General features: G+C 36.5%; 2 protein-coding genes across 2 annotated transcripts in view; one reads left to right on the top strand and one right to left on the bottom strand.

The window, feature by feature from the left end:
- Positions 1-2,131, top strand: part of LOC136335052 (olfactory receptor 4K1) — a 4,611-nt gene extending 2,480 nt beyond the window's left edge. Inside the window, exon 2 of the mRNA XM_066276057.1 lies at positions 1,129-2,131. Coding sequence (XP_066132154.1) covers positions 1,148-2,074 — 927 coding nt within the window. The 5' untranslated portion in view covers positions 1,129-1,147 and the 3' untranslated portion in view covers positions 2,075-2,131. The remainder of the gene's footprint in view (positions 1-1,128) is intronic.
- Positions 2,132-25,716: 23,585 nt separating this feature from the next.
- LOC136334700 (olfactory receptor 4N5) lies at positions 25,717-39,481 on the bottom strand. Its single transcript, XM_066275249.1, has 2 exons — positions 39,405-39,481; positions 25,717-27,398 (listed from the first exon to the last, which is right to left on the bottom strand). The coding sequence occupies exon 2, from the start codon at positions 27,388-27,390 to the stop codon at positions 26,461-26,463; it is 930 nt and encodes a 309-aa protein (XP_066131346.1). The 5' UTR covers positions 27,391-27,398; positions 39,405-39,481; the 3' UTR covers positions 25,717-26,460.
- Positions 39,482-72,089: the final 32,608 nt, after the last annotated feature.

Below are 72,089 nucleotides of genomic sequence, written 5' to 3'. Positions count from 1 at the left end.
CTTTAATCAGTATAAGAACAAATAAATAATTATTTTACACTGTTGGGTGCTCAGGGATAAAGTTTAAAATGTTTCCTAACCCACTGAGGGTTTTATAGACTTTTTTTTCTGGGACCAAATAGTCACATGGTATCTAATGTGTTAAGCAAAATCTCAAAAAAACATTCAAGAGGCAATTTACACACTACTTTTTCCTTTTGAAAAGTTATTATGTATTTAAAATGCAATGTATAGGGCTGTTTCCAAAAAGTGTTGAAGATTTTGATAAATCCAGGTGTGTCAGGCATGTTTAGAAAGACAAGAGGTAGAGTCAGAAGAGACTGAGAACACATTGGTAGTTCATTCATAATTGGTCTTTACATAATGGAAGATAAACTCTGATAAACTGATTGATTGTTAGAGGATGAAAGAAATGTTCTTGATCTTCACAGAAATTTTCAGAGTATCACCATTGCCTCTTATTTCTAAATAAATTATTTCTATTAAGCTTCATAAAACACTACCAAGTAGTTAATGATTTGCAATTTCAAGAACATTAATCTAGTCCACTTAGCCTTGCATTCAAAGCTAATTGCATCCACAAGTTGCTTCTGATCTACCTTCTCAACTTTATTTTTATTACTCCTTAACAAAACCTCTTCCTCAGGCCACTCAACTCAGTTCCCTGAGGACGGTTTTCATATTTTCACCTTTGTATCTTTATTCTTGTTATTCTCCTGCCTGGAATAACCTTTCCTTTAGTTTTGGCTACCAAATTCCAAACTTTTAAAAAAGTTTTAGCTTAAAATAATACCTACTCAATGATACCTTACTTTACCACTTTGGTATAATTTCTTTCATTTTGGTAATATTTATGATATTAATGCACCACTTATATTTGCTCATTTCTGATTTCATATTTTTATTTTTTTAAGATGTGTATCATGTTTCTAGTTATGATAAGATCCTTTTTTAACACTTCTCCCTCTCTCAGGTGTTAAATATTAGTCAATTTTTATATTATTCCATTAAGTTGACTTTTAATTGAAAGCTAGTTATAGTTCTTTTGCATGTATACTATTAATAATATAATGCCAGTTATTGTGAGCCATGTTTTCCTGATTTTTTGTTTTATTTTTTTTTATTTAGGTAACTGCAGATCAGATACATGGCCCACACAAATGAATCAGTGGTGTCTGAGTTTGTGCTTCTGGGACTCTCTAATTCTTGGGATCTTCAGCTTCTCTTTTTTGCCATCTTCTCTGTGGTGTATGTGGCATCAATGCTGGGCAACATCATGATTATTTTTCTCATTTCCTCTAACTCCCATTTGAATTCTTCTATGTACTTCCTACTTGGTAACCTTTCTTTCATTGATATCTGCCAATCTAACTTTGCCACCCCCAAGATGCTTGTGGACTTCTTTGTTGAATACAAGTCTATCTCCTTTGAGGGTTGCATGGCACAGATATTCCTTCTTCATAGTTTTGTTGGAAGTGAGATGATGTTGCTTGTAGCTATGGCATATGACAGATTTATAGCCATCTGTAAGCCCCTGCACTATAACACAATTATGACTCGGAGACTATGTATAATCTTTGTGGTTATATCCTGGGCTGTGGGCATTCTTCATTCTGTGAGCCACTTGGTTTTTACAGTGGATCTGCCATTCTGTGGCCCCAATGAGGTAGACAGCTTTTTTTGTGACCTTCCCCTAGTGATAGAGCTGGCTTGCATGAATACTTATGATCTGGAAATTATGATACTAACCAACAGTGGCCTGATATCCTTGAGCTGTTTTCTGGCTTTAATTATTTCTTATACCATCATTTTGGTCACTGTCTGGCGCCAGTCCTCCAGTAAGTCATCCAAGGCACTTTCTACATTAACTGCCCATATCACAGTGGTAATTCTTTTCTTCGGGCCTTGTATTTATTTTTATATATGGCCTTTTAGCAGACTTTCTGTGGATAAGTTCCTTTCTGTGTTGTACACTGTTTGCACACCCATGTTGAACCCCATTATATACTCTCTGAGGAATGAAGATGTTAAATCAGCCTTGCGAAAGTTGAGAAATCATCATGTGAAGTCCTGAAAAAACTAGGGATCACCATGAATGAATGAAATTCTAAATGAAAATGAAGAACCTCCAATGGACCACAGAATTACGCCAATTATTTTTGTTAATGACATGGATTATTGAGTTATAGAATTGAAATTTTATCCTAACTACAAGGAATTGAAAAAAAATCAATTTCTGGTTTAATATTTAAAGATAATTTAAACCAATTTTTCCTTACTTAGAATTCTAAAATACAAATTCTTTTAAAATATTTTACAATCCTTTATATTTTAAAACTTTAGAGATTCTAATCTATATAAATGCTACTTATGTTACTAACCTTGTGATTCTCTTCAGTTGAACTGATATTTTATACTTTGCAATCAAAATGTTTAGGCAAATTGAGTTTGTGATATCTTCATTCAACTTATTCATAACATTATTTTCAAATGTTGACACAGTAGAAAAAATATAGTTTGTTATAACATGGATTTCATCTCATGATGTTTATTTCCTAGCTTATTGTTTCCTTGTGTAGTGAATACTTGATTATTTATAATTTGGTTATTATACATTTTTTATATATAATTTTCCCTCCTACTGTTATGTCCCAATACAATTTTCTGTTTTCTTTTAGATTATTTGATATTGATTTGTACTCATTATAAAACTTGTTCTGTATATTTGGTGCTATCAACAACATATGTATTTTCCAGGTCTACTTGGAAAGGATAAATTGGTAATAATAATAAATTCTATGTTATTCATAGAAAATTAGAAATATCTTTGAAATTGATTGAAAATATGGCAAGTATTAAATATTTATTAAGAATAAAAGTTTATTTTACACATACTTAAAACATATAAATGCACAAAGTGACAAAAAATATATGCAACTGAAGCTCAAGTCTGAAATTTATATTTTCATAATTCTTGGAAAACGGAAGAGGGAAATTAAAATTTATGTATCTCTTATAATAAAGGTTTAAAATCTATTAATTATTGTTTCATTTGCTAGTCAAAATTTATATTAAGTACTTCTCTCTGGATTTACATTATGAAAAAAGGCTTGCAACAGAGAAACTAAAATATATTCAAATGATGAAAAAGTGAATTGCTTAACAGAAAAAAAGAAAGCCTGCATTCAGTACTCTGGATTCAGTACTTTAAGCATACTATTAGACATAAGTTAGCGGCAACATGCATAGATATTAACTCTACATATTAAGTCTGAGTGCAAGCTGAGTTTTAGATACATACAGTCTTTATGAACCATGATCCTATTAGTTTTCTTGAAACTTAGTCTTTTGGTCAATTTCATTAGTACAAAGTCAAACATAATAATGATCTTTTAAAATTGACTCATATATATATATATATTTTATACAGTGCCAAAAACATTTAAAATATACAATAAAAATTAAAGTAGTAATGATATTATTGATAGTAATTTTTTTTTCTTTTAACTGTGTCCTAATGGTGAAAATGGAGAGGTGTTGATAGTATCCTTGAAAGATCAAGCCATTTCACTGCTCTGATTCTCAAACTTATACTCAGAGAAAGGAGGGGTTAGAACACAAGGGAAAAATTAAGGGGAGAGAAAAGAGAGCAGCAAAAAAAGATGAAAGAGATAAGTACCTATTTAATTTGGTCAATTCTTTATAGTGCCAGAGATACATTCTTCAGTTTTCTAATTTTTATTTTAGCATTGGTTTATTTAAGTTTTTACCAAGGAGATGACCATCACCTATAACATTAAGTTTAACAAAACTCTAAATACCATAACATTAAAAAATGGTCGATAAATCTAACTATATAATTTTCTTCTCTTTTTTTCTGTTAAGCATTTTTATTTTTCATTTTTTATTAAATCTATTGGGGTGACAGTCATTAATAAAATCAATATAGATTTCAAGTGTACAATTCTATAATACATCATCTGTATATTGCATTGTGTGTTTACCATGGAGAGTCAGATCTCCTTCCACCACCATATAATTTTCCATAGTTTTCTTTTCTGTTTTGTTTTAAAGCTTATCACAAAGTTGAAAGAAAAACTATGTTAAAGGAACTATTATTCCTAGAGGTATTATCTTTAATTTGTAAAAAGCTCTTAGAAATCAATAACTAAGTGACCAAAAAGCCAATAGACAATTTAGTGAAGTATATGAATAGACAGTCTATTATTAATGCAATATAAATTACTCTTGAATGTATGAAAAAAATGCTAAAATTAACATATAAGAAAATACAAGTTTGCCTGACCTGTGGTGGCACAGTGGATAAAGCCTCAAACTGGAAATGCTGAGGTTGCCGGTTCAAAACCCTGAGCTTGCCTGGTCAAGGCACATATGGGAGTTGATGCTTCCAGCTCCTCCCCCCTTCTCTCTCTCTGTCTCTCTCCTCTCTCTCTCTCTCTCTCTCTCTCTCTGTCTCTCCCTCTCCTCTCTAAAATAAATAAATAAATAAATAAATAAATAAATAAATAAATAAATAAATAAAAGAAAATACAAGTTTAACCACAGTGAGATTTCCTTATTCACTTATATAACTGGCAAAGATCCAAAAGTCTGGTAGTTTACTGTATTGATAAGTTTTTGATAAAATAGGAAACTTCAAACATTATTATTAAATTTTGAAATTGGTACAATATATGAAGAAAAAAATTCAATATTATCAATATATATTTTAATTAAGTGAGAGTTGGGGAGGCAGAGACAAAACTCCCTCATGTGCCCCTACTGGGATCCACCTGGCAAGCCTGCTACAGGACAATGCTCTGCCCATCTTGGGCATTGCTCCATTGCTTGGCAACCAGGCTATTTTTTGTGCCTGAGGCAGAAGCCATGGAGTCATCCTCAGGCCCGGGCACCGACTTGTTGGAGCCAATCCAGCCATGGCTGCAGGAGTGGGAAGAAAGAGAGAATAAGAAAGACAGAGGGGAGAGAGAAAGAGAAACAGATGGTCACTTCTTCTGTGTGCCCTGATGGGAATCGAACCCAGGACATTCACACAAGAGCTTGATGCTCTACCACTGAGCCAACCTGCCAGAGCCATTATTAACATTTTAAAACTTTGAATTAGTAATTATACTCCTAGTATTTTATCTTACAGCTATGTCTATGCATATGCAACACAAAATATGTGCATAGTATTTATTGTAAGCATTACTTTCAAGAACAAACTATGGGACAAATATATTATACAATTCCCACAGCAGGAATCCAAGTGATTTCTGAATAACATGTTTTGAGGTCAATTACTGGCTTTTCACTTTTAGGCGTTATCTAAACCAAAGTCTTACCTCTTATAAGATAAAGACACAGTTTTTTTTTCATATCACACACACACACACACACACACACTCTCTCTCTCTCTCTCTCTCTCTCTTTTTTAATTATTTGAATTTATTGTGATTACATAGATTCAAGTGTCCCATCTAGTATATCTTCTTCTGCCCCACACCCGTGTTCCCCTCGACATTCCCTTTGCCCCTTCCCCCCAGTGCCTTCCTCCCTTCCCTCCAGGATTTGCTGTCCTGCTCTCTTTATCTCTGTGTTATGTATATATAATTTCACTATTCCTTTTTCCTCCCCTGTTCCCATCCTCTCCTCCCCTTTCCCTCTGACCGCTTTCCCTCTGGTCCCTTTGACCCCACCTCTGCCTCTATTCCATTCTTCAGTTACCATTGTTCATTAGATTCTTCATATGAGTGAGGTCATATGATATTTTTCTTCCTCTGCCTGGCTTATTTCACTTAGCATAATAGCCACCAGGTCCATCCATGTTGTCGCAAAAGGTAAGATTTTCTTCTTTTTCATAGCCACGTGGTATTCATTGCGTATATCAGGGGTAGTCAACCTTTTTACACCTACCACCCACTTTTGTATCTCTGTTAGTAGTAAAATTTTCTAACTGCCCACCGGTTCCATAGTAATGGTGATTTATAAAGTAGGGATGTAACTTTACTTTATAAAATTTATAAAGCAGAGTTACAGCAAGTTAAAGCATATAATAATAATTACTTACCAAGTACTCTATGTCTCATTTTTGCTAAGTTTGGCAAAATACATCTTTATAAAACAACTTACTATAGTTAAATCTATCTTTTTATTTATACTTTGGTTTCTCCGCTACTGCCCACCATGAAAGCTGGAATGCCCACTAGTAGGCTGTAGGAACCAGGTTGACTACCACTGATCTAGAGGAAAGAATCAGTGACATTGAAGACAGGCAACTGGAGGTGCTAGAGAGAAGAGTCTCACAAATTAAAATAAAAAATGAAAGAGTTCTATAAGAATTGTCTGACTCCATCAGAAAGAGCAATATAAGAATAAAAGGTATATCAGAAGAAGAAGGGAGGAAGAAGGGAGTGGAGAATCTATTCAAACAGACAATGGATGAGAATTTCTGAAGTCTATGGAGTTAGAGCCTCAAATCCAAGAAGCAAACAGAACACTGAGTTTCATCAACCCAAACTGACCTACTCCAAGGCACATTACAATAAAATTGTCAAAAATCAATGACACAAAAAGAATCCTCAAGGCAGATAGGGAAAAGAAAAACATAACATAGAGAGGAAAGTCCACTAGGTTATCATCAGACTTCTCATCAGAAACTCTACAAGCCAGATGACATCAGAGTAATGGTGGGGTAGGAAGTGATACCGATAAATCTCCCCCAAAACTCAACAAGATCTTCAACCAGAAACAGAAAAACCTATCCTCGGAGCCTCCAGATGTTTTGCAATACACCCGAAGGTATGGTCTAGCGAAAAATTGGCTAAATATATAATCAAACCCTGAAGGAAATAGAGAGTAAGAAATGCTCCACCTTCCTCACTAACCTAAACAGGGCAGCTTTCACTGGGAACTGAGAATATAGAAACTGAGGCAGGCAAAGGGGGTGAATAGATCCAGGCCGCGGCACAAACGGCCAAACCAGGCTGTGGCACAGGGATCCAAGCCGAGGAAAAACTGTTCCTGTGGCAACCGGGCAATACAAGCTAACACTCACGCCAAACCCAGACAAAGAAAGACAAGCGGGGCAGCCATTTTCCAGAATCTCCTGGTCAGCGCGCGCAGATAGTGGGCGAGAGACTCCTTCCAAAACCTGGGGAGTGGGTGCCCGTGTTATCCCACAGAAAGGCAGAGTCAGAGGCATTTGTGTGGGCCGAAAGCAGAATCTCTGTTCCGCCCCAGCACCCTTAAAAAGCCGCGCATGTGGGAGCAAGAAGTAATTCCAATGCTGGAACTTTTCCGTGCGGGAGGGGATTTCACTCAGAGGGTGAGGCGGCTGACCTGATATCCTGGTCGGCACGTGCAGATAGTGAGTGAGAGCTTCCTCCAAGTGCCTCGGAAGTGTGCACCCATGTTATCCCACAGAGGGGCAGAGTCAGGGGCCTTTGAGTGGGCCTGGGGCGGAATCTCAGGCTGCCCTAGCGCCCTGAAGGAGCTGCGCATAGGGACGGAGCAAGAGACAATTCCAATGCTGGAACTTTTCCATGCGGGTGGGGTTTCACTCAGAGTCTGAGACTTCTAGCCTGATATCCTGATCTGCGTGCACAGATAGTGAGCAAGAGTTTCCTCCAAGCACCCTGGGAGTGGGTGCCCACCAGTGTTACCGGACAGAGTGGCAGAGCCAGAGGTCTTTGAGTGGGTGGAAGCCCTGCCTGATTATGCTAGCGGCTCTGACTGACTGAGCCTTACCCAGAGCCCTGTGCTGAGTGGGAATAGATTGGGGAGTTGACAGCTCTTTGAGTCTCTTACTATCCAGGCAGAGGCAGCAGCAACCCCATAGCAGGATTATCAGGCTACTAATTGAGGAAGGAAAGACCAGGACAGAGGCTCCAGGAACACGAACTCTCTCACTGTCGGAGCCTATAAATGCTAATGAGCCTCAACTGCCAACAAGACTGAAGCACAATACATGACATTGCCATAGAGACTTATCAACTGCAAACATCTACCTGAGCGTGTCAAAGGGGCAGAACCCGGGATAAAGAGTCACCGACCAGGAAGAGGGAGAGAAAAGAAAAAGCAAGAAGATAACTTCTCAAAATCAAGAATAATACGCAGACTTTATAACCTATCCCATTTTATTATATTTGTTCATTTGTTTCTCTTATCTTCACTCTTGATTTTTTTTCCTCCTCTAATTTGGTCACTTAACTCTCTGCCGGTCTTACTTTCTCCTCTCCTTGAACTACACTACCCATAAGTGTTAAATCTCCCATTATCTTTTCTTTCCTCTTCCTTTCTCTCTATGAGCGTTGCACTTCAAAACCCTTAACTCTCTCTCTCCTCTTTTTTCTTTTTTCTTCTTTTAGTGGTTTCCTCTTTTTTCTCTCTCTCTCTTTCTTTTCTCCCTCTATATTACTTTCTTCCTTTCTCCTTTACGTCTCCTTTCATTCAAACCTCAATAACGAACAAATTATCTTATCTGGGACTCAAACTTATGTTTCTGGCATTTTGGGGAGTTTTTACTTCACCTTTTTAACTCACTAGCGGTGCTCCCATCCCTGGCTCTCCATTTTATCTAGTTCTTGTTCCACTAAATACAATAGTAATTTTTTAATTTGTCCCCCCATTTTTCCGTTTCCCTCTTATTTATCTCATCATAACTCTTAGTCAACCAACAACTAAAAGCAAATCATTTTATTCTTGACACAAATTTTTTCCTTATTTGCTTTTTGTGGGTCCATATCCCCTTCTTTTTTCTTTTTATTTTTTTCTCTTTTTTTTGCCCCTTTATTACTTTTCCCCAATTCAGACCCTCCATTACATGCTTTATTTGTTCTATTTAATACAATATAATTCACAGTTCACCACAAGATTTTCTTAAGAAAGAGGGGAGAGGAGAGGAGAGGAAAAAAGGAGAGGGGGCAATAATTTCCTTTTTTTAATTTTTATTTTATTTTTCTTTATTTCATTATTAATTTTTTTAAAAAAAACAACTCTTCAATATTTTATTTTTTTAACTTTTTATTCTTTATTAAATCTCATTAATACTATCAACAAAACCAACCTCAGATGCCATTAAGGAAGAGATTATCAAATATCATGGATACAAAAGAAAGAGAGGTAACACAGATAGCTGAGGAAAAATCTATGGAAAATATTTAATATATTGGAAACCTTGGAGCTAAATGACAGAGAATTCAAGATAGAAATCCTAAAAATCCTCCGATATATACAAGATAACACAGAAAGGCAATGTAGGGAGCTCAGAAAACAACTCAATGAAAACAAAGAATATATTTCCAAGGAAATTGAAACTATAAAAACAAATCAAACAGAGATGAAAAACTCAATTCACGAGCTGAAAAACAAGGTAACAAGCTTAGCTAATAGAACAGGTCAGATAGAACAGAGAATTAGTGAAATAGAAGACAAGCAACTTGAGGTACAACAGAGAGAAGAAGAAAGAAACACAAAAATTTAAAAAAATGAGAAAACCCTACAAGAATTATCTGACTCCATCAAAAAGAATAACATAAGAATAATAGGTATATCAGAGGGAGAAGAGAGAGAAAATGGAATGGAAAACATACTCAAACAAATAATAGATGAGAACTTCCCAAGCCTGTGGAAAGAACTAAAGCCTCAAGTTCAAGAAGCAAACAGAACTCCGAGTTTTCTGAACCCCAATAAAACTACCCCAAGGCATATCATAATGAAATTGACACAAACCAACAGCAAAGAAAAAATTCTCAAGGCAGCCAGGGAAAAGAAGAATACAACATATAAAGGAAGGCCCATTAGATTATCATCAGATTTCTCAGCAGAAACTCTACAAGCTAGAAGAGAGTGGACCCCAATATTTGAAGTCCTGAAAGAGAGGAACTTTCAGCCATAAATACTATACCCATCAAAGCTATCTTTCAAATACAAAGGAGAAATAAAAACATTCACATATACAGAAAAGATGAGGGAATTTATCATCACAAAACCCCCACTCCGAGAATTACTAAAGGGAGTTCTCCAATCAGATAAAAAGAACAAAAAAAAAACAAATCCAAAAGTAAAAGCTCCAAGAAGAACACAATAAAACCAAATTTAAACTGTGACAACAAAAAGAAAGGGGGGGAGAGGATGGAGATTAACAGTAGCAAAGGACGATGGAGTGCAAAAGTACTCACAAAATAGTGCGCTACAATGAACAGGGTAGGAACCCTTTTCATTACTTAAAGGTAACCACTATTGAAAAAACCACCACAGAAGCACATGAGATAAAAAAGATAGCAACAGAGGAAAGATGTATGGAATACAACCAAATAAAAACAAAATATAGAAAAACGAAAGAGAAGGATCAAACAAGACACAAAACTAAGAGAAAGCAATATATAAAATGGCAATAGGGAATTCACAAGTGTCAATAATTACATTAAATGTAAACGGATTAAACTCACCAATAAAAGGACACAGAGTAGCAGAATGGATTAAAAAAGAAAATCCAACTATATGCTGCCTACAAGAAACTTATCTAAGTAACAAGGATAAAAACAAATTCAAAGTGAAAGGCTGGAAAACAATACTCCAAGCAAATAACATCCAAAAAAAAGCAGGCGTAGTAATACCCATATCTGATAATGCTGACTACAAGACAGCAAAAGTACTCAGAGACAAAAATGGCCATTTCATAATGGCAAAGGGGACACTGAATCAAGAAGATATAAAAATTTTTAATATATATGCACCAAATGAAGGAGCACCAAAATATATAAGACAGCTACTTATTGAACTTAAAACAAAAACTGACAAAAATACAATCATACTTAGAGACCTCAATACACCGCTGATGGCTCTAGATCAGTCATCCAAACAGAGAATCAACAAAGATATACTGGCCTTAAACAAAACACTAGAGCATCTGGATATGATAAACATCTACAGGACATTTCATCCTAAAGTGACTGAGTATACTTTTTTCTCCAATGTACATGGATCATTCTCAAGAATTGACCATATGTTGGGCCACAAAAACAACATCAGCAAATTCAGAAAAATCGAAGTTGTACCAAGCATATTTTCTGATCATAAAGCCTTGAAACTAGAATTCAACTGCAAAAGAGAGAGAAAAAATCCCACAAAAATGTGGAAACTAAACAACATACTTTTAAAAAATGAATGAGTCAAAGAAGAAATAAGTGCAGAGATCAAAAGATATATACAGACTAATGAAAATGACAATACGACATATCAGAATCTATGGGATGCAGCAAAAGCAGTGATAAGAGGGAAGTTCATATCACTTCAGGCATATATGAACAAACAAGAGAGAGCCCAAGTGAACCACTTAACTTCACACCTTAGGGAACTAGAAAAAGAAGAACAAAGACAACCCAAAACCAGCCGAAGAAAGGAGATAATAAAAATCAGAGCAGAAATAAATGAAATAGAGAACAGAAAAACTATAGAAAAAATTAATAGAACAAGGAGCTGGTTCTTTGAAAAGATCAACAAAATTGACAAACCCTTGTCAAGACTCACCAAGGAAAAAAGAGAAAGAACTCATATAAACAAAATCCATAATGAAAGAGGAGAAATCACCATGGACACCATAGATATACAAAGAATTATTGTAGAATACTATTAAAAACTTTATGCCAATAAATTCAACAACCTAGAAGAAATGGATAAATTCCTAGAAAAATACAACCTTCCTAGACTGAGTCAAGAAGAAGCAGAAAGCCTAAACAGACCTATTAGTAGAGAAGAAATAGAAAAAACCATTAAAAACCTCCCCAAAAATAAAAGTCCAGGCCCTGACGGCTATACCAGCGAATTTTATCAAACATTCAAAGAAGACTTGGTTCCTCTTCTACTCAAAGTCTTCCAAAAAATTGAAGAAGAAGCATTACTTCCAAACACATTTTATGAGGCCAACATAACCCTCATAACAAAACCAGGCAAGGACGGCACAAAAAAAGAAAACTACAGAGCAATATCTCTAATGAATACAGATGCTAAAATACTAAACAAAATACTAGCCAATCGAATACAATAACATATTAAAAAAATAATACATCATGATCAAGTGGGATTCATCCCAGAATCTCAAGGATGGTTCAACATATGTAAAACGGTTAACGTAATACACCATATCAACAAAACAAAGAACAAAAACCACATGATCTTATCAATAGATGCAGAAAAGGCTTTCAATAATATACAACACAATTTTATGTTTAAGACTCTCAACAAAATGGGTATAGAAGGAAAATATCTCAACATGATAAAGGCCATATATGATAAACCATCAGCTAACATCATATTAAATGGCACTAAACTGAAGGCTTTCCCCCTTAAATCAGGAACAAGACAGGGTTGTCCACTCTCTCCACTCTTATTTAATGTGGTACTAGAGGTTCTAGCCAGAGCAATCAGACAAGACAAAGAAATAAAAGGCATCCATATCGGAAAAGAAGAAGTAAAGGTATCACTTTTTGCAGATGATATGATCCTATACATCAAAAACCCCAAAGAATCCACAAAAAGACTACTAGAAACAATAAGCCAATACAGTAAGGTCGCAGGATACAAAATTAACATACAGAAGTCAATAGCCTTTCTATATGCCAATAATGAAACAATTGAGAACAAACTCAAAAGAAAAATCCCCTTCACGATTGCAACAAAAAAAAATAAAATACTTAGGAATAAACATAACAAAGAATGTAAAGGACTTATATAATGAAAACTATAAACCATTGTTAAGGGAAATCAAAAAAGATATAATAAGATGGAAGAATATACCTTGTTCTTGGTTAGAAAGAATAAATATAATCAAGATGGCCATATTACCCAAAGCAATATACAAATTTAATGCAATTCCCATCAAAATTCCAATGACATTTTTTAAATAAATAGAGCAAAAAATCATCAAATTTATATGGAAGTATAAAAACCCCCGAATAGCCAAAGCAATCCTAAAGAAAAAGAATGAAGCTGGGGGCATTACAATACCTGAATTCAAACTATATTATAGGGCCACGACAATCAAAACAGCATGGTATTGGCAGAAAAATAGACACTCAGACCAATGGAACAGAATAGAAAGTCCAGAAATAAAACCACATATATATAGTCAAATAATTTTTGATAAAGGGGCCAACAACACACAATGGAGAAAAGAAAGCCTCTTCAATAAATGGTGCTGGGAAAACTGGAAAGCCACATGCAAAAGAATGAAACTGGACTACAGTTTGTCCCCCTGTACAAAAATTAACTCAAAATGGATCAAAGATCTAAACATAAGACCTGAAAAAATTAAGTACATAAAAGAAGACATAGGTACTCAACTCATGGACCTGGGTTTTAAAGAGCATTTTATGAATTTGACTCCAAAGGCAAGAGAAGTGATGGCAAAAATTAATGAATGGGATTACATCAGACTAAGAAGTTTTTGCTCAGCAAGAGGAACTGATAACAAAATAAACAGAAAGCCAACTAAATGGGAAATGATATTTTCAAACAACAGCTCAGATAAGGGTCTAATATCCAAAATATACAAAGAACATATAAAACTCAACAACAAACAAACAAACAATCCAATAAAAAAATTGGAAAAGGACATGAACAGACACTTCTCCCAGGAAGAAATACAAATGGCCAACAGATATATGAAAAGATGCTCATCTTCTTTAGCTATTAGAGAAATGCCAATCAAAACTGCAATGAGATACCACCTCACACCTGTTAGATTAGCTATTATTAACAAGACAGGTAATAACAAATGTTGGAGAGGCTGTGGAGAAAAAGGAACCCTCATTCACTGTTGGTGGGAATGTAAAGTAGTACAACCATTATGGAAGAAAGTATGGTGGTTCCTCAAAAAACTGAAAATAGAACTACCTTATGACCCAGCAATCCCTCTACTGGGTATTTACCCCCAAAACTTAGAAACATTGATACGTAAAGACACATGCAGCCCCATGTTCATTGCAGCATTGTTCACAGTGGCCAGGACATGGAAACAACCAAAAAGTCCATCAATAGATGACTGGATAAAGAAGATGTGGCACATATACACTATGGAATAATACTCAGCCATAAGAGATGATGACATCGGATCATTTACAGCAAAGTGGTGGGATCTTGATAACATGATACGAAGTGAAATAAGTAAATCAGAAAAAAGCAGGAACTGCATTATTCCATACGTAGCTGGGACATAAAAGTGAAACTAAGACATTAATAAGAGTGTGGTGGTTATGTGAGGAGGGGGGAAAGGGAGAGGGAAATGGGGAGGGGGAAGGGCACAAAGAAAACTAGATAGAAGGTGACAGAGGACAATCTGACTTTGGGTGATGGGTATGCAACATAATTGAATGACAAGATAACCTGGTCTTGTTATCTTTGAATATATTTATCCTGATTTATTGGTGTTGCCCCATTAAAAAATAAAATTATTAAAAAAAAAGAAACTCTACAAGCCAGAAAACAACAGACCCAAATATTCAAAGTACTGAAAGAGAGGAGTTACCAGCCAAGAATACTAGGTCCATCATAGTTATCCTATAAATATGAAGGAAAAATAAAAACTTTTGCAGACATACAGAAGCGGAGGGAATTTATTACCAGAAAAACCCCACAGCAGGAATTACTTAAGGGGGTTATTTGATCTGACAAAGAACAAAACAAAACTACAAGTAAAAGCTCCATCAAGGTCACAATAAAATCAATGATAACCTGTGACAACAATAGCATAAAAGAGGAGAGGATAAAGATCTGTAGAAACAAAGGAATATAGAGTGCAGAAGCACTCATAAGACAAAGGACTTTTGTACATATGACAATTTTTCTCTTAATAACCCATGTTAACCACCCATGAAAAAGCCACTACTGAAACACATAGCTTAGGCTCTTACCAGTAGGCTCTGAGATAGAATATTAGTCCAGCCCTGGCTGGTTGGCTCAGCGGTAGAGCGTCAGCCTAGCGTGCGGAGGACCCGGGTTCGTTTCCCAGCCAGGGCACACAGGAGAAGCGCCCATTTGTTTCTCCACCCCTCCGCCGTGCCTTCCTCTCTGTCTCTCCCTTCCCCTCCCGCAGCCAAGGCTCCATTGGAGCAAAGATGGCCCGGGTGCTGGGGATGGTTCTGTGGCCTCTGCCTCAGGCGCTAGAGTGGCTCTGTTCGCAACATGGCAAAACCCAGGATGGGCAGAGAATCGCCCCCTGGTGGGCAGAGCGTCGCCCCTGGTGGGTGTGTCGGGTGGATCCCGGTCGGGCGCATGTGGGAGTCTGTCTGACTGTCTCTCCCTGTTTCCAGCTTCAGAAAAATGCAAAAAAAAAAAAAAAAACAAAAAAGAATATTAGTCCAGTGTGTGGATGTCTCTCCCATTCTTGCAACCATGGATTGATTGGTTCAAGCAAGTTGTCCTTAGGCACTGAGGATGGTTCCATGGCCCCTGCCTCAGATGTCAAAAATTGGCTCAGTTGCTGAGTAACAGAATAATGGACCCAGATGGGAAGAGCATTACCCCTTAATGGACTTTCAGGTGGATTCTGGTTAGAAAGCATGTGGTAGTCTGTCTCTCTGCCACCCCTCTTCTCACTAAAAAAAATTAAAAAAAAACCACATAGCTTAAAAAAAAACAGGAGCAAAATATTAAATACCACCAAACAAAAATAATTGACAGAAACACAAAAGAAAAGAACCAAACAGAACACAGTTACCAGAAAACAAAACATAGAGTGGTTATAGGAAATCCTTAAGAGTCAATAATTGCCCTAACTGTAAATGAACTGAACTCACCAATAAAGAGGCACAGAGTAGCAAATTGGGTTAAAAAGCAAAACCAACTATATGCTTCCTTCCAGAGACACATCTAAGCTGCAAGAACAAAAGTAGACTCAAAGTGAAAGATTGGAAATAGATTTCCCCAAGCAAATAATACCCCAAGAAAAGCAAGCGTAGCCATACTCATATCTGACAATATTGACTTCAAGACAACAATGGTAACTAGAGAGAAGGATAGTCATTTCATAATGATAAAGGGACATTGTATCAAGAAGCCATAACACTTCTTAATATATATACACAGAACCAGGTAGCACCAAAATATATAAGACATCTACTAAGTGATCTAAAAATAGAAGCAGACAAAAATACAATCATTGATGGCTTTAGATAGATTATCCAAATAGAAAATCAATAAAGAAATATTGGCCTTAAATGATGCACTAGACCAAATGGATATAATAGACATTTACAGGACATTTTGTCCCAAAACATCAGATTATACATTCTTCTCCAGTGCAGAAACATTCTCAAGGATAGACCATATGTTGGGCCACAAAGCTATAATCAACAAATTCAGGAAGATTAAAATTATACCAAGCATATCTCTGACCATAAGGCTTTGAAATTAGAATTCAACTGCAAAACAAATGTAAAGAAACACAGAAAATGTGGAAATTAAACAACTTCTAAAAAATGACTGGGACAAAGAAAAATAAAAACAGAGATCAAAAGATATATACAGATAAACAAAAATGACAATAAACATATCAAAATTTGGGGGATGCAGGGAAAGCAGTACTAAGAAAAATATATATCATTATGCACTTATATCAGGAGTCAAGAGAGCACCCAACCTAAAATAACATCTTAAGGAACTAAAAAAAGAAGATCAAAGGCAACCCAAAGTAAGCAGAAGAAAGGAAATAGTAAAAATTAGAGCAGAACTAAATGAATAGAGAAAAAAAACTATAAAAAACAACAAAGAGCTGGTTCTTTGAAAAGATTAATAAAATTGATCTGGCTATACATACTAAGGAAAAAAAACTCATATAAACAAAATCAGAAATGAAAGAGGAGAAATTACCACAGATATCATAGATATACAAAGGATCATAGTAGAATATTATGAAAGATTCTATGCCACCAAATTTAAGTCTAGAAGAAATCTTCCTAGACTGAGTCACAAAAAAGTGGAAAACTTAAATAGACCCATAAGCAGGGAGGAAATAGAAACAACTATCAAAAATTTCCCAAAAAATAAAACTCCAGTACCAGATGGCTACACTAGTAAATTCTACCAAACATTTCAAGAAGATTTGATACCTAGCCTTCCAAAAGTCTTCCAAAAAATAGAAGAAGAAGCAATACCCCCTTACACATTTTATGAGGTCAACATAACCCTGATACCAAAACATCACAAGGACAACACACACACACACACACACACACACACAAATTACAGACCAATATCTTTAATGAATACAGATGCAAAAATCCTAAACAAAATGCTAGCAAATAAAATACAACAACACATTAAAAAAATAATACATCACGATCAAGTGGGATTCATTACAGGAGCACAAGCATGATTCAACGTATGGAAATTGATCAACATAATACACCACATCAACAAAACAAAGAACAAAAATCATATGACCCTATCAATAGATGAGGAAAAGGCATTTGATAGGATACAATATTCCTTTATGAATAAAACACTCAATAAAATCAGAATAGAAGGAAAGTACCTCAATATAATAAAGGCCATATATGACAAACTATCAGCTAATATCATTCTAAATGGTGAAAAAATAAAGACTTTTTCTCTAAATCAGGGACAAGACAAGGCTGCCCATTTTTTCTACTTTTTTTTCAACATAGTTCTGGAAGTTTTAGCCAGAGTAATCAGGCAAGAGAAAGAAATAAAAGGCATCTATATTGGGAAAGAAGAAGTAAAGGTATTACTTTTTGAAGATGACATGATCCTGTATATAGAAAACCCCAAAGACTCCAACAACTACAACAAAAAACCTGTTAGAAACAATCAATTAGGAGTGACGTCACGAAGATGGCGCCGTGAGCAGCGCGTCCGACAGATCTCCCCAAAATCTCAACAAATTTGTCAACTAGAAACAGAAAAATTTATCTTCGGAGCATCCTAGAGTTCCACACACACACTGAAAGCAAAAGGACTGTTGCTGAGGAGGGAATACGCCTGTGGTGAGTCAACCCACGCGTGCAGCTGCCCGCGCCGCATCCCGGGGAGTGCCGACAACCACCAGCGTGCTCTGAGAAGCTGCACGCCCCCCCCCCCAACCGCGTTCTGAGAAGCCGCGCGCGCGCCCCGAGCCGCCGAGTCCCGGGGAGTGCCGGCAACCACCGGCGTGCTCTGAGAGGCCGCGCCCCCCAGCCGCGTCCCGGGGAGTGCCGGCAACCACCGGCGTGCTCTGAGAAGCCGCGTGCGCCCTGAGCGGCCACATCCCTGCCAGCAACCACCGGCGTGCTCTGATAAGCCGAGCGCGCACGCCCCGAGCCGCCACGTCCGTGCCGGCAACCACCGGCGTGCTCTGAGAAGCCGCGCACGCCCCGAGCCGCGTCCCGGGGAGTGCCGGCAACCACCGGCGAGCTCTGAGAAGCCGCGGGCCCCGTGCCATAGTCTGGGAGGGGCGCCAAACCTGTCTTTTCTAGTCAGGAGATTCTCTCCGTGGACGGGGCACCTCACCCAGCCATTCGAGCTAACAATCAAGCGTTGGGCGAGGGGCGCGCAGGCAGCCTGAAATACTCTCTGGAGCACAGCTGCGGATCCAATCACTGAAATTAGCTTAACCCACAAAATCTACGCACCCACGGGGCTCTAATTGATAAGATCTCTCCCAGTTCAGTGATCCAAGACAAGAGGCATAATATTTTTCAGTGCCTTTCGCTAAAGGGGCGGGGGCAATATCTGATTGACAGAGCCTCCATATTCAGGGATATACCTAACAAGAAGGACTTGGCAGATATTAAGATCTATATAGCAAGCAGCGAATAGTGCATCTTCTTTCCAGCCAAAACAGGCTACAAAGTGTGGAAAGCCTGGGTTGAGTGGTCCAACTGAATGGTAGGCGCTGAACAGTCACCTTGACAACAATTGACTCCCAGCCCCACCTGATTAGGCTGGAGGCTCTGACTGCCAGAGCCTTACCCAGAGCCTTGGGCTGAGTGAGGATAGAGTGGGGATTTCCCAGCTCTTTGAGCCTCTTACTCCCCAGACAGAAGCAGTGGCAGCCTCATAGCTGGATCACCAGGCTGCTATTTCAGAAAGGGGAGACTAGGGGAGAAACTCCAGGAAAGCAAACTCTCTCTCATTGTTGGACTCTACAAACGCCAACAAGCCTTGACTACCAGTGAGACTAAAGCCAATTATATGACATTGCCATAGAATCCCATCAACTGCAAATCCCTACCTAAGCGTGACACAGGGGCAGAACCTGGGGTACAGAGTCACCGACCAGGAAGAGGGAGAGAAAAGAAAAAGAAAGAAGTTAACCTCTCAATATCAAGAAAAATCCACAGACTTTATAACTTGTTCCACTAATTCTTTGTTGTTGTTGTTTCTCTCTTCTTTCTTATTGCCTTTATTTGTATTTCCTCCATCTCGGTCCTTTTATTCTCTGCCCATCTTATACTACCCTTTTCTTGAACTACACTACCCATGAGTGTTACATTTTATTTCTTTTCTTCATCCTTACTCTCCCTTAGGGTTACACTCCAAAACCCTTAACTCTCACTCTCTCCTCTTTTGATTTCTTTTTGTTCTTTTTTGTTTTTTTCCCCTTTCCTTTTTTTCTTCCTTCGTTTCTCTCTTTTTCTTATTTTTTCCTTTCTATTCGTTCCTTCTTTTCTCCTTTTACTTTTCCTCTCATTTAATCCTCAATCACGAACAAATTATTTAATTTGGGACTCAAGTTTTTTTTTGTTTTTGTTGTTTGTTCTTTTTTTTTTTTTTCTTTTATTTTCTGCTTTTGTTTTTGGTTTTCCATTGTTTGTTTGTTTTTGTGGCATTTTGGGTACTTTTTACATTGCTTTTTAACTCACTAGCATTCCTCCCAACCCAAAGTCTCCATTGTATTTAGTCTTCACTCCACTTAATACAACAGATTTTTACTTATTATTTTTATTTTTTTCTTCTTCAAATATTATTTTTTCTCTCCTTTTATCAGTTTCCCTCTTATCCCTCTCACTATATCTCTTAGTCGACCATCACTTACAAGCAAATCATTTTATGCTTGTCTAAGATATCCTCCTTTTTTTTTTCTTTTTTTTTTTTGCATTTAGTAGGTCCCTACTCCCTTTTTTGCCCCTTGAACTCTTCACCCCAAATCAGGCCCTCTGTTATAGGCAGTTTTTGTTCCATTTAGCATAATATAATTCACAGGTCATCACAATATTTACCTAAAGAGGTGAGAGGAGGGGAGGAGAAGAAAGGAAAAAGGGGAAAATAATAAATCATTACTTTTTTTGAGTGTGGAGTGTTTTTCTTCCCCCCCCTTTTTATTCTTTATTAATTCTAATTAACAATATCAACAAGACCACCTTCAGATGCCAATAAGAAAAAGGAAATAGAATATTATGGATACAAAAGATAGAGAGGTAACACAAATAGATGTGGAAAGATCTATGGAGAAAAGATTTAACATACTGGAAGCCTTGGAGCCAAATGACAGAGAATTTAAAATAGAAATCTTAAAAATACTCAGAGATATACAAGAAAACACAGAAAGGCAATTTAGGGAAATCAGAAAACAACTCAACGATCACAAAGAATATATTACCAAGGAAATTGAAACTATAAAAACAAATCAAACAGAAATGAAAAACTCAATTCACGAACTGAAAAACGAGATAACAAGCTTAGCTAATAGAACAGCCCAGATAGAAGATAGGATTAGTGAAATAGAAGACAAGCAACTTGAGGCACAACAGAGAGAAGAAGAAAGAGGCTCAAAAATAATAAAAAATGAGAAAGCCCTACAGGAATTGTCTGACTCCATCAGAAAGAATAACATAAGAATAATAGGTATATCAGAGGGAGAAGAGAGAGAAAATGGAATGGAGAATATACTCAAACAAATAATAGATGAGAACTTCCCAAGCCTGTGGAAAGAACTAAAGCCTCAAATTCAAGAAGCAAACAGAACACTGAGTTTTCTTAACCCCAACAAACCCACTCCAAGGCACATCATAATGAAGATGACACAAAACAATGACAAAGAAAAAATTCTCAAGGCAGCCAGGGAAAAGAAGAATACAACATATAAAGGAAGACCTATTAGATTATCATCAGACTTCTCAGCAGAAACTCTACAAGCTAGAAGAGAGTGGACCCCAATATTCAAAGCCCTGAAACAATCAATTAATACAGTAAAGTCACAGGATACAAAATCAATATACAAAAATCTAGTGCTTTTCTATATGCCAACAATGAAATTTCAGAAAATGAACTAAAAAAACAATTCCTTTTACAACTGGATCAACAACAAAAATAAAATACCTAGGAATAAACTTAACAAAGGATGTGAAGGACCTATATGCTGAAAACAACAAAACATTACTGAAAAAAATAGAAAGAGACACAATGAAATGGAAAAATAATTCATGCTCATGGATTAGAAGAATCAACATAGTTAAAATGGCCATATTACCCAAAACAATATACAAATTTAATGCAATCCCCAACAAAATCCCAATGTCATTTTTTAAAGAAATAGAACAAAAAGTTACCAGGTTTGTATGAAACCATCAAAAAACCCAAATAGCTAAAGCAATCCTGAGGAAAAAGAATGAAACTGGAGGTATCACACTAAGCATATAGTGAATATTGGCTGTACAAAAAAATAATATGATGCTTTGTAGGGTTTGCCATATATACATATATGCATGATAGTTGTAAAAGTGAAGTACCATTTACATTTAATGGAGTTATTATTAATATGGTGGGATTAAAATTTGCTTTCTTGTGAGATGTTTTATATTTATTTATATTTTTCTCTTTCTGCATTGTTTTTGTTTTGTTTAATTGAAAAGGCAAGAAAATAAATTCTTTCCTAGAGCCTCCAGAATGAAATAAATGTATCATTGCCAATACTCTGAAGTTAGCCCAGTGAGATTTGCATCAGTCTTCTGAACTAAAGAATTATAAGATAATAAATATTTGCTATTTTAAGTCACTAAGTTTATGGTAATTTTCTATAGCAGGAATGGTAAATTAATACATCACAGTTTAGTTAAATAGTACCTTATTAGCATAGTTTTTTTGTCTTTCTTACATTGACATGTTTGGGTCATTTATTGATCTTTATTCTGCTGTGATGCAGAGTTTTTGTATATGTGAATTGATGTCTTTTATCAGTTTGTAAATATTCTTTGTGTTTATCTTTTCAAATATTGCATCTCTCCCATTCTCCCTTTATCCTGTCCTACTTGAATTTCAATTGCACACCTAAAAGATATTTTCATTGTAGTTCACATATTTCTAATGTCCTTTTCTGTGTTTTCTATTCTTTATTTTATCTATCTTTGCATTTCAATTTGAATATTTTCTTTTTTTTTAATTTTACTTAGAAAATTAAATTTAAGTGAGTGACATTGATTAAGTATTTTCTATTGACTTAAATTGCAGTTCACTTTTTGGTCCTCTGTGTTTAATCTAATTTTAAACTCATCTAATGAATTTAGATTTTAGATTTTTTTCAGTCCTAGAATTTTCATTGAATTCTTTCTATGGATTTCAATTCTCTGTTCAAATTCTCTCTCTGTATATATTTTACTTATTTACTACACTTTTTCTTCTGTTACTTTGGACATATATCATTGTAATTATAATGTTATTTTTATTTACTTTAAAAATCTGTGCTTATATTTCAGTTATCTACTCTTTCTTTATAAAGTGAGTAATAAAAGAAATGGGCTCAAGAAACAAGTTATGGAAGCAAAAGAAGGGGCCCTTGGAACTTGAGAGAAAGGAGGGTAAAGGTGAGTGCTTGAGGGTAAAAGGGGGTGGGGGAGCATGGGAATATTTCAGAAAGGAAAAGTTCCTCTTATTTTTTGATAACATATTTATATCTTTTGGTATTTCTAATAATTTTCAATTAAATTGTGGATATTTTCATTAAATTTTTTAAGTTATGTAAGCTTCTCCAAAAGATTGTTCATCCCTCTCACTACTAGATCTATATAGTGCAGGTTAATTCCCTGAATACAGTGTGTCTCAGCTGGGGCAAATTTAGTCTGTAGAGAGGACAGGCGAAATGTAGAGATATTTTTGGTTCTTAAAACTGAGGAAATTCTGGCCCTGGCCGGTTGGCTCAGTGATAGAGCGTCGGCCTGGCGTGCGGAAGACCCAGGTTCGATTCCGGCCAGGGCACACAGGAGAAGCGCCTATCTGCTTCTCCACCCCTCCCTCTCTCCTTCCTCTCTGTCTCTCTCTTCCCCTCCCGCAGCCGAGGCTCCATTGGAGCAAGGATGGCCCACGCACTGGGGATGGCTCCTTGGCCTCTGCCCCAGGTGCTAGAGTGGCTCTGGTCGCAGCAGAGCAACCCCCCCCCCCAGGGGCAGAGCATCGCCCCCTGGTGGGCAGAGCATCGTCCCTGGTGGGCGTGCCCGGTGGATCCCGGTCGGGCGCATGTGGGAGTCTGTCTGACTGTCTCTCCCCGTTTCCAGCTTCAGAAAAATACAAAAATATATATATATATACCCTGAGGAAATTCTCTGGCACTAAGTAAGTGGAAGTCAGAATTGTTGCTAAATAATCTATAGTACAAAGGAAAACTCCCAACAGTGAAGAATTTTATGACCTCAAATATCAATAATACCAAGGTTGACAAGCCCTGCTTTAATCCAAACAGTTTAAGCTAATTTGCAGCCTTTATAAGTTTCATTTTATCTCTGGTTCACCCATAGATCTCTAGGACTAAGATTGAACCCTGATGTATTCTCTGGACTTCTGATTCACTTATGTGAGATTTAAATTCAGAAATAATGGAGATGGGCATAAAGACAACAGAATGCAAGACTTTCATTTTGCGTGGGGATATCTATTAGTACTAGTGCGGCTCTGGAATATTTTTAAGTGCTGTGATCCTGGAACTAGCAGTCAAAAAACAAAATAACTTCCGCATTCTTAACTTCATAATTGCTATGAGGACAGTAATTCTCTCTATATAAATTTGTTTGTAAGGTCTTGAGATGTATTACTGGTTGCCACATCAAAGGTTACTCTTACAGCCCTTTTCATGATTTTGTAAATATCTAATGCTTTATATTCCCATTAAAAAAAAATAACCAGCCCTGGCCGGTTGGCTCAGCGGTACAGTGTCAGCCTGGTGTGCAGGAGTCCCGGGTTCGATTTCCGGTCAGGGCACACAGGAGAAGCGCCTATCTGCTTCTCCACCCCTCCCCCTCTCCTTCCTCTCTGTCTCTCTCTTCCCCTCCCGCAGCCTAGGCTCCATTGGAGCAAAGATGGCCCAGGCGCTGAGGATGGCTCCATGGCCTCTGCCTCAGGCACTAGAATGGCTCTGATTGCGGCAGAGCAATGCCCCAAGATGGGCAGAACATCGCCCCCTGGTGGGTGTGCCGGGTGGATCCCGGTCAGGCGCATGCGGGAGTTTGTCTGACTGCCTCCCGTTTCCAGCTTCGGAAAAATGAAAAAAAATAAATAAATAACCAGCCTGAACTGTGGTGGTGCAGTGGATAAAGCATCGACCTGGAACTCTGAGGTCACCAGTTTGAAACCCTGGGCTTGCCTGGTCAAGGCACATATGCTATTTGATGCTTCCTGTTCCTCTCCTCTTCTCTCACTCTTTTCTCCCTCTAAAAATGAATAAATAAAATCTAAAAAAAAATTAAAAAATAAATAATTAACCAGAGTGGTTTAGTTATCTAAACAAATAATGACTGGAATACAAAATACCTATCCTAATTGCATTCAGGGTGAAAAGATTTTTGAGGGAACCCAAATTCCCCTCTTAGATTTCAAAAAACAAAAAAAAGACCCATTAGGAGTAGCCACAAAATCTCCAAAACCTTAAAATGCACGTTGCTTGGAATATAACAGCTTTCTTTTTCTCTCTCCACCAAGGTATGAAAAATAAATAGGTTTTTTGTTTGTTTGTTTTTTATAGAGACAGAGAGAGAGAGGGACAGACAGGGACAGACAGACAGGAACGGAGAGATGAGAAGCATCAATCATTAGTTTTTAGTTGCGCGTTGCAACACCTTAGTTGTTCATTGATTGCTTTCTCATATGTGCTTTGATCGCGGGCCTTCAGCAGACCGAGTAACACCTTGCTTGAGCCAGCGACCTTGGGCTCAAGCCGGTGAGCTTTTGCTCAAACCAGATGAGCCCACGCTAAAGCTGGCGACCTCGGGGTCTCGAACCTGAGTCTTCCGCATCCCAGTCCAACGCTCTATCCACTGTGCCACAATCTGGTCAGGCTAAATAGGTTTAATTAATTAATTAATTTAGTGACAGAGACAGAGAGACAGAGAGAGGGACAGATAGGAACAGAAGACAGGAAGGGAGAGAAATGAGAAGCATCAGTTCTTTCTTGTGGCATCTTAGTTGTTCATTGATTGCTTTCTCATATGTGCCTTGACCATGGGGCTACAGCAGACTGAGTGACCCCTTACTCAAGCCAGTGACCTTGGGCTCAAGCTGGTAAGCTGTGCTCAAACCAGATGAGCCTGCACTTAAGCCAGAGCCTTCCCAGCTGACAAAGTGGTTTCCCTCTTCCACACAGTGATCTTTCCATTGATGAATGGAAAAGATCGGGGTTTGCAACCTGGGTCCTTTGCATCCCGGTCCAATGCTCTATCCACTGCGCCATAGCCTGACTAGGCTAACTAGGTTTTTAAATGTTCATAAAAATGATTTACAACATGATACTTTTTACTTAATAATATTTTACTACAGATAGCCCTTTATTCAGAATCTTAAAGACTTTTGACTTGAGTCAAATAAGAAACATTAAGTAGTCGCTTTTGTTTAATGCCTTTTAATGATCTCTTTGAAATTTTAATAAATTGAAATTCTTACCATCACTTAAAATACAAGATTTTGCCCATACCGATCTCTTCAATTTTAGTTCCTGACACTTTCACACTCATTAACTGTATGACAGTTATTTTGTTTCTCTTTAAGGTCTTCAAATGTACCAAGTTCAAAAGATCTTTGTGTCCTTGTACTAGTTATCATCTCTGCCCAGAAATGTCTGCCCACAGTTAATTTCATACTAGTTTCTTTTAGTTCATCTGGATATCAGCTAAATATCACTCAACAAGACTTTGTTTAACAACCAAAAGTGAAGTAATTACCATCTTCCAGTTAAACTCTATCCACTCAATCATAACATTATTTTTTTTTATTTGTTTCAGAGCACTATCTCTTTTGAATATTATAGTGTTTTCTTTTTCAATTTAATATTTTAACCTGTCTTTATCCACTGGAATGTAACTACAGGATCTGGGACTCTTACCTGTCTTATTTGTACACTTAGAATAATGCCTAAAAATTGGAAGTGCTTAGTAAATAAAATATTTGCTAAATGACTGGCTAATTAAGTGCATAATAAATGAAATTTAATTAATTCAAACTAGACTTTCTTTTTTTGTTGTTTTTCTCATTCTTCTGTTCCATTCAACAAACCACCTGCCTATTCAAAAACCTCCTCATAGAAGCTTTCACTTCCTGGTTGCGAAGGGTATAAATCACAGGATTCATCAATGGAAAGATCACTGTGTGGAAGAGGGAAACCACTTTGTCAGCTGGGAAGGCTCTGAAGGGGCGAGTGTAGATGAAGATGGCAGGTCCAAACATGAGAAACACAATGATAATGTGTGTCGTGCACGTGGAGAGAGCCTTGTTCTTCCCTTCAGAGGAGTGCCCTTTTACACGGCACAGAATGACCAAGTAAGAGGCTAGAAGCCCCAGGAAACACAGGAGGGTGAGCAGGCCACTGTTGGAGACCATCAGGAGCTCCACCACAAAGGTGTCCGTGCAGGCCAGCTTGATGACCTGTGGCACATCACAGAAGAAGTTATCCAGTTCATTTGGGCCACAGAAGGGCAAGTGGAGAATAAGGGCCACTTGTACAATGGAATGAGTAAAGCCACCTAGCCACAGAGCCAACAGCAAGGCATAGCAAGTTCTAGGGTTCATGACAGTTGAATAGTGTAAAGGACGGCAGATGGCGGTATAGCGATCAAAAGCCATCACAACAAGAAGAAACATCTCCCCTGCTCCAAGGAAGTGCAAGAAAAAGAGCTGAGTGATGCAGCCCCTGTAGGAGATTACCTTCTTCTCAGAGAGGAAGTCCACCAGCATTCTGGGTGCCACAATGAAGGAGTAGGATGCATCCAGGAAGGCTAAGTTACCCAGAAAGAAGTAGAGGGGGGCTGTGAGACCCGGGTCTGATCTGATGGTGAGAATAATGAGGAAATTCCCAGGGAGGATGATGAGGTAGAAAATTAAAACTAGCACAAAGACCAGCAGTTGAGCATCTTGAGACTGGGTCAGACCAAGAAGAATGAATTCTTTTACCACTGTGTTGTTCTTGCTCTCCATCATCCCTTAGTCTATAGCAAAGAACAAAATATTATGTGTTATAACCACCATTTCATCTATCCCATAGCTCTTCGCCAAGTGAAAGCAATATTTTCCACATTTAATATTCCCTAGGTAAAAACAGCTTAAGCTTCACAACTCTCCTATGTTTTGAGTTAACCTTTCTATGCTTCATTTTCCCGACTCCTCTATACATTTGTTCTTATAACCACATTATTGTTCTCATTTAAGTGCGTCTACCTAATTGTGCTCCTGCAGGACTCTGGAAATTCCACAATGAAAGCAAAACTTAACCATTATCAAAATGGTCATGTTTTATTGTTGTGGTTAGTGGTGGTGCACTATCTGTAATGTTTAGATTAGTTGCTTGGTTTTGGTCTCCTCTCTTCATCCCCACAGAACAAAGTGCAGGTTATTTTTTCTTTCAGTTTCTGTAGAATATCTAGTTTCTGATTTGTAGCTACAAGCTTTTTCTCCTTGAATTTGTGCCTTAATAATTCCTATTATGTTGTTCTGCTTTGGTACTCTTATGCACCCATACTCCAAACTGGTCACCAGGATCTTAATCAAGAAATCTACATTTCACTAAACTTAAAGCTATCTCCCCAGTTATATCCCTGATAAAGTCCCAATCCTACATCTGCTCCACACCCTATTCTTTAATCTTAATATTAATCCAGTCCCATTTGGCTCACCATATAGCCATAACCTACTTTTTCCTCAGATCTCATAATAAGAGTCAAATGATCCTTCCCACAATTATTTTATGTATATAAAACTTACCACAATATAAAAATATTTTGACTATTAAACTAATAAAATCAAAGCATACTAGAACTCGAATTTGTAATAGAGCACAGATAGTCTAATATACTCATTTGACATATAAGAAAAATAAAGCAATTGCAGTTAAGATGCTTAAATTTGCAATGAGTTTTCTCTTTCATTCTCATTAGAAAATGGTGGGGAAAGGGCATGTATTTCTCAGTTTAAACTAATCAGGAAATTGTTAGTGTCCCATCAACTGTTGTTATTTTATTTAGGCACTTAACTAGTCATGATATTGCTTGTGTAAATATTTCCCCCTTTTGGGGACTCATCTAATCTAAAAAAAAAAGAATTCTTTTCATGTTGGAGACATCCAAAAGTAAGGCTTAGTCGTGGTCTCTAAAGGAGTTGGTTGTGTTCAACTTAGGGGATACCCAAGATAATTAACTAGGGTGCACAAAAATAGTGGACTTTCCCTATGTATTATTATAAATTATGGTTTTACAATGTTTTATCTTTGTGATTGTTTTGTAATTTTTGTATCAATAATTGTAGAAACATGCATCTATAGTATTATGACATGTAGGCATATTTGATTGTAAGAATGATTTTAAAAATGAAAGATTGCTTATTATAACAAGATACAAAATGTTACATATAACAATATTCCTCTTGATTTTGAATTGCATGCAATACTTGTTCTTTAAAAAGTGCTATATACAGAGATGACGTCAGAGTAATGGCGGGGTAGGAAGCGATACCGATAAATCTCCCCCAAAACTCAACAAGATCTTCAACCAGAAACAGAAAAACCTATACTTGGAGCTTCCAGATGCTTCGCAATACAGCCAAAGGTATGATTGAGTGAAAAATTGGCTAAATATATAACCAAAGCCCGAAGGAAATAGGGATTAAGAAATGCTCCTCCTTCCTCACTAACCTAAACAGGGTGGCTTTCTCTGGTAACTGTGAATATAGAAACTGAGGCGGGCAAAGGGGGTGAATAGATCCAGGCCATGGCACAAACGGCTGAACCAGGCTGTGGCACGGAGATCCAAGCTGAGGAAAAACTGATCCTGTGGCAACCCGGGCAATACAAGCTAACACTTGCGCCAAACCCAAACAAAGAAAGAAAAGCAGAGCGGCCATTTTACCCGGTCTCCTGGTCGGTGTGCAGTTAGTGGGCGAGAATTTCTTCCTGGGAAAGCCACGCACGGGAGGGAGTGAGAACTAATTCCAACGGTGGAAATTTTCCGTGCTGGTGAGGGTTTCACTCAGGGAAACGCGGCCGGCCTCATATCCTAGTTTGCGCACGCAGATAAGGAGTGAGCAATTCCTCCGAGTGCCTCGCACAGAGGGGCAGAGTCAGGGGCCTTTGTGTGGGCCAAAGCGGAATCTCGAGCCGCCCCAGCGCCTTGCAAAAGCCGCGCACGGGGACGGAGTGAGACTCAATTCCAACGCTACAACTTTTCCCTGCGGTTGGGGGTTTCACTCAGAGCGTGAGACTGCTGGCCGGATATCCTGGTGGCAGACAGTGAGTGAGAGTTTCCTCCAAGCACCCCGGAAGTGGGCGCCCGCTTGTGTTACACGGACTCTCTCACTGTCGGAGCCTATAAATGCTATTGAGCTTCGACTGCCAACGAGACTAAAGCACAATACATGACATTGCCATAGAGACTTATCAACTGCAAACCTCTACCTGAGCGTGCCAAAGGGGCAGAACCCGGGGTACAGAGTCACCGACCAGGAAAGGGAGAGAAAAGAAAAAGCAAGAAGATAACCTCTCAAAATCAAGAATAATCTGCAGACTTTATAACCTATCCCATTTTATTATATTTGTTCGTTTGTTTCTCTTATCTTCATTCTTGATACTTTTTTTTCCTCCTCCAATTTGGCCGATTAACTCTCTACCGGTCTTACTCTCTTCTCTCCTTGAACTACACTACCCATAAGTGTTACATCTCCCATTATCTTTTCTCTTCTCTTCCTTTCTCTCTATGAGGGTTGCACTCCAAAACCCTTAACTCTCTCTCTCTCTCTCCTTTCTTTTTTCTTCTTTTAGTGGTTACCTCTTTTTTTCTCTCACTCTCTTTCTTTTCTCCCTCTATATTAGTTTCTTCCTTTCTCCTTTACATCTCCTCTCATTCAAACCTCAATAACAAACAAATTATCTTATCTGGGACTCAAACCTATGTTTGTGGCATTTTGGGGGGTTTTTACTTCACCTTTTTAACTCACTAGCAGTGCTCTCATCCCTGGCTCTCCATATTATCTAGTTCTTGTTCCACTAAATACAATAGTAATTTTTTAATTTGTCCCCCCATTTTTCCGTTTTCCTCTTATTCCTCTCATCATAACTCTTAGACAACCAACAACTAAAAGCAAATCATTTCATTCTTGTCCCCAATTTTTTCCTTATTTGCTTTTTGTGGGTCCATACGCTTTTTTTTCTTTTTTCTTTTTTTTTTTTGCTTTTTGTTTTGTTTTGTTTTTTTTTTTTTTTTTTTTTTGCCCCTTTATTACTTTTCCCCAATTCAGGCCCTCCATCACAGGCATTGTTTGTTATAATTCACAGTCCACCACAAGATTTTCTCAAAAAAGAGGGGAGAGGAGAGGAGAGGAAAAAAGGAGGGGGGGAATAATTTCCTTTTTTTTAATTTTTATTTTATTTTTCTTTATTTCATTATTAATTTTTTTAAAAAAAAACAACTCTTTCCGATTTTTTTTTATTTGTATTTTTTTAACTTTTTATTCTTTATTAAATCTCATTAATACTATCAACAAAACCACCCTCAGATGGCATTAAGGAAGAGAAAATCGAATATCATGGATACAAAAGAAAGAGAGGTAACACAGCTAGATGAGGAAAAATCTATGGAGAAAAAATTTAATATATTGGAAACCTTGGAGCTAAATGACAGAGAATTCAAGATAGAAATACTAAAAATCCTCCGAGATATACAAGAAAACACAGAAAGGCAATTTAGGGAGCTCAGAAAACAACTCAATGAACACAAAGAATATATGTCCAAGGAAATTGAAACTATAAAAACAAATCAAACAGAGATGAAAAACTCAATTCACGAGCTGAAAAACGAAATAACAAGCTTAGCTAATAGAACAGGTCAGATAGAAGAGAGGATTAGTGAAATAGAAGACAAGCAACTTGAGGCACAACAGAGAGAAGAAGTAAGACACTCAAAAATTTAAAAAAATGAGATAGCCCTACAAGAATTATCTGACTCCATCAAAAAGAGTAACATAAGAATAATAGGTATATCAGAGGGAGAAGAGAGAGAAAATGGAATGGAGAACATACTCAAACAAATAATAGATGAGAACTTCCCAAGCCTGTGGAAAGAACTAAAGCCTCAAGTTCAAGAAGCAAACAGAACTCCGAGTTTTCTTAACCCCAACAAACCTACTCCAAGGCATATCATAATGAAATTGACACAAACAAACAGCAAAGAAAAAATTCTCAAGGCAGCCAGGGAAAAGAAGAATACAACATATAAAGGAAGGCCCATTAGATTATCATCAGATTTCTCAGCAGAAACTCTACAAGCTAGAAGAGAGTGGACCCCAATATTTAAAGTCCTGAAAGAGAGGAACTTTCAGCCACGAATACTATACCCATCAAAGCTATCCTTCAAATACGAAGGAGAAATAAAAACATTCACAGATACAGAAAAGATGAGGGAATTTATCATCAGAAAACCCCCACTCCAGGAATTACTAAAGGGGGTTCTCCAATCAGATACAAAGAACAAAAAAAAAACAGAGCCACAAGTAAAAGCTCCAAGAAGAACACAATAAAACCAAATTTAAACTGTGACAACAACAAAAAGAAAGAGGGGGAGAAGATGGAGATTAACAGTAGCAAAAAACGATGGAGTGCAAAAGTACTCACAAAATAGTTTGCTACAATGAACAGGGTAGGGACCCTTTTCATTACTCAAAGGTAACCACCATTGAAAAAACCACCACAGAAGCACATGAGATAAAAAAGATAGCAACAGAGGAAAGATGTATGGAATACAACCAAATAAAAACAAAAGATAGAAAAACGAAAGAGAAGGATCAAACAAGACACAAAACTAACAGAAAGCAAGATATAAAATGGCAATAGGGAACTCACAAGTATCAATAATTACACTATATGTAAACGGATTAAACTCACCAATAAAAAGGCACAGAGTAGCAGAATGGATTAAAAAAGAAAATCCAACTGTATGCTGCCTACAGGAAACTCATCTAAGTAACAAGGATAAAAACAAATTCAAAGTGAAAGGCTGGAAAACAATACTCCAAGCAAATAACATCCAAAAAAAAGCAGGTGTAGCAATACTCATATCGGATAATGCTGACTACAAGACAGGAAAAGTACTCAGAGACAAAAATGGCCATTTCATAATGGCTAAGGGGACACTGAATCAAGAAGACATAACAATTCTTAATATATATGCACCAAACCAAGGAGCACCAAAATATATAAGACAGCTACTTATTGATCTTAAAACAAAAACTGACAAAAATACAATCATACTTGGAGACCTCAATACACCGCTGACGGCTCTAGATCGGTCATCCAAACAGAGAATCAACAAAGACATAGTGGCCTTAAACAAAACACTAGAGCACCTGGATATGATAGACATCTACAGGACATTTCATCCCAAAGTGACTGAGTATACATTTTTCTCCAGTGTACATGGATCATTCTCAAGAATTGACCATATGTTGGGCCACAAAAACAACATCAGCAAATTCAGAAAAATTGAAGTTGTACCAAGCATATTTTCTGATCATAAAGCCATGAAACTAGAATTCAACTGCAAAAAAGAGGAAAAAAATCCCACAAAAATGTGGAAACTAAACAACATACTTTTAAAAAATGAATGGGTCAAAGAAGAAATAAGTGCAGAGATCAAAAGATATATACAGACTAATGAAAATGACAATACGATATATCAGAATCTATGGTATGCAGCAAAAGCAGTGATAAGAGGGAAGTTCATATCACTTCAGGCATATATGAACAAACAAGAGAGAGCCCAAGTGAACCACTTAACTTCTCACCTTAAGGAACTAAAAAAAGAAGAACAAAGACAACCCAAAACCAGCCGAAGAAAGGAGATAATAAAAATCAGAGCAGAAATAAATGAATTAAAGAACAGAAAAACTATAGAAAAAATTAATAGAATAAGGAGCTGGTTCTTTGAAAAGATCAACAAAATTGACAAACCCTTGTCAAGATTTATCAAGGAAAAAAACGAAAGAACTCATATAAACAAAATCCAAAATGAAAGAGGAGAAATCACCACGGACACCGTAGATATACAAAGAATTATTGTACAATACTATGAAAAACTTTATGCCACTAAATTCAACAACCTAGAAGAAATGGATAAATTCCTAGAACAATACAACCTTCCTAGACTGAGTCAAGAAGAAGCAGAAAGCCTAAACAGACCTATCAGTAGAGAAGAAATAGAAAAAACCATTAAAAACCTCCCCAAAAATAAAAGTCCAGGCCCTGACGGCTATACCAGCGAGTTTTATCAAACATTCAAAGAAGACTTGGTTCCTATTCTACTCAAAGTCTTCCAAAAAATTGAAGAAGAAGCAATACTTCCAAACACATTTTATGAGGCCAACATAACCCTCATACCAAAACCAGGCAAGGATGGCACAAAAAAAGAAAACTACAGAGCAATATCTCTAATGAATACAGATGCTAAAATACTAAACAAAATACTAGCAAATCGAATACAACAACATATTAAAAAAATAATACATCATGATCAAGTGGGATTCATCCCAGAATCTCAAGGATGGTTCAACATATGTAAAACAGTTAAGGTAATACACCATATCAACAAAACAAAGAACAAAAACCACATGATCTTATCAATAGATGCAGAAAAGGCTTTTGATAAAATACAACACAATTTTATGTTTAAGACTCTCAACAAAATGGGTATAGAAGGAAAATATCTCAACATGATAAAGGCCATATATGATAAACCATCAGCTAACATCATACTAAATGGCACTAAACTGAAGGCTTTCCCCCTTAAATCAGGAACAAGACAGGGTTGTCCACTCTCTCCACTCTTATTTAATGTGGTACTAGAGGTTCTAGCCAGAGCAATCAGACAAGACAAAGAAATAAAAGGCATCCATATCGGAAAAGAAGAAGTAAAGGTATCACTTTTTGCAGATGATATGATCCTATACATCGAAAACCCCAAAGAATCCACAAAAAGACTACTAGAAACAATAAGCCAATACAGTAAGGTCGCAGGATACAAAATTAACATACAGAAGTCAATAGCTTTTCTATATGCCAACAATGAAACAACTGAGAAGGAACTCAAAAGAATAATCCCCTTCACGATTGCAACAAAAAAAATAAAATACTTAGGAATAAACATAACAAAGAATGTAAAGGACTTATATAATGAAAACTATAAACCATTGTTAAGGGAAATTGAAAAAGATATAATGAGATGGAAGAATATACCTTGTTCTTGGTTAGGAAGAATAAATATAATCAAGATGGCTATATTACCCAAAGCAATATACAAATTTAATGCAATTCCCATCAAACTTCCAATGACGTTTTTAAAGAAATAGAGCAAAAAATCATCAGATTTATATGGAACTATAAAAAACCCCGAATAGCCAAAGCAATCCTAAAGAAAAAGAATGAAGCTGGGGGCATAACAATACCTGACTTCAAACTCTATTATAGGGCCACGACAATCAAAACAGCATGGTATTGGCAGAAAAATAGACACTCAGACCAATGGAACAGAATAGAAAGTCCAGAAATAAAACCACATATATATAGTCAAATAATTTTTGATAAAGGGGCCAACAACACACAATGGAGAAAAGAAAGCCTCTTCAATAAATGGTGCTGGGAAAACTGGAAAGCCACATGCAAAAGAATGAAACTGGACTACAGTCTCTCCCCCTGTACAAAAATTAACTCAAAATGGATCAAAGATCTAAACATAAGACCTGAAACAATTAAGTACATAGAAGAAGACATAGGTACTCAACTCATGGACCTGGGTTTTAAAGAGCATTTTATGAATTTGACTCCAATGGCAAGAGAAGTGAAGGCAAAAATTAATGAATGGAACTACATCAGACTAAGAAGTTTTTGCTCAGCAAGAGAAACTGATAACAAAATAAACAGAAAGCCAACTAAATGAGAAATGGTATTTTCAAACAACAGCTCAGATAAGGGCTTAATATCCAAAATATACAAAGAACTCATAAAACTCAACAACAAACAAACAAACAATCCAATGAAAAAATGGGAAGAGGATATGAATAGACACTTCTCCCAGGAAGAAATACAAATGGCCAACAGATATATGAAAAGATGCTCATCTTCTTTAGCTATTAGAGAAATGCAAATCAAAACGGCAATGAGATACCACCTCACACCTGTTCGATTAGCTGTTATTAGCAAGTCAGGTAATAGCAAATGTTGGAGAGGCTGTGGAGAAAAAGGAACCCTCATCCACTGTTGGTGGGAATGTAAAGTAGTACAACCATTATGGAAGAAAGTATGGTGGTTCCTCAAAAAACTGAAAATGGAACTACCTTATGACCCAGCAATTCCTCTACTGGGTATATATCCCCAAAACTCAGAAACATTGATACGTAAAGACACATGCAGCCCCATGTTTATTGCAGCATTGTTCACAGTGGCCAGGACATGGAAACAACCAAAAAGCCCATCAATAGATGACTGGATAAAGAAGATGTGGCACATATACACTATGGAATACTACTCAGCCATAAGAAATGATGACATCGGAACATTTACAGCAAAATGGTGGGATCTTGATAACATGATACGAAGCGAAATAAGTAAATCAGAAAAAAACAGGAACTGTATTATTCCATACGTAGGTGGGACATAATAGTGAAACTAAGAGACATTGATAAGAGTGTGGTGGTTACAGGGGGGAGGGGGAATGGGAGAGGGAAAGGGGGAGGGGGAGGGGCACAGAGAGAACAAGTTAGAGGGTGACGGAGGACAATCTGACTTTGGGTGGTGGGTATGCAACATAATTGAACGACAAGATAACCTGGACTTGTTATCTTTGAATATATGTATCCTGATTTATTTATGTCACCCCATTAAAAAAATAAAATTATAAAAAAAAAATCTGAAAAAGTTAATAGGGTTGATCAATGCTTAACCTAAGCCCCAAATCAAGAGCATTCTTTCATAATTGAACATAAATAAGAAAGGCTGTACTTTTTAATAACTCACTTTTCTAACTACCTGATCTTGTGAATTCAGTTGCTTGTTGTCTATGACCTCAGCAACTTACTGCTGGTTATTTTCTAAGAAGTTTATTATTGGTGGGAACATAATAAGAGCCCAATAAACATTTCATTGATTTGAAAAAAAAAAAAAGTGCTATAGAGTCCATTTAATACAATTAAGCAATAAAAAGGAATGAAGTACTGATGCATTCTACAACATGGATGAACCTCTAAACACTATGCTAAATAAATGAAGCCAGTCACAAAGAACCACAGATTCTATAATTCAATTTATGCAAAATGTTCATACAGGGTAAATCTGTAGAGTGGTTGCCTAAGGCTAAGGGTAGGATGGGGGAGTAACTACTAATGAGCATGAGGTTTTTGTTGGGTGACTAAAATGTTCAAAACTATATCATGTTGATGCTTAGATAACTGTAAAAACAGGGGTTTTTAAGTGAGATAGTGATACAGACTCCTGCATGTGCCCCAACCAGGATCCATCCAGCAACCCCCATCTGGGGCCAATGCTCCAATCAATCAAGCTATTTTTAATGCCTGAGGCTGACCCACTCAAACCAACTGAGCTATCCTCAGCACCTATGGCCACACTCAAACCAATCAAGCCACTGGCTGTGGGAGGGGAAAAGGGAGAGAAGAAGGTGTGGGAAGGTGAGAGGAAACAGATGGTTGCTTCCCCTGTGTGCCACGACCAGGAATTGAACCTGGGACATCCATATGCCAGGCTGACACTATCCACTGAGCCACTGGCCAGAGCCTTTAAAAGCACTTAAAACTATTAAATTATACTCTTTAAATGGTAAATTTTATTATATGCTGATTATATATCAATAAATTTTTTTAAAGTGCTATTAAATGTGGTGGGGAAGACCAGAGACGGAAAATTTTCAACTAATATTTGATAGAAAGTATTGGTAGCATCACTAGAAAGGGGAGTTAGGAAGAGAGAAAGGAAGGAAAAAAATAAAGAAAAATCAGACTTAAATAGTCCATAGAGAACTCATGGGAAATTTAAGCAATACATAGTGTTTAAGGACACACTTGAACATCATAACATTTATTGAACATAGTAATATTTGTAACCAGCAGCCAAATGTTATGGGATAGGAAATTATAACAGATAAGCACATATTTGTGATACAAATACATATTCACACATTCAAATACACACATAGAGAGTTGAAACAATTTGGAATAAGATAAAATGATCTTTGGTGTCCTTTAAATTAGCTTAGGAGCTTCCTCTACCTTTTACCCACCTAGACATCTATTGGCTTCCGCATCATTTCAATCTGCCTACAAAAACAAGTAAGTGAATAGCTCCCATTACCTATTCTATTGTTTGGTGCATTTCAGGTTCTCACAGTTATTTCGTGCTTCTTTGGGTTGATAATTCTATATACAGGTGGCACTCTGAGAATAACAGTCTCTTCCAATCTCCTTGTTTTTATTTTCTATCATCTGTGTCTATGCCCTGTCTATTATTAACAGATGGAATTCTTGACCACTAACATCTTTAATCTATTTTCCTTCTCCCATTCTCATTTACCTACTTTCTGTTCTGATAATTCTCAAATTGTTCTCATCTCAGAGAATGAGGCTAGATATGCCTCAGATGCACATTACTCTGTCAAAATGAATTCCTGGGAAAAAAAGTCCCAAATGAGCGCACAGGGACAAGCTGTTTGTTCTAGTAAGATAAAGCAAAGAAGAATCCTTAGCATTGGCTAAGATAGAGACTTGAATACTTTCATCTCTAATCTTCTTTGTTATTTCACCCTATAGAAACACACATCTGGCAACAAAGATGCAAAAGTAGAGAGTGTACTAATATTCCTTCCTTGTATCAAAATCAGCCCCACACCATCTGCAGGCAACACTGCATCCCAGGATTTCTACCGTTACCAGACCAACTGGTAGTGTGAGGTGTTTGAAGACCTGATTACCATGCTAGCATATCATTCTTGCATCTTTCCCCATTCCTTTCCTCTTGCTACCTTTAAAAACATTTTTTTTCATCTTTTTCTGCTAATTTATTCTTCAGACACTTGGTCTTTTAAATTATTTTTTTACATTTATTTTAACTTCTTTTATTTTTATTTTATTTATTTATTTTTGCAATTTTTCTAATTTATTATATCCCTTGCTTTTTCTTCCTTATCACTCTCTTCCTTATCTTTCTTTTTCTCATTCACTCACATTGTTTTAGTCTTAAATCTTTTTTACTTTGTTCTCTACTTGTGTACTATACTATATTCAATGCCTGTCTTTCTATTACTTGTAAGACAATAGATTGGCTTTCTCATTCCACAATGGAATGAGCATTGTAGGTGTTTCCTAAGTATTTTGTTCTAAAGGACTGTTCTACAGATTAAAAATGTTTAACTTGCTCTTCAGTGTTAATTAAGCCTTTCCTCCTGAATTTTATCCTCTTTGAAATTTGCTCATTTTCAACCATGCATTAGTTACTTCACACTCTTGCATATTTGTGTATTCCTATCTCTTTCTGATAAAAACAAAGTGCCTTATCTTTGTATTTTAAAATAAATCTTCTTAATATCACTGCCACTAACATAAATACAATTCATATAGGTTTGAAAATGACAGTGTGGTTTCTGATAATGCATTAATTCTAAATTTTAAGTTATTAAAATATATTTTACCTATGTCTATAAATTTTTAAAAATGTGGATCAGGCTGAAGAACATAAAAAATGCTTAATTGATACTAGAGTTGAAGATTATATAAAATTTCATTCAATTGCACAAATCTTCACAGAGACAATTACTTATGAAATGAATGAGATAGTTAAGTGTTAAGTTAGATGATGGAAACCTCTAGTGTTCTTTTAAATCTAAAGGTTAAAAAAAAGTTTTTTTCATTGATTAGAGAGAAGGGGGAAAGAAAGAGAAAGAGAAGCATCAACTTACTGTTCCACTTAGTTGTTCCATTTAGTTGTGCACTCATTGATTGCTTCTGGTACCTAACTTGATTGGAGATCGAACCCACAACCTTATTGTTTTGGGAGGAAACTTATCCACAGAGCCACCCAGCCAGGGCCTATATTTAAAAGTTTTAACAATAACAGGAGTGTTATAGAAAGAACATTGGTTTGGGAATTAGTCTCATCTTACTTAAATTACCATTTCTGCAATTTGGGAACTCTATAAACTTAAACAAGTCATTTAGTCCTTTAAAACCTGATTTCTAAATCTGCATAAAAGAAATAACATATATACTCTTTTTATGCCATAGCATTGATATAAAGATGAAATGAGGTGATTAGTACTCAATTCATATATACCTAAATGGAACTAAGAAAACATTCAGTGATTAGACTGATTCTAGAAAAAAAAAGATAAGTAGACACTATGTTACTAGTGTCACTGCCTTGCAATTAATACTAGAGAAGATAGTGAATGCTTAAATGAGTCATTTCAGGCTAGAACTTGTGGAGGTGTAAGGAGGGATCCATGTAAAGTTTTCTTGTATAATTCAGCTAAGGTTTATGAATTGTCTTTCTTATTTTAAGATCCCTAACTCTGAACCTTGTATTGGTGTTGATAGATCCATATTCAAGAGAAAAAACTAATGCCAACGGAATATGGGAACCAAGAGGGTTGCAAACTTGTAAATTTAATAAAGTTTGTCTCTAGGATTCAGCCTACCCTTTCTGACTTGTGATTTCTGATTTCCTCCTCCTTTTTATCTCTGATTTATTAATGGGGGGGGAATCAGTCATTTGTGTGATACCCCAATTTAAATTCAATGGTAAATCTTCTAAATCTATAGTCATATTCATTTTTATAATAATGCAATTAAATATTATAGGCCCTTTAAAATAACATTAAGCTTCAAGAGAATGTGACAGGAGGTGTATTTGAGGAGCAGGGTAGAAAGTGCTCCATGTCTAAATTTAGATCTTACCCTTTCTTTGTTTCTGAAGCATTATTCTATCCTCATGCATTTTAAGCAGCAGCTGTCTCAAACAAATATTATGAATTTTATTCGATTTCTTCTTCCTCTCAGTTTTATTTAAATGCGAAGAATGACCAAAATGTTCACCTTGTCTGGTGTTTAATGTTACTTTCTTCTGATGAAAAGGAGATTTACTGATTATTCCAGAATTTTTCCTTAAGTGTGTGCTCTCTTGGTAGATAATTATAATTTCTAAAATTTACCCTACTAATTTGTGATGCAATAGGGAATATTCCTTAGGGTTTTACAGTAACTTTAAGCTTGCAGAGTCTTTCCAATGGTAATAATTAAAATGTCAACTAGAATAAGAAAAAGAAAAAGACAAGAACATTTTAAGGATTAAATATTCAAAACATGTGTTAGCTAAGGCCCTATTGGGTCATGTTAAAATCTTAATTTTGACATTGTACCAGTGACAGCAATCTTATTAAACAAATTATATCATTGATGTTGAATAAGTTAAAATAATGAGATTAAGTTAATAGTAAGTATGTTAGTATCTGCATATTTTTGGTGTAGAAGAACTAGATATAGAGAGAATATGTCACGCTCACAAAATAGTTTTCAGGTAAGAGAACTTCATGGTTTCTTATAGGCCCTCTAGGGTGTGCCCTCTCAAATAAAATAAAAATTACTTTGGTGTGATCTTGGTACTCATTACAATTTACTTTTTTGAATATGTCATTTCTGTGTTTTGCTATAACAAAGTGAAGACCTTTCTGGTTTTGATTTTAAAATATTGCCAGAGAAAAATATTTAATCATACAAAAATTATTTAATTCAGATTTTGTTATACATTGAAAAGATAAAATAAATTTGAGTCACATTGAAATTAAAATAAACAACTTTTACAAAAAAATACAACATACTATCAAGTATATGTTTATTCAAATTTATGTCCAGTTCAGACAGAGAGGCAGTTGGATATGTGGAAAAATGTAAGAAAGTGGTAAAGATATGGAAATAGTATTATATAAAGTTTTTATTCCTATAATAATCTGTGCTAAAAATAAGTAACTTTGAACATATGTCATTATGCTTGTGTGAAAGTTTATAAGATAAATTCCAAGAAAGACAGAAAGTTAGATATATAAAATAATCAATGGCCCTGGCCGGTTGGCTCAGTGGTAGAGCGTCGGCCTAGCGTGCGGAGGACCCGGGTTCGATTCCCGGCCAGGGCACACAGGAGAAGCGCCCATTTGCTTCTCCTCCCCTCCGCCGCGCTTTCCTCTCTGTCTCTCTCTTCCCCTCCCGCAGCCAAGGCTCCATTGAAGCAAAGATGGCCCCGGGCGCTGGGGATGGCTCTGTGGCCTCTGCCTCAGGCGCTAGAGTGGCTCTGGTCGCAATATGGCGACGCCCAGGATGGGCCGAGCATCGCCCCCTGGTGGGCAGAGCGTCGCCCCTGGTGGGCGTGCCAGGTGAATCCCGGTCGGGCGCATGCGGGAGTCTTTCTGACTGTCTCTCCCCGTTTCCAGCTTCAGAAAAATGAAAAAAAAAATAATCAAAGAAAAGAGAAGAACAGAGAAGAAAAATGGAAAGACAGGTATGGAAAGAAATAAAAGATGAAGATATAGAGAAATCATGGCCACTGAGATGCACAGACTGCAAAGCTATATAAAGAGACACAGAAAAAGGAGAGAAGGTGAAGGAGAAGAAAGAGAGGAAGAGAGAGAGGAGAGATGAGAGATCTTTGAAAATGCAGTCTTTGTATTTGTGTTTGTTTTGTTCTATTTTATATAATTACTGACTTCCAAGAGATCTTACTTCTCAAATTTACCACACCACAATGCTTTTGAATTAATTAAAAGTAAGAATGAGATCTAACTACTACTTCACAGTAAATGTCTCCTTTTGTCTTAGGCAATTGTACAGCATTAGAAAGAAAAATGTGTGTGTGTGTGTGTGTGTGTTGGTGTGTGTGTTTTAATGGGTGTATCTCAGATTGACTGGTTCTGGTTAACTAAACAACACATCCAGTAATAGTGAAAATATTACAACAATGTAATTCAAAAGGCAAGATTGTAGTTCTGGCTCTACCCATGAAGGATATTTCTTGGGAAAATATTATATGCTTCCTCAGATGATTCTCAATCTGAAAAATGGAAATGTACAGGGGTTGACTAAAGTAAGTTTACTGTTGTGAGTATGTGAAAGTTTTTCTTATGTTATTATTTATTAATTTTTTATTATTTTCCACATGAACATCTGTAAACCTACTTTTGTCCATCCCTGTATTTCTTTATTTCACAAACATTTTGAGTTTGTGAAATAAACACTTAAAAGACATTTTATAGATGAGTGACTAATTCAGTAATGATTATAATAGCCAAAGTCATTGGTCTCAGGGATTTGATATTCTGGTGGAAGAAGCCATCAGAGCAAAGAAAATGGGCAGAATAACAGACTAGGAGTGATATTTTGGAGAATGAATGGAGACAAGTAGGGCAGTCTTTCTGATTATTAGAAATGTGCTACAGACTTGACTTTGGGTAACGGACACACAGTGCAATCAACAGCTGAAATTCTATAGAAATGTTTACATGAAACCTATGTACTCTTATTGATCAATGTCACCCTATAAAATTTAATTTCTAAATAAAAAATTATCTTTATATCAGAGCATAAATTAAAAGATACTTAATTTTTTTTTACCCAAAAGAGAGAGAGAGATGTGCTTTCTGGGGCAGTGAAATTTAAGCTGAGGTCTGAATAATTAAGCAAATGTAGTTATGGGAGTACTTGAGGGAAAGGCATTCCAGGCAACAGAAAAAGCGAGGACAGTGACCACAAAGAAGAAAAGAGCTGGTGCGTTGAGGAGCAACAGAAAGGAGACCATGGTGGTGGGAGAGTGGTGGGCAAAGGGAGGAGCATTATAACGCAGTATTAGAGAGACAGGCAGATATTGCACAGAATGTGACATTTGGTTGTTCTAAGTGTGTAATTATAATGTAATCTTAGGGTCACTCTGCCTACTGTATGGAGAATGGGTTGAGAGAGGCAAGGGTAAAAGCAAGGAGAACAGTTTTTGGAAATTTTGCAGTGTCATGCACATGACGTGTGAGGAACTTAGCCTGGGGGAGGTGGGAGAAGGAGGTGGTAATAGAAATAGTAAGAGAACTTACTTTTCATGGTTTACTATACTATACATGTATTTTCTGGTAGAGACATTTGGATTTGCTGATATGCACAATATCTGAAAAGAGGAATCAGGAATAATTCATGATTTTAGATGAAGTAGCTATGAATAGTATTGCAATTTAACATAGAAATGACTCAGACAAGATGAGATGAGTTGATAAAACTATGCTGTTTTAAACATACATCTAATTTTTAATTTAAAATGTTTACATAAACTTTTTTAAAGTAAAAAAAATTAATGAGAAATCTTTCTATCATCGTTTCCCATCTATTACTTATGCTTCAATAGAGGAAACTATCAACTTTGTGTGTAAATTTCAAAACTGTGACTATATGACTAGATCTGTATGCCTATTTCCCCCCTTTGAACATACCTTTAAAGCAAATTGACAAGAAAAAATTCTGATATATTATTAACTAAAATTATGGAGGTTGAAGGATGAGAAAGAGCAGTTAGCCTGTTAATAGCTGAGGGCCAGATGATAAAAGATTGCTCACATTCCTGAGTGGGTGCTGGAGCTCTGAATCAACATCCAGGAATCTAGTGCGCCATCGCTAGACCACCACTGCATCCTGCATACACATGAACTCTCCAGACCACTGTCTGTAACCAATCAAAAATAGTAAATATTTCTTTCTTACAGATGGTGCTCCTGTCATAGAACTGATCGCACTTTACTTTATTCCACCCCTGATCTGAAGTAAATGTAAATTCTTTCAAAAAAATTTATGTCTTCACCAAAACATAATACATAAAGAGCACCCCCCCCCAACTCCAGGACTGTGAACATGTTGTTTTCTCCACCTAGTGCTGTGAGGCTTCATGTCCCAAGACATGGTTTATTATGGCCCCCCAAAATCCTTTCTTTAAAGATTAAGAAATTCAACAAAGAAAAAAAAACTTAGACACACAGACACTAGTGTCACTATTTCAGGAGGGAAAGGGTGGGTGGAGGAGGTACAGGAGGGTAGAGAAGGGATTGATGATGTTGGAGGAGGACTTGACTCGACGAGGTGAAAATACAATGAAATATACAGATGATATATTGTAGAATTGTGCACCTGAAACCTGTATAATTTTATTAGTGTCATTCTTCAAAAATTTAATAAAATTTCTCTTTAAAAAGGCTTTAGGCCGTGAAAGTTAATTAGTTTGTTTAGCAATGTCATATAAAATATCTCACACCTTATTTTCACTTTCAATATATCTTTGGGGAATTTAACATGTTAATGCTTAAAGAGTTTTAAAACGCTTTATATGGTTTCGTATTTAATTCATAATAAATTGTTGTCAACACTTTTATTCCAGTCATGTCCACCATAACTCAGCCAGGCTCAGTTTCCTTCTCTTTTATTTTAGTTCTTAAATCCATATGTTATTTTGAAATTAGTAATTGTCATTACTCTACAATTATGTTTGTTCTTGTTTTGTCCAAGTTGTAAAATTTTAAGAAAACATTTCTCTGTAGTCATAGTACACTGGTGTTTGAGGAGCCTAGCAGGCAGCAGTCCCTTTCTAATGACTTTCATCTTACTTATATAAAATATAGGGTGACAAAATAAGTAGAGGTCGGTCTTACATATATATGAAAATATAATATTAAAGTAACAAGACAAAAAGAGAGCCCATCATTTTATTATTTGTATACCATAAATATGAATTTATTTTTGCTTTTATTCCCTTTTTTATTGGATAGATGTTTGATCCTATGGATAAGTCAGTTGTTTTTCCATTTCTAGGTAAAGAAAAGTTAACTCAATAATAACTAAATTTAATCATAAATAAATCCATTCAATCATAACTCAAAACCAGCCTTCAGTTTTTTAAAATTCACCCGAGTGTTGAGGAAGAAAGAAGATCATCATAGCAGATAATTCAATATAACATTAGACCATGAGCTACAAACTAGGATCTCAATTAATAATTAGACAATTTTTAGATAAATAGAATGTCTGGGATTCTTCATGTTAGTTATTCATCTTTGTTTATACTGAAATTGTGGTATGAATCTATTTTTCTCAAAAGCTTAATACATTATTTTGTCAAATAATGCATCCTGCATACACATGAACTCTCCAGACCACTGTCTGTAACCAATCCTAAGACTAAAGCTCTAATTAGTCATATGACATGACATGACCTATGTTTTTGATGACTATGTTCTTTAGTTTGAACTGAGAATTTATATATACTGCTCACAAAAATTAGGGGATATTTCAAAATGAATATTAGTCAATAAAATATACACCAATTATTGTGAGCAGTATATATACTTTTTTGGGGGGGGTAATAATTTTATTTTTTTAATGGGGTGACATCAATAAATCAGGATACATATATTCAAAGATAACAAGTCCAGGTTATCTTGTCGTTCAATTATGTTGCATACCCACCACCCAAAGTCAGATTGTCCTCTGTTACCTTCTATCTTGTTTTCTTTGTGCCCCTCCCCACCCCCTATCCCTCTCCCATTCCCCCCTCCCCCCGTAACCACCACACTCTTATCAATGTCTCTTAGTTTCACTATTATGTCCCACCTACGTATGGAATAATACAGTTCCTGGTTTTTTCTGATTTACTTATTTCGCTTCGTATCATGTTATCAAGATCCCACCATTTTGCTGTAAATGTTCCGATGTCATCATTTCTTATGGCTGTGTAGTATTCCATAGTGTATATGTGCCACATCTTCTTTATCCAGTAATCTATTGACGGGCTTTTTGGTTGTTTCCATGTCCTGGCCACTGTGAACAATGCTGCAATAAACATGGGGCTGCATGTGTCTTTACGTATCAATGTTTCTGAGTTTTTGGGATATATACCCAGTAGAGGGATTGCCGGGTCATAAGGTAGTTTTATTTTCAGTTTTTTGAGGAACCACCATACTTTCTTCCATAATGGTTGTACTACTTTACATTCCCACCAACAGTGGATGAGGGTTCCTTTTTCTCCACAGCCTCTCCAACATTTGCTATTACCTGTCTTGCTAATAACAGCTAATCGAACAGGTGTGAGGTGGTATCTCATTGCCGTTTTGATTTGCATTTCTCTAATAGCTAAAGAAGATGAGCATCTTTTCATATATCTGTTGGCCATTTGTATTTCTTCCTGGGAGAAGTGTCTATTCATATCCTCTTCCCATTTTTTTATTGGATTGTTTGTTTGTTGTTGAGTTTTATGAGTTCTTTGTATATTTTGTATATTAGGCCCTTATCTGAGCTGTTGTTTGAAAATATCATTTCCCATTTAGTTAGCTTTCTGTTTATTTTGTTATCAGTTTTTCTTGCTGAGCAAAAACTTCTTAGTCTGATGTAGTCCCATTCATTAATTTTTGCCTTCACTTCTCTTGCCATTGGAGTCAAATTCATAAAATGCTCTTTAAAACCCAGGTCCATGAGTTGAGTACCTATGTCTTCTTCTATGTACTTAATTGTTTCAAGTCTTATGTTTAGATCTTTGATCCATTTTGAGTTAATTTTTGTACAGGGGGAGAGACTGTAGTCCAGTTTCATTCTTTTGCATGTGGCTTTCCAGTTTTCCCAGCACCATTTATTGAAGAGGCTTTCTTTCCTCCATTGTGTGTTGTTGGCCCCTTTATCAAAAATTATTTGACTATATATATGTGGTTTTATTTCTGGACTTTCTATTCTGTTCCATTGGTCTGAGTGTCTATTTTTCTGCCAATACCATGCTGTTTTGATTGTCGTGGCCCTATAATATAGTTTGAAGTCAAGTATTGTAATGCCCCCAGCTTCATTCTTTTTCTTTAGGATTGCTTTGGCTATTCAGGGTTTTTTATAGTTCCATATAAATCTGATGATTTTTTGCTCTATTTCTTTAAAAAATGTCATTGGAAGTTTGATGGGAATTGCATTAAATTTGTATATTGCTTTGGGTAATATAGCCATCTTGATTATGTTTATTCTTCCTAGCCAAGAACAACGTATATTCTTCCATCTCATTATATCTTTTTCGATTTCCCTTAACAATGGTTTATAGTTTTCATTATATAAGTCCTTTACATTCTTTGTTATGTTTATTCCTAAGTATTTTATTTTTTTTTGTTGCAATCGTGAAGGGGATTATTCTTTTGAGTTCCTTCTCAGTTGTTTCATTGTTGGCATATAGAAAGGCTATGGACTTCTGTATGTTAATATTGTATCCTGCAACTTTACTGTATTGGCTTATTGTTTCTAGTAGTCTTTTTGTGGATTCTTTGGGGTTTTCGATGTATAGGATCATATCATCTGCAAAAAGTGATACCTTTACTTCTTCTTTTCCGATATGGATGCCTTTTATTTCTTTGTCTTGTCTGATTGCTCTGGCTAGAACCTCTAGTACCACATTAAATAAGAGTGGAGAGAGTGGACAACCCTGTCTTGTTCCTGATTTAAGGGGGAAAGCCTGCAGTTTAGTGCCATATAATATGATGTTAGCTGATGGTTTATCATATATGGCCTTTATCATGTTGAGATATTTTCCTTCTATACCCATTTTGTTGAGAGTCTTAAACATAAAATTGTGTTGTATTTTATTGAAAGCCTTTTCTGCGTCTATTGATAAGATCATGTGGTTTTTGTTCTTTGTTTTGTTGATATGGTGTATTACCTTAACCGTTTTATGTATGTTGAACCATCCTTGAGATTCTGGGATGAATCCCACTTGATCATGATGTATTATTTTTTTAATATGTTGTTGTATTCGATTTGCTAGTATTTTGTTTAGTATTTTAGCATCTGTATTCATTAGAGATATTGGTCTGTAGTTTTCTTTTTTTGTGCCATCCTTGCCTGGTTTTGGTATGAGGGTTATGTTGGCCTCATAAAATGTGTTAGGAAGTATTGCTTCTTCTTCAATTTTTTGGAAGACTTTGAGTAGAATAGGAACCAAGTCTTCTTTGAATGTTTGATAAAATTCACTGGTATAGCCGTCAGGGCCTGGACTTTAATTTTGGGGGAGGTTTTTAACGGTTTTTTCTATTTCTTCTCTACTTATAGGTCTGTTTAGGCTTTCTGCTTCTTCTTGACTCAGTCTAGGAAGGTTGTATTGTTCTAGGAATTTATCCATTTCTTCTAGGTTGTTGAATTTAGTGGCATAAAGTTTTTCATAGTATTCTACAATAATTCTTTGTATATCTCCGGTGTCCGTGGTGATTTCTCTTCTTTCATTTTGGATTTTGTTTATATGAGTTCTTTCTCTTTTTTCATTGGTAAGTCATGCCAAGGGTTTGTCAATTTTGTTGATATTTTCAAAGAACCAGCTACTTGTTCTATTAATTTTTTCTATAGTTTTTCTGTTCTCTAATTCATTTATTTCTGCTTTGATTTTTATTATCTCCTTTCTTCGGCTGGTTTTGGGTTGTCTTTGTTCTTCTTTTTTTAGTTCCTTAAGGTGAGAAGTTAAGTGGTTCACTTGGGCTCTCTCTTGTTTGTTCATATATGCCTGAAGTGATATGAACTTCCCTCTTATCACTGCTTTTGCTGCATCCCATAGATTCTGATATGTCGTATTGTCATTTTCATTAGTCTGTATATACCTTTTGATCTCTGCAATTATTTCTTCTTTGACCCATTCATTTTTTAAAAGTATGTTGTTTAGTTTCCACATTTTTGTGGGATATTTTTCCTCTTTTTTGCAGTTGAATTCTAGTTTCAAGGCTTTATGATCAGAAAATATGCTTGGTACAACTTCAATTTTTCTGAATTTGCTGATGTTTTTTTTGTGGCCCAACATATGATCAATTCTTGAGAATGATCCATGTACACTGGAGAAAAATGTATACTCAGTCACTTTGGGATGAAATGTCCTGTAGATGTCTATCATATCCAGGTGCTCTAGTGTTTGTTTAAGGCTCTAGTGTTTTGTTTATTGATTCTCTGTTTGGATGACCGATCTAGAGCCGACAGCGGTGTATTGAGGTCTCCAAGTGTGATTGTGTTTTTGTCAGTTTTTGTTTTAAGATCAATAAGTAGCTGTCTTATATATTTTGGTGCTCCTTGGTTTGGTGCATATATATTAAGAATTGTAATGTCTTCTTGATCCAGTGTCTCCTTAGCCATTATGAAATGGCCATTTTTGTCTCAGTACTTTTCCTGTCTTGTAGTCAGCATTATCCAATATGAGTATTGCTACACCTGCTTTTTTTTGGATGTTATTTGCTTGGAGTATTGTTTTTCAGCCTTTCACTTTGAATTTGTTTTTATCCTTGTTACTTAGATGAGTTTCCTGTAGGCAGCATACAGTTGGATTTTCTTTTTTAATCCATTCTGCTACTCTGTGCCTTTTTATTGGTGAGTTTAATCCGTTTACATTTAGTGTAATTATTGATACTTGTGAGTTCCCTATTGCCATTTTATAGATTGCTTTCTGTTAGTTTTGTGTCTTGTTTGATCCTTCTCTTTCATTTTTCTATCTTTTGTTTTTATTTGGTTGTATTCCATACATCTTTCCTCTGTTGCTATCTTTTTTATCTCATGTGCTTCTGTGGTGATTTTTTCAATGGTGGTTACCTTTGAGTAATGAAAAGGGTCCCTACCCTGTTCATTGTAGCGAACTATTTTGTGAGTACTTTTGCACTCCATTGTCCTTTGCTACTGTTAATCTCCATCTTCTCCCCCTCTTTCTTTTTGTTGTTGTCACAGTTTAAATTTGGTTTTATTGTGTTCTTCTTGGAGCTTTTACTTGTGGCTCTGTTTTTTTTGTTCTTTGTATCTGATTGGAGAACCCCCTTTAGTAATTCCTGGAGTGGGGGTTTTCTGATGATAAATTCGCTCATCTTTTCTGTATCTGTGAATGTTTTTATTTCTCCTTCATATATGAAGGATAGCTTTGATGGGTATAGTATTTGTGGCTGAAAGTTCCTCTCTTTCAGGACTTTAAATATTGGGGTCCACTTTCTTCTAGCTTGTAGAGTTTCTGCTGAGAAATCTGATGATAATCTAATGGGCCTTCCTTTATATGTTGTATTCTTCTTTTCCCTGGCTGCCTTGAGAATTTTTTCGTTGCTGTTGGTTTGTGTCAATTTCATTATGATATGCCTTGGAGTAGGTTTGTTGGGGTTAAGAAAACTCGGAGTTCTGTTTGCTTCTTGAACTTGAGGCTTTAGTTCTTTCCACAGGCTTGGGAAGTTCTCATCTATTATTTGTTTGAGTATGTTCTCCATTCCATTTTCTCTCTCTTCTCCCTCTGATATACCTAACATAAGAATACTTATTATTCTTATGTTATTCTTTTTGATGGAGTCAGATAATTCTTGTAGGGCTATCTCATTTTCTTTAATTTTTGAGTCTCTTTCTTCTTCTCTCTGTTGTGCCTCAAGTTGCTTGTCTTCTATTTCACTAATCCTCTCTTCTATCTGACCTGTTCTATTAACTAAGTTTGTTACTTCGTTTTTCAGCTCATGAATTGAGTTTTTCCTCTCTTTTTGATTTGTTTTTATAGTTTCAATTTCCTTGGACATATATTCTTTGTGTTCATTGAGTTGTTTTCTGAGCTTCCTAAATTGCCTTTCTGTGTTTTCTTGTATATCTTGGAGGATTTTTAGGATTTCTATCTTGAATTCTCTGTCATTTAGCTCCACAGTTTCCAATATATTAAATTTTTTCTCCATAGATTTTTCCTCATCTAGCTGTGTTATCTCTCTTTCTTTTGTGTCCATGATATTCGATTTTCTCTTCCTTAATGGCATCTGAGGGTGGTTTTGTTGATATTATTAATGAGATTTAATAAAGAATAAAAAGTTAAAAAAAATAAAAAAATAATTTAAAAAATCGAAAAGAGTTGTTTTTTAAAAAAAAATTAATAATGAAATAAAGAAAAATAAAATAAAATAAAAATTTTTAAAAAAGGAAATTATTCCCCCCCTCCTTTTTTCGTCTCCTCTCCTCTCCCTTCTTTCTTGAGAAAATCTTGTGGTGAACTGTGATTTATACCAAACAATGCCTGTGATGGAGGGCCTGAATTGGGGAAAAGTAATAAAGGGGGGGGGGGAAGAAAAAAAAAGAGCGTATGGACCCACAAAAAGCAAATAAGGAAAAAATTTGGGTCAAGAATAAAATGATTTGCTTTTAGGTGTTGGTTGTCTAAGAGTTATGATGAGAGAAATAAGAGGAAAATGGAAAAATGGGGGGACAAATTAAAAAATTACTATTGTATTTAGTGGAACAAGAACTAGATAATATGGAGAGCCAGGGATGGGAGCACTGCTAGTGAGTTAAAAAGGTGAAGTAAAAAAACCCCAAAATGCCACAAACATAAGTTTGAGTCCCAGATAAGAGAATTTGTTTGTTATTGAGGTTTGAATGAGAGGAGATGTAAAGGAGAAAGGAAGAAACTAATATAGAGGGAGAAAAGAAAGAGAGAGAGAAAAAAAGAGGGAACCACTAAAAGAAGAAAAAAGAAAGGAGAGAGAGAGAGAGAGTTAAGGGTTTTGGAGTGCAACCCTCATAGAGAGAAAGGAAGAGGAAAGAAAAGATAATGGGAGATGTAACACTTATGGGTAGTGTAGTTCAAGGAGAGGAGAGAGTAAGACCGGCAGAGAGTTAATCGGCCAAATTGGAGGAGGAAAAAAAGTATCAAGAATGAAGATAAGAGAAACAAACGAACAAATATAATAAAATGGGATAGGTTATAAAGTCTGCAGATTATTCTTGATTTTGAGAGGTTATCTTCTTGCTTTTTTTATTCTCTCCCTCTTCCTGGTCGGTGACTCTGTACCCTGGGTTGTGCCCCTTTGGCACGCTCAGGTAGAGGTTTGCAGTTGATAAGTCTCTATGGCAATGTCATGTATTGTGCTTTAGTCTCGTTGGCAGTCTAGGCTCATTAGCATTTATAGGCTCTGACAGTGAGAGAGTTTGTATTTCTGGAGCCTTTCTCCTAGTCTTTCCTTCCTCAATTAGTAGCCTGATAATCCAGCTATGGGGTTGCTGTTGCCTCTGCCTGGATAGTAAGAGGCTCAAAGAGCTGGCAACTCCCCACTCTATTTCCACTCAGCACAGGGCTCTGGGTAAGGCTCAGTCAGTCAGAGATGCTTAGCATAATCAGGCAGGCTTTCCACCCACTCAAAGACCTCTGGCTCTGCCACTCTGACTGGTAACACAGGCGGGCGCCCACTTCCGGGGCGCTTAGAGGAAACTCTCACTCACTCTCTGCAACCAGGATATCCGGCCAGCAGTCTCATGCTCTGAGTGAAACCCCCAACCGCAGGGAAAAGTTGCAGCGTTGGAATTGAGTCTCGCTCCGTCCCCGTGCGCGGCTTTTGAAAGGCGCTGGGGCTGCCCGAGATTCCGCTTTTGCCCACACAAAGGCCCCTGACTCTGCACCTCTGTGCGATAACACGGGCGTGCACTGCCGAGGCACTCGGAGGAATCTCTCATTCACTATCTGCGCGTGCAAACCAGGATATGAGGCCAGCCACGTTTCCCTCTGAGTGAAACCCCCTCCAGCATGGAAAATCTCCACCGTTGGAATTAGTTCTCACTCCCTCCCATGCGTGGCTTTCCCAGGGCGCTGGGGCTGCCCAGAGACTCTGCCCTCGGCCCACAGAAAGGCCTCTGACCCTGCCTCTCCGTGGGGCAACACGGGCAACCACTCCAGGGGCCTAGGAAGAAATCTCTCACCCACTAACTGCACGCACGCTGACCAGGAGACCAGGTAAAATGGCCGCTCCGCTTGTCTTTCTTTGTTTGGGTTTGGCGCGAGTGTTAGCTTGTATTGCCTGGGTTGCCACAGGATCAGTTTTTCCTCCGTGCCACAGCCTGATTCTGCCTTTGTGCCACAGCCTCGATCTATTTACCCCCTTTGCCCGCCTCAGTTTCTATATTCACAGTTACCAGAGAAAGCCGCCCTGTTTAGGTTAGTGAGGAAGGCAGAGCATTTCTTACTCCCTATTTCCTTCGTGGTTTGGTTATATATTTAGCCAATTTTTCACTCAAGCATACCTTTGGGTGTATTGCGAAGCATCTGGAGGCTCCAAGTATAGGTTTTTCTGTTTCTGGTTGAAGATCTTGTTGAGTTTTGGGGGAGATTTATCGGTATCGCTTCCTACCCCACCATTACTCTGACGTCATCCCAGTATATATACTTTAATACAAACACAGAAAGGCTAGGAGTCAAGTGTTCTAAACTACATTTTAATTTATAAAACATGGTCATTTATTGACATCTTAGTTCTAGGATAAAGGGAAGAATTAGGTAATAAATAATCTACTAGTGAATCATATATTTTGCTGAAAAGAAAACAGCCAATTGGAAAAAATTATAGTGCACTGATAGTTTAATTCTAATACATGAGTCAAAATTAGAAACAAATATAGCACACAGAAATGGAATAAGAAAGAGAATATAAAAAACAAGCAATTAACAATAAATCCAGTAAAGCCCAGCCAACTTAGAATTCCATTCCCCCAGGCCTACTTTTACCTTGGACAATGTAATTACTCTTTGACTATAAGTCATATAAATGGCTAGATCTTCCCCCAAGGGAGAGAAAAAAAATAAGTTTTTGGTAAAGTAACAAAGCAAGATATTGTTCTATAATCAATTAATGTTATTTCCACTGTGTGCCCAAAAAATGTTCTTTTATTACTAGTACTATTGAAAGGATACTACCCCAAATACTACTGTAAACCACTTTATTTGTTGTTTTTATTATTTTTTTACCAATTTGTTTTTATTTATTGTATGAGAAATAATTTGCATATGTTAAGATGAACAAATCTTAAATGTATAGATTTAAATATTTCTATGTGTACACATGTAAAACTAGCACACTTCTCCAATTATTAAACATGTTTTTCACACTAAAAATTTTCCTTGGGCCTCTTTGTAGTAAAAATTCACCATCGCCTGACCTGTGGTGGCGTAGTGGATAAAGCGTCAACCTGGAAATGCTGAGTTCACCAGTTCGAAACCCTGGGCTTGCCTGGTCAAGGCACATATGGGAGTTGATGCTTCCAGCTCCTCCCCTCTTCTCTCTCTCTGTTTCTCTCTCTCCCTCTCTCTGTCCTCTCTAAAAATGAATAAATAAAATTTTTTTAAAAATCACCTTCAGAACTAATGCCTATTTTTATTTCTATCACTAAATAGAAATCAAAATTCTATCACTTGTGTATTTTTGAATTTCATTTAAATAAAATTTCACTCTAGTTTTGAGTGTCTTCTGCCTAACATAATATTTTAGAAATTAATCTATATTGTTTTATGTACAAGTTTTAAAAGAATTTTGAATTTATTTTTGAGTAATATTCCACTGTGTGAATGTACTCTAATCCTATTTTGGTGGCTACTTCTCAGATGTCTTAACCTAAATATGGTTGGCACTGGGAGTGGTCTGATAAATAGGGTTTGTGGCTGATTGTGGCTTGCCATCACCTGGTGGGCAAATAGGACACCATTGCAAGTGATAGAGGAACAGAGATAGACCCTGGTATAACGTGGATGCCTGATTGCTAAAGATTCCACTAGTGATGATCTGGTAAAACATCCTGTTGGAAAGTCATGCTATTTCATGTGAATTATTCAGTTATTTAAAACATATAGGGGAGAGGTTTTCTTATAAGCAGTGGAGTTTGCTTACTGCTAGGTTGTCTGGTGTCTGCATGCCAAGGGGAGGGTTTCCGGTGAGACACTGTCTTGAATTTCCTTACCTGCACCAGAGATTTTGCATTCTTGTAGGGTACAGGAGATTTTGAGTTAGTTTTTGATTTCTCACAAAGATAATTTGTTCATAAATTGTAGCTAAATAGATGTGTTTGTGAGGAAAAAAGAGATTCCTACTCTACTATGTTGTTGATGTCATTCTTAGTACCAAGTATTGATGCAAGCTGCAAGTGGTTAGTCTTGAAAACATTAGGCTAAAGTAAAGAAGCCAATAAAAAAAGATGATATACATTTTTAAAGTTAATTGAATTTAATGGAATGACATTGGTTCACAAAATTGTAATGTTTCAAGGGTACAACTCAATAAAACACCATCTGTACCCCACCTTATGTGCCCTTCTACACTCAGGAAGTCTCTTTCTGTCATCATTTCCCAATCTCCTTTTCCCACCTCCATCTACCCCTTCTTCCCTCTGGCTATCACCGCACTGTGTGTCTGTGTCCATGTGTTAGGTATACATGTTTTTTTACTAATCCTTTCACCTTCTTTTATCCAGTCCCTCAACCCCATTCCCCTCTGACAGCTGTCAGTCTGTAGCCTGTATCCATGCTTCAGTTTCTATTTTGTTCATTAGTTTATTTCATTAGTTTCCTTATATAAGTGTGATCATGTGGCATTTTTCTTTCTCTTACTGGCTTATTTCACTTAGCATAATAATCTCCAGATCACAAAAGGTAAGATATCCATCTTTTTATGGCCATGTAGTATTCCATTGTGTAAATATTTCAGAGTATTTTTTTTATCTTTATCCACTCATCTACTGATGAGTACTTGGGCTGTTTGCAGACCTTGGTTATTGTAAATAGAGCTGCAATGAATATAAGAGTACATATATTCTTTGAAATTAGTGCTTCAGGATTCTTGGGAACACTAGGTCAAAATATAGTTTCATTTCCAGTTTTTTCAGGAAACTCCATATAGCTTTCCACAGTGGCTGCACCAATCTGCATTCTCACTAACAGAACATAAGGATTCCCTTCTCCACATATGCAACAGCACTTATTGCTATTGAGTTAATATCTCATTATGGTTTTAATTTGCATCTATCTGATGATTAGTGGCATTGAGCATTATTTCATATGTCTTTTGGCCCTCTGTATGTCTTTTTTGGAGAAGTGTCTATTCAGGTCTTCTGCTCATTTTTGAAATTGGATTGTTTGTCTTCCTGAGGTTGAGTTTAAAAAATTCTTTATATTTTTTGGAAATTGAATCTTTATCAGACTTGTCATTGGCAAATACGTTTTCCATTTATTTGGTTCCTTTTACATTTTATTGATGATTTCTTTTGCTGTAAAAAAAAGTTTTTAGTTTTATGATGTCCTGTTTGTTTATTTTTTCCTTTGTTTCCCTTGCTCAAAGAGATATATCAGAAAATATTGCTATGAGAGATATCTGAGATTTTATTGCCTATGTTTTTTTCTAGAATTTTTATAGTTTCATGACTTACATTGACATATTTTATCCATTTCAAGTTTATTATTATGTATAGTGTAAGCTGGTGGTCTAGTTTTATTTTATTTTAATTTTTTTCGTGTACCTGTTCAATTTTCGAAACACCATTTATTGAAGAGACTATCTTTACTCCATTGTATGGTCTTGCCTCCTTAGTCAAATATTAATTGAGCATACAGGAATGAATTTATTTCTGGGCTTTATGTTCTGTTCCATTTATCTATATGTGTTTTTTATGACACTAACAAGCTGTTTTGATTACAATGGACTTGTAGTGTAGTTTGATATCAGGTACAGTGGTACCTTGAGATATGAGTTTAATTCATTCTGTAACCAAGCTCATAAGTCAGTCAACTCATACATCAAACAAATTTCTCCCATTTAAAATACTAAAATAGATTTAATCCATTCCAGCCCTGTGAAATATCCCCAAACCATCCTAAATTATGAAAAAGACATGTTTTTAATGAACAAATACACATGCAAAGCAGACACCAGAAACCCACAAACACAGTCACGTCTGGGTGTGAAGTCAGGATTTCAACTCTCAGTTCTGGCCTTTGATCATAAGAGGCCCCTCGTGATGAGTATGAGTTCAAACTTCTTGAGGCTTCCTGTGTGACCAGGCCTGGACTGTGGGCCAGAACACAGACAGGATTCAGATTCAGTTAAGATTTGGTGCCTGGGGGTTAGAAGATGGCAGTGGAGTAGGCAGATGCGCAGACGCCCAGCTCTCACCACCAAACTGAAATACAAATAAATTTAGGAAAAACCAGCATGAAAAACCAACTCTGGACTACAAGAACAGCTCTCAAAAACCAAGGAGCAAAGAAGAAGCCACAACAAACCTGGTAGGGAGCACCTGAATCTCCCCTGCTTACAGGAACAGAGGGGAGAGGGAGGCTGAGAGCCCAGAGGGGATCTAACCCCAGGGAAAAGAGCAGAAAATACTGCTCACAGCCACTTGCCTGGCGACCAGGGAGCGAGGTGTGTTGAAAAGATCAGCTTATCTCCCAAGTGGAAAGGACAAGGAGAGGGACAGACTGTGAGGGGCTAGGAATGCAGGAGATGAACTAAAAAAGCTGACTCATCCATGCTGGAAGTGGCCATAGCTGGGGGAGGAACTGAACCTTCCACAAAACAGTACTGAATTGCTTCCAGATCAGAGATCTCCGGACATCTCTCCAGCTCCAATCAGCGCAACAAGACTCAGCTGAAAACAAGAAGTGGGAGGAGGGGCAGTAACTCAGGTCTTTATGGAGATCTGAGGTACATCTCCCCCTACTGAAGCTGAGAAAACACCATGCCCCCAGTGAGATTAGTTGGTGGAAGAGGCCTTCAGAGTCTCAGGTTACACCCATCATATTCCTGGATACAGTTTCAAGGAAGCCCCCTGCTGAGATCAGTAAACAAGACTATCACCTGTTAAGAAAACGAACAAATCAAAACTTCAAAGCTGCCTAAATTTGAAAGTGGATTACAAATAATAGCTGATACCAACCCAAGAAGACCTAGAAATAACACAACTGAAAACTGGAGGCAGACAACACCAACCCTAGACTCAACCAACTCTACAAATAAAACACCCAAACACAATGAGAAGACAAAAAAGATCAATCCAAATGAAACCACAAGAGATACCTTCAGGAGATGAACTGAGTGATATGGAAATAATCAAACTTCCAGATGTGGAGTTTGAAATAATGATTGTAAGGATGCTTAGGGATCTTATGAACACCTAAATAAAGAAATAGCAAGTATAAAAAGGAATCAGTCAGAGATGACAAATACAATATCAAAAATAAAGACCACAATGAAAGGAATTAAAAACAGGATAAATAGAGCTGAGGATAAAATCAGCGAGTTGGAGGACAACTGGAATGAAGGCATGAAAGCAGAGAAGAAAAAAGAAAAGAGACTCAAAAAGTCTGAGGAAACTCTTAGAGAGCTCTGTGACAACATGAACAGAAATAACATCCGCATCATAGGGGTTTCTGAAAAAGAAAAGAAAGAACAAGGGATAGAGACTTTGTTCAATCATATTATAGCTGAAAACTTTCCTAAATTAATGCAGGAGAAACTCTCACAAGTTCAAGAAGCACAGAGGGCTCCATTAAAGAGAAACCAAAAGAAACCTACACCAAGACACATCATAATTAAAATACCAAAGCTAAGTGATAAAGAGAAAATATTAAAAGCTCCAAGAGAAAAAAACGCTATCACCTACAAAGGAGTGCCCATAAGGATGACATCTGACTTCTCAACAGAAACACTTGAGGCCAGAAGGGAATGGCAAGAAATATTCAAAGTAATGCAGAACAAGAACAAACAAACAAGACTACTTTATCCACCAAGGCTATCATTTAAAATCGAAGGAGAAATAAAAAGCTTCCCAGACAAAAAACAACTCAAGGAATTTATTACAACCAAACCAATGCTGCAGGAAATGTTAAGGGGCCTGTTGTAAACAGATCAAAGTGGGAAAAGAATAAAGCAAAAAAGGAATACAGCTTTAAAGAATAAAATGGCAATAAACAACTACATATCAATAATAACCATACATGTAAATGGATTAAATGATCCAATCAAAAGACATAGGGTAGCTGCACGGATAAGAAAATAGGACCTATACATATACTGTCTACAAGAGACACACCTTAGAACAAAAGATACACATAGATTGAAGGTAAAAGGATGGAAAAAAAACATTTCATGGAAATGGAAATGAAAAAAAAGAGCTGGGGTAGCAATACTTATATTAGACAAATTGGACTTTAAAACAAAGAACATAGTAAGAGATAAAGAAGGCCACTACATAATGATAAAGAGAGTAATCCAACATGAAGATATAACTATTATAAATATATATGCACCTAATATAGGAGCACCTAAATATATAAAACAGACTTTGATGGATATAAAGGGCAAGATCAACAGCAATACTATAATAGTAGGGGATTTCAATACTCCACTAACATCATTAGATAGATCCCCAAGAAAGATAATTAACAAAGAAACAGCAGACTTATTGGACACACTAGAGATCAACTCGATTTAATAGATCTCTTCAGAACCTTTCACCCTAAAGCAGCAGAATATACATTCTTTTCAAGTGCTCATGGTACATTCTCTAGGATAGACCACAGGATAGGGCACAAAAGTGGTCTCAACAAATTTAAAAAGATTGAAATCATATCAAGCACTTTCTCCAATCACAACGGCATGAAACTAGAAATGAACCACAACAGAAAAGCTCAAAAAGTCTCAAACTAAATAGCAGGTTGTTAAATAATGAATGGATTAAAAATGAGATCAAAGAAGAAATAAAAAATTCCTAGAAACGAATGACAATGAGCATACAACAACTCAAAATTTATGGGACACAGCAAAAGCAGTACTGAGAGGGAAGTTCATAGCACCACAGGCACACTTTAAGAAGCTAGAAAAAGCTCAAATAAACAACTTAACCCTGCATCTAAAAGAACTAGAAAAAGAACAGCAAGTAAAGCCCAAATGTAGTAGAAGGAAGAAAATAATAAAGATCAGAGCAGAAATAAATGATATAGAAGCTAAAAAAACAATACAGAGGATCAATGAAACTAGGAGCTGATTCTTTGAAAAGGTAAACAAGATTGATGAACCTTTAACTAGACTCACCAAGAAAAAGAGTGAGAGGACTCAAATAAATAAAATTAGAAACGAGAGTGGAGAAATAACAACTGACACAACAGAAATACAAAATATTGTAAGAAAATACTATGAAAAACTGTATGCCAAAACACTAGACAACCTAGATGAAATGGACAAATTCCTTGAAACATACAATCTTCCAAATATCAATCTGGAATAATCAGAAAACCTAAACAGATCGATTACACCAAATGAGATCGAAACAGTTATTAAAAAAACTCCCAACAAAGAAAAGTCTGGGGCCTAATGGCTTCACAACTGAATTCTACCAAATATTCAAAGAAGAATTAACTCCTATCCTTCTCAAACTATTTCAAAAATTCAAGAGGAAGAAAGACTTCCAAGTTCCTTTTATGAGGCGAGTATAATTCTGATTCCAAAACCAGGCAAAGACAACACAAAAAAAGAAAATTATAGGCCAATATCTCTGATGAATATAGATACTAAAATCCTCAACAAAATATTAGCAAACCGGATCCAACAATATATGGAAAAAATCATACACCATGATCAAGTGAGATTTATTCTGAGGAGGCAAGGCTGGTACAATATTTGTAAATCAATCAATGTGATTCATCACATAAACAAAAAGAAGGAGAAAAACCATATGATAATTTCAATAGATGTAGAAAAAGCATTTGATAAAATCCTGCACCCATTCATGACCAAAACTCTCAGCAAAGTGGGAATACAGGGAACATACCTCAACATGATAAAAGCCATCTATGAGAAACCCAAAGCCAACATCATACTCAAAGGGCAAAAATTAAAAGCAATCCCCTTAAGATCAGAAACAAGGCAGGGGTGCCCCCTTTCACCACTCTTATTTAACATAGTCCTGGAAATCCTAGCCACAGCAATCAGACAAGAAGAAGAAATAAAAGGCATGTAAGTTGGAAAAGAAGAAGTTAAACTATCATTATTTGCAGATGATATGATATTGTATATAGAAAACCCTAAAGTCTCAGTCAAAAAACTACTGGACCTGATAAATGAATTCAGCAAAGTGGCAGGATATAAAATCAATACTCAAAAATCAGAGGCATTTTTATATGCCAACAATGAACAGTCAGAAAGAGAAATTAAGGAAACAATCCCCTTCACAATTACAACCAAAAAAATAAAGTACCTAGGAGTAAACTTAACAAAGAAGACTAACGACTTGTACTCGGAAAATTACAAAGCATTGATAAAAGAAATCAAGGAAGATACAAACAAGCGGAAGCATATACCGTGTTCATGGTTAGGAAGAATAAACATCATTAAAATGTCAATATTACCCAAAGCAATCTATAAATTCAATGCAATACCAATTAAAATACCAATGACATATTTTAAAGATATAGATCATATATTCCAAAAATTTATATGGAACCAAAAAAGAACACAAATAGCCTTAGCAATCTTAAAAAAGAAGAATAAAGTGGGAGGTATCACACTTCCTGATATCAAGTTATACTACAAGGCCATTGTACTCAAAACAGCCTGGTACTGGCATAAGAACAGGCATATAGATCAATGGAACAGAACAGAGAACCCAGAAATAAACCCACAGTTCTATGGACAACTGATATTTTACAAAGGAGGTAAGGAAATACAATGGAGTAAAGACAGCCTCTTTAACAAATGGTGTTGGGAAAACTGGACAGCTACCTGCAAAAAAATGAAACTAGATCACCACCTTACACCACTCACAAAAATAAACTCAAAATGGATAAAAGACTTAAATGTAGGCCGTGAAACCATAAACATCTTAGAAGAAAACATAGGCAATAAGCTCTCGGACATCTCTCGGAGCAATATATTTGCTGATTTATCTCCACGGGGAAGTGAATTAAAAGACAGGATAAACAAATGGGACTATATCAAACTAAAAAGCTTTTGCACAGCTAAAGACAACAAAACAGAATAAAAAGACAAACTACACAAGGGAAGAACATATTTGACAAAATGTCTGATAAGGGGTTAATAACCAAAATTTATAAAGAACTTGTAAATCTCAACACCAGGAAGACAAACAATCCAATCCAAAAATAGGCAAAAGAAATGAATAGACACTTCTCCAAAGAGGAAATACAGATGGCCAATAGGCATATGAAAAAATGCTCAACATCATTAATCATTAGAGAAATGCAAATTAAAGCCACAATGAGATATCACCTCACACCAGCCAGAATGACGCTCATCAACAAAACAACACAGAATAAGTGCTGGCGAAGATGTGGAGAAAAGGGAACCCTCCTGCACTGCTGGTGGGAATGCAGACTGGTGCAGCCTCTGTGGAAAACAGTATGGAGATTGCTCAAATAAATAACAATCAAACTACCTTTTGACCCAGCTACCCCACTTTTAGGAATATACCCCAAGAACACCATATAACAGCTCCAAAAGGAGTAATGCACTCCCATGTTTGTGGCAGCATTGTTCACAATAGCGAAGATCTGGAAACAGCCCAAATGTCCATCAGCAGACGAGTGGATAAAAAAGCTTTGATACATATATATTATGGAATACTACTCAGCCATAAGAAATGATGACATCGGATCATTTACAATAACATGGATGAACCTTGATAACATTATACGGAGCAAAATAAGTAAATCAGAAAAAAACTAAGAACTATATGAATCCATACATAGATGGGACATAAAAATGAGACTCAGAGACATAAACTAGAATGTGATGGCAATAGGGATGGGGGTAGGTGGAGCGGGGATGGAGCGAGGAAGGAGAGAGGGGTTGGGGGAGGGGAGGGGCACAAAGAAAACCAGATAGAAGGTGACAGAAGACAATTTGACTTTGGGGGAGGGGTATACAGCACAATCAAATGTCAAAATAATCTGAAGATGTTTTCTCTCAACATATGTACCCTGATTTATCAATGTCACTGCATTAAATTTAATAAATTAAAAAAAGAAACACACATGCATACTTTATCAATGCATAACAAAATATATGAAATAAAAGAAAAAAGTGTTATTTAGTACTGTATTCTTACCTTGGAGACAGACAAATGCGGCTAACAGAGGTGAATGGTGGAGGAGGAGCGAGGGAAGGAGAGATGCAGGCACTGTAGACATATAAACTAAAACTGCAGTTTCTTAACACTAAATGTAAACTAAAACAGCATTTTCTTTAAACAATACTAAAACTTCATTCTTAAAATGAAACCACAAAAAATTGTAAAAAAAAAAAAATGCACTTTCTTAACATTAAAATGAACCTAAGCTGAACATTACATATTTTTCACTTAATCATCACCTGTTTTTGCCTTTTTAGCTGCACTTTTGGCACTTTGACTTGCAGGACTTTTGAATAAAAATCTATCCAAAGAGGTTTGCTTTTGCCTGCCTTTTAAAATGTTAGGGAAATGTGACAAACAAGTGTCATCAAAAAGTGCTGAAACACGACCAGTTGAAACTTTTTCTGGGTATATCTTTTCAATGAAACTTGAAAGCTTCTCCCACATTGCCAGCATGTCTTTAATTTCACTTGTACAAATCACTTCCTCTGACTCTGCCTCCTCCTCACTACTAATCTCTTGCAGAAGCTCTGTATGTTGCATCTGTAGCTCCTTCAACTCCTTAGTTGAGAGTTCCTCCTCATGTTCCTCGACAAGCTCATTTACATCACCCTCATCTACCTCTAGACTCATCGACTTTCTGAGGGACACAATCTCCTCCAATGCTTCTACCTCAATCTCAATCTCTGGTTCGAATCCTTAGGAGTCTCTGTCTGCAACAACATCAGCCATAACTTTTTCCATGCCGAGTTCAAGGTTCTTCTTGAAACTTCTTGAAATGCCAAGTCAATAATGTGTAAACATATCACAATGTTGTAGTGATCTTTCCAAAACCCTTGAAGGGTTAGATTTGTATACTCAGTCACCTCAAAGCAGCGGTGGAACAAGTGCTTTGTGTAAAACCTTTTAAAGTTGGAAATGACCTGCTGATCCATGCGTTGCAAGATTGAAGTCGTGTTGGGTGGGAGGTAGAGGACTTTCACGAATTTGAACTCATTGAGAATGTCATCTTCAAGACCAGGTGGGTGGGCTGGAGTATTATCAGGGATTAGTAATGCTTTCATCAGGAGTTTATTTTCTTGAAGATATTTCTTCACTGTGGAACCAAAGACAAGGTTTACCCATTCAATAAAAAACTGCTGCGTAATCCATGCCATAGCATTGGCATGCCACATAACCTGCAGTTTTTCTTTAAGAATCTTGTGAGTCTTAAAGGCTCAAGGAGTTTTGGAATGATAACAAGCAGTGGCTTTACTTTGCAGTCACTGCTACCATTTTTACACTGTGCAAGGGTCAGATGGTCCTTCATGAGTTTATGGCCTGGCAGCTTCTTCTCCTCTGTGGTGATGAAAGTCCTCCAGGGTATTTTTTCCCAGAACAATCCTGTTTTGTCACAGTTGAACACTTGTTGGGGGATGTAACCTTCCTTTCAGATGAGCGCAGCAAAATGTGTGATGTACTCCTCAGCTGCCTTAACGTCAGCACTCGCAGCTTCACCATGCCTCACCACCAAGTGGATGCCAGATCTCTTATTGAAATTTTCAAACCAGCCATGACTTGCCTTAAATGTATCTTCTGCTGCCTCTTTTAAGGTTGATGGTTCTTTCTTCTTCAAGTCACCATAAATAATACGTGCCTTTTCACATATTACAGTCTCCATCACTGTATCTCCTGCCAGCTCTTTCTCTTTCACCCACACCAGCAAATGTTTCTCCATTTCTTTACGTATATTTGTCCTTAATTGGAACAGAATTGTAGTTCCTTTCACTGGATTTGCACTTTTGATGGCATCCTTTTGTTTACGGATGGTACAAATTGTAGATGTATTGCAATCGTACAGGCTTGTCTGTTCAATCACTCGTACACCACACTCATGTTTTTTATTATTTCTTGCTTTACTTCTATCAACATCATTCTCTTCTTCTCACCACTGTCCTTTACACTCACTTTCTTTGGCCCCATGATAGCACACAAAAAAAGTTAGTAAAAAAATGCAAAGATGATGTAAGAATGAGTACAGTGCACGAGATTCGACTTGATTCTGTGGGTAACATGTGAGAAAGAATGAGATGCTGGAGTTGTGCTGCCGATACTGGACCCATGTGCCAATGTGCCAACTAGCGGCAGCTTCCCAAATCATGACTTGTATCTTGGAATTTCACTGGGATCTCAAATAAAAGTACGGACCGAGTCATATCTTGTATCTTAAAAAATTCATATGTTGGTCTGCTTGTATCACAACTGTACTTTGAGTCTTCACTGTATCTTCACTTGTAATTTGTATCTTCACTGTAATTTGAAGTCAGGTAGTGTAATATTTTAGGCTTCATTCTTTTTTCTCAGGATTATTTTGGTTATTTGGGTTTTTTTATAGTTGCATACAAACCAGGTGATTTTTTTTCTACGTCTTTAAAAAAATAGTATTTGGATTATAACGGAAATTGCATAAAATTTGTCTATTGCCTTAAATTATATGGCCATTTTAACTAGGTATGTTGATTCTTCCAATCCATAAACATAAAATATTTTTCCATTTAATTGTGACTTTTTCAAATTCTTTCAAATATGCTTTATAGTTTTCAGTATATAGGTCCTTCATGTCCTTTGTTAGGTTTATCCCTAGGTATTTCATTGTTGTTGCTGCTGCAATTATAAAAGGAATTTTTTTAGTTCATTTTTTGAAGTTTCATTGTAGGCATATAGGAAAACAATAGACTTTTGTATATTTATTTTGTTTCCTGTGACTTTAATATATTGGTTTATTGTTTCTAAGAGTTTTTTGGTGGAGTTTGGAGTTTTTATATACAGGATCATGTCATCTGCAAAATGTGACACCATTACTTTTTCTTTCCTGTTATGGATGCATTCTATTTCTTTCTCTTGCTTGATTGCTCTGGCTAAAACTTTCAGAACTATGTTGAATAAGAGTGAAGAGAGTGGACAGTCTTGTCTTTTTCATGATTGTAGAAGGAAAGCCTTCATTTTTTTCACCATTTAGTATGATATTAGCTGATGGTTTGTCATATATGGTCCTTATTATTTTGAGATACTTTCCTTCTATACTCATTTTAATTGAGTGTTTTAAACATAAATGAATGTATCTTATCAAATGCCTTTTCTACATCTGTTGATAGGATCATATGGTTTTTGTTCTTTGTTTTGTTGATGTGGTGTATTATGTTGATCGATTTACATATTTTAAAAGATGTTTATTTATTCATTTTAGAGAGAAGTGAGAGGGAGAGAGACAGAGAGAGAGAGACAGAGAGAGAGAGAGAGAAAGAAGGAGGGAGGAGCAGGAAGCATCAATTCCCATATGTGCCTTGACCAGGCAAGCACAGGGCTTTTGAACCAGCAACCTCAGCATTCCAGGTCAACGCTTTATCCACTGTGCCACAACAGGTCAGGTAATTTAGGTATATTGAACCATCCTTGTGCTCCTAGAATGAATCAACCTTGATTGTGATGTGTTATTTTTTAATGTGTTGTTGTATTTGATTTGCTAGTTTTTGTTTAGGATTTTTGCATCTGTATTCATTAGAAATACTAGTCTCTAGTGTTCTTTTTTTATGTGTTGTCCTTGTCATGTTTTGGTATCAAACATGGGTTATGATGGCCTCATAAAATGTGTTAGAGAGTATTGCTTCTTTTATTTTTTGGAAGACTTTGGAAGTATAAGTACCAAATCATCTTTGAATGTTTGGTAGAATTTTTCAGTGGAGCCATCTGGTCCTGGATTTTTATTTTGGGCAAGGTTTTTAATAGTTGTTTTCTATTTCTTTCTCATTTATGGGTCTGTTTAGGTTTCCCACTTCTTTGTGACTCAGTCTAGGAAGATTATACAGTTTTAGAAACTTATCCATTTCTTCTATACTGTTGAGTTTCGTGGCATATAATCTTTCAAAATATCAATATACTACTATGATACTTTGTATATCTATAATGTCTATGGCAATTTCTCCTTTTTCTTTTCCAATTTTATTTATATGGGTCTTTTATCTTTTTTCCTTAGTGAATCTAGGCAGGGGTTTGTCAATTTTGTTGATCTTTTCAAAGAATCTGCTCTCTGTTTTATTGATTTTTCCCTATAGGTTTCTTTGTTCTCTATCTCATTTAGTTCTGATCTAATTTTTACTATTTTTCTTTTTTCTACTGGCTTTTGGGTTTTTTTCTTCTTTTTCTAGTTCTTTAAGATGTGATATTAAATTGTTTACTAGGAATCTCTCATTTCTTGATATAAGCCTTCAATCTGTCTTTAATCTCTTCTGTTTATTTTTACAATCATGCATTTTCATCTCTACAAATTTGATTTTGAACATTTTAATCATTTTTTTTCTATAACATACACATCCTTTCCTCTACCTTCTTGAGTATACAATGTTTATTTATTAGCTACTTTAAGAGTCTTGCTAAATAATTTTATCATATACATTATTTCTTAGTCACTTTTTATTAGTTGTTTTATCTGATGCTAATAGGTCACACTCTTGCTGATTTTCATGTCTTGTAATATGGCATTTAACTGTGAATGCATTGTGAATTTTGCAATGTTATTTCCTTTTTCCCTTTTCTCCTGTAAGTGTTATTGGGCATAGTTCTGTGACATAGCTATGTTATTTGGGATCATTTTGATCCATTAAGGGCTTTTTCCTAAGCTTTGTTAGTTCAAGATCCAGATTAGCTTTTAGTCTATGACAATTCTTTCAGCACTACGAAAGCAAAACATTTCTAGAACTCTATTCTAAATAGAAGAAACATAAACTTTCCCTGTCCTGTGTGAGAATTATTTAGCCCACCTCTTTTCTCTGGTTCTTTCATGGGGTCTAAATAACATCATCACACATATGCATTGATAAATATATAGTCAAATGCTTGAGGGGAGCCTTCTGTGACTTTATGAAGCTATATATCTCTGTAGTTCTTTTCCAGTGTTTTGACCTGAAAATTTTAGCCATCCTTAACATTCTGGACCAGTGGTATGATTCAAATAATTTAACAACTGGTTCTCTTCCCTAATGACCATTTTAAATATAAAAAATAATATACTGAAAGATGTATCATAAAAGTTTATTATTTCATGCATTTAATACTCAAATTAGAACATAAAAGAGGTACACAAAGCTAGATTATGTTATAAAAGAGTTTTAAAATGTTGAAAAATATTAATATTAAATATTACTTATAATATTTAATAAATATTAAATAATATTAAATATAAAATATTAAATAATACTCATAATGTCTTGGGGGAATTTTGTGCATAACACAAAGCTGAAACAAATGACAGCTTGTCACCCCCTGGTTGTTTGGCACTTTTTCTCTTTACATTGTATGTTTGTTTACTGAAGTGACAAATGCGAGGAAATTAAAATAAAATATTTCATCAAAGGTATAATGAGTTTTATGAAATGAATAAGTAAATATTACTAGCATAATTCCATCAAATTTTTTCATCTATGGATGGAATGAACATTGCTACAGGCGCTTAGAACACGCTGTTGCACAGATGAACATTAAAAAAGAGTAAGGAATATAAATTTATGGTTTCCACATTGGGCTGCTCCTCAGGTGCTCACCTTAGAGAAAACCTTCATTACAAATGCCATTCTAACAACCAGTTTGCAGAACTCAACAAAAAATTTGGTATCAGTTCTGCTAAACTGATACAAACTGGCTGAATCCCACCAGTCTTCTGGACTAAAGAATATAGGATTTAGTGGTTAAATTTTATGATACTTATTTTAACTTTTCAGAGGCCCTTTCTGGCATATGCAATTCTAGTTTCTGCTATAATTTTGTTTTTCTCAGAACAAGTCTTTAGAAAATTAAGAGAAGATGCCTTGGCTAAATAGCTTGGTTGGTAAGTATTGTCCTTATATGAAAAGGTTGCTGGTTTGATTCCTGCTCAGGGAACATACAAAAACAGATCAGTGTTTCTTTCTCTCTCCCTCTTCCCATTCTTCTCTCTCTAAAGTCAATAAATAATTTTTTAAAAATAAAAGAGAGTAAGTTCTTAGCTACTGAGTCTGTTTTCACTTGTACTATTGCAATAAATGAGAAATGGCATAGACATATAGGTATCATAATACTGGCTCTCACTTTGTCTTTCAGTTTTATTATTTATAAAATGGGGATCCTACCATATAATGGCACTATAATCAATGTCAAATGTGACACTAAATGTCAGTGGTACTTATTAGACACTCAAAAAGTGGCCATATTAGTTTAGGTTTATTTTCAATCTCTTATTTTGTCTTGGTCAATATAGAGGAAGTAATTAAATACATGCTAAGTGGAATAAAATCAATCATTATGTGTTGATTTACTATTACTCTTGCCCCAAGAGTACTTAAGGAAAAAATACCGCCTAGATTAGAGCTATTAGCTTAGAAGAATGTATTTGTTTGCACTATAAAATCAAAACATAATTTATTGTTATAAAGAAAAAAATATCTTTAAATAATTACACAAAAACCACAGCATTCATATCTAGAGTAATCTGTCATCAAATTACATAAATTTGTTCTGCACAGAAGTTTAACTCTGGTTAGAAAAATCATTGATTCTAATAATTGTAATATCTTCTCAACTTGAACATTCCTATTTAGGCCTCCAAATTTGTGAAACATCTTCTAAAACTGAAGCTCACACAAAGGTTTATAATTCTATAACCCTGCAATTGGATAGAAGGAAAGACTGGGATGTGCAAGTGAATCCTGTGTCACTAAATCATTGAAATGTTTGGGAAGATTATTTAAATTTTCTGGACTTGAATTTCCTCAGTGAAAAGTAGGGAGTCTGACTTAAATGTCCTCTAACAACCCTTGTTACCCAATAATCTATGATAAAGTGTTCTCTAACCCTTCCTTAATCTGAAGTATATATATTTGTTTCAGGTAGGTTTCCTCAGTGTTGCCCTGACAGGTAAGTCAAAACCTTCCTGTGATGACTCTGAAACAGAACACACAGAGGCACAGGCCTTACTGCAGCAACGCCCAGTGTTATCACAAATACAGGTAAGAATATCTAACCACCGGCCAGGGCACACAGGAGAAGCGCCCATCTGCTTCTCCACCCCTCCCCCTCTCCTTCCTCTCTGTCTCTCTCTTCTCCTCCCGCAGCCGAGGCTCCATTGGAGCAAAAGATGGCCCTGGCGTTGGGGATGGCTCCTTGGCCTCTGCCCCAGGCGCTAGAGTGGCTCTGGTCGCGACAGAGCGACGCCCGATGGGCAAAGCATTGCCCCCTGGTGGGCGTGCCAGGTGGATCCGGTCGGGCGCATGTGGGAATCTGTCTGACTGCCTCCCCGTTTCCAGCTTCAGAAAAATACAAAAAAAAAAAAAAAAAAAGAATATCTAACCAAAGGGAGCTAGGAAATAACATTGCTCAGCTCCAACCTCCAGGTGCTCAGGTCAAATATTATGGTATTATCCTTCATGCCTCTCTAGCCCCCGCAGTAATCTCTAATCCATCAACATGCCTGCAGTCAGTCTATAAAGTATAGATACAACCCAAATGCTCAGGTCCAAGCTGCCATCAATTCTGCATGGGGTTATGGTAACAGTTTCCTAACTGGTCTTCCTGCCGCTTCCTTTTCCCATCTTATAATAAACCCCCAGATTGGGACCGGTGGATCCTTAGAGATGAATTATTCTAAAACCCAAGTAAGGTCATCTTTTTTTCTTCTCAAGGCCCTCCTGTCACTCACAACTCAATCACACTAAAATACAAAGTCTTCATCATAACCCACAAGGTGCTACATTAGTGCCACTCTAAGTATTGGTCTCAAAAAGAGAGGGAGCACTCGTCAAAAGGTCAAGTAACTCTGCTTTGGTTAAGAAAATCTTGCAATAAAGAACATGCTAAGTGAAATAAATGGGACACTTAGCGATTCGTTAACTTCCTGTCCTAGTCTCTCATCCAAGTACTAACCAGGCCCGACCCTGCTTAGCTTCCGAGATCAGTCGAGATCGGGCACGTTCAGGGTGGTATGGCCGTAGACCTGTCCTAGTCTCTATAACTCTTTGACAGCACTGCCATAAAAAACATGTGGTTTATGTCTACACTTTTCATATCATTCTCTTCATTGCATTTATTCTGGCCACTATGGATTCCTTACCTCCGAACATGGCAAGCTACTTCCTGCCCCAGGCCTTTGCCTTGCTGTCCTCTTCTCTGGAATAATCTTTCTCCAGAGAGCTACATGACCTCTTCCACCCTTTTCTAGGTCTCAGTCAAATCTTGCATAGTTGTGGAGGATTTCCTGATCATCTTATATAAGAAAAGTAACCCTCTCAACCTACCCACTCCCTATCTTCTTCACCCCATTAGACTTAAACACTACTTGTTCATTTCTTGATTGTTTCTCCCTCTTTACTAGAATATGAGCCCATTGGGCCAGTTCTGTCAGGTTCACTTTTGTGTCCCCTAGAACCATGATGAGCCTCTGCAGTATGTGTGGTGGTTGTTTACAAAGAGAATTAATTAACTCACTAGCCCATAACTGCACATTAGGAAGTAGGCACACTCTGCTCAGTTTTGCTGTCTTTAAAATGTGAAACTTTCTAATACTGTCAACATGTAGGAATCATGTAAGTATAGGCCTCTTTCCTGATATCCATTGCTATATAACAAAAGACCCCAAACTTCAAATTGTTCCACCTGAAATGACAAGAGAA

The sequence above is a fragment of the Saccopteryx bilineata genome, chromosome 4 (genome assembly GCF_036850765.1).
Source record: "Saccopteryx bilineata isolate mSacBil1 chromosome 4, mSacBil1_pri_phased_curated, whole genome shotgun sequence".
NCBI classification, from domain to species: domain Eukaryota; kingdom Metazoa; phylum Chordata; class Mammalia; order Chiroptera; family Emballonuridae; genus Saccopteryx; species Saccopteryx bilineata.
Note: the sequence above shows the minus strand (reverse complement) of the source record. Positions and strands in the feature narration are given on the sequence as shown.

Bases quoted from the DNA above. Each gene is read 5' to 3' on its own strand.
- LOC136334700 (XM_066275249.1), bottom strand. From the start codon at position 27,390: ATGATGGAGAGCAAGAACAACACAGTGGTAAAAGAATTCATTCTTCTT.